This window comes from Bombina bombina, chromosome 7 (genome assembly GCF_027579735.1).
Source record: "Bombina bombina isolate aBomBom1 chromosome 7, aBomBom1.pri, whole genome shotgun sequence".
NCBI lineage: Eukaryota > Metazoa > Chordata > Amphibia > Anura > Bombinatoridae > Bombina > Bombina bombina.
The window spans coordinates 211,027,249-211,099,337 of NC_069505.1; positions in this window are offsets into that span (position 1 = coordinate 211,027,249).

The following is a 72,089-nucleotide window of genomic DNA, read 5'->3' on the forward strand; positions in this document are numbered from 1 at the left end:
ATTTCTAATACCCCGTTTAAAAAAAAAAAACACCCCAAAATAAAAAACGAATCTATTATAAACTACCAATGGCCCTTAAAAGGGCCTTTTGTAGGGCATTGCCCTAAAGTTAACAGCTCTTTTGCAAAAAAATTAAAACAAACACCCCCTAACATTACAACCCCCCCCCCCAAACCCACAAAATAAATTATGCCTCAATGTACCTAAGCTATGAGTGATAGTACACTATAAGGCGCCTCTGATTTTGTCTTTTGTGCCATTTTCAATTTTGGCTAATTTGATTGGTTTTTGCATACTTTGTTACATTCCTTATAAGTTTGGTATGTTGAGTCTGTACTATTTTCTTTGAATAATTTAAACGCCCCTACGCTTTTCCTAATTACACTTAACACATTTTTATGTAGCCAAATTGGCTTGGATTTATTAATTTTACTTTTATAACCATATGGCATGTGATATTTATATTTATTTATATAGCCCATGAAGTTGTTGTTTTTTAAAAAATGTTTAGTTTTGCTTATTTTTAAATAACATTGCTCTGATTTTCAGACTCCTAGCCAAGCCCCAAAGTTTTATGTGAATACCGCCAGCTACCTTCTCTAGCTTGCTCCTGTTTGTGTAAATGGTCTTTTCATATGCAAAAGAAGGGGGAGGGGGAGTGTCTTATTTCCCACTTGCAGTGGGCTTTCCAGCTACCTTTTCAACAAAGCTAAACTGAGAGCTTCTAAGTAAGTTTTTAAACAGTTTTATACTGGATTTTTATATTGGTATCTGTGCATCTTATTCTTTATAGTAGTGTCTATTACATGGAGTTATATGAAAATGAGTGTATACTGTCCCTTTAAAGGATTACTTTCTGTTATAATTTTTAAGCTAAACAACTAACATATTAAAGTTAATAAACATTAATTAAAACCTACTGACCTATATTTTCTCCAAAACGAAGTTTCATAACGTTCTAAAAGTTATATCTTTTATTCGCCGATGATGTCACGTTATCCTGCCCACTATTTTCAGCACTGCGTGTTCAAAATACTTAAACCAATAACTTTGTGTTTAAAGCGCCATTTTGAAACCTAGGTATTGTAAACGGATTGGTACAGAGCAAAGGATACCCACGGAGTGGGTTTGGAAAACAATTAAATTTGCAGACAAGATTTCTGATATACGGTAGAGATATGTTAATGAAATGCTATTGATAAAAAGCGTATTTAGGGTAGTTAGTTAGTAACAGGCATAGAAAATATTTACTTACAGTGGCCCTTTAAGACACTGCTTATGAAAAGTGAGTTCAAATGTGACCATGTTATGCTCACTGTTACCCAAATATTCTTTGACTTCTATGTTTGATTATATCTGCATTGTTTGATTGAACTATATCCAATATAGCTTTACTCCTAATTTGCTCCTCTATTAATTGTGACAAGAAGTTATCCCTGAGAACATTTAAAAATCTATCTCCCTTAGCTGAATTACTAGTTTCATTGGCCCAGTTGGTAGTTATAATCTCCCATAATTAAAGCACAGTTATTCCTTTCCTATTTACATTAGTAGTTGAGTTTCCTCCATGTCACTAATGTTGGTGTTTGTTTTTGTTTTTTTAATTGAGGTTTGCCATTGACAAAGCAATATACACAGAATGTTACACATTTGTACAGTCATATAAATAGACATCCAGATGATAACTTAGAATTTGTTGAAGGGATACCACTCACCACTAACTTTCGCACATTTCCAGACTCTTTTGCAACCACCCCTGTGAGTGTGGTCTCTACCTTAAACACAGGACTTTTCAGGTTTACAATATAGAGGTATATGTGGAAGATTGGATTGGTCTAAACTTTACTAGCTAGGATACTTTATCCTGTTAAGACCAAACAAGCTTTGAACTTTTGGCAAAGATAATACCAGGACTTTAGTTCAACTGGCTTATATATCGCAAAACTATTTAATAGCCCTCATAGTAGAAATAGATACCCAGACAATAATCTCTAAGAGAGAAGCTTTAAGTAACAGTTAATGTTGACAGGTTGAATGGTTGATACAACTGATAGATTTTATTGATAAGTTACATATAGGTTTACATGATTCCTTACCCCCTAACGAGGTGTATATGTTATATTGGGGAGGTGCGTATCTTTGAACTCTCTCAGATTTACTTCACCTTACACAGTTTAAGCTAACTTAAAAATATATGTGTATTATTATTTCTTTTTTTTTTTTTTGGTATACTAATCTTTACTTTCTTCTCCTTTGGATGCTACTAACATTAACCAAATTTCTCCCTCATCGAACATTTCTTTCTCTCTGAAAGGGTTTTCTCTGGCCGGCCACCGGACTCCTGCCTCAACACTACAAGTTATCAAACTCCTTGAAATACAACCTAGGGTACTTAATATAAATAATAAGGGGATGACTACAAGTTCAAGTACGAATCGTATCATATTTAGCATTCGGCACGCCAATCACATAAAATATAACTATGACACCCCCTAATATTGTATTACTTTCTCACAATGTGAGATGCCTAAATACTTGCATAAAACACAGGAAGGCCTTAACCCAATATCAACAATTAGAAGCGAATGTAATCTTCCTACAAGAAACACACTTTGAAAGAAGTCATATTCCTAAATACTGGTCACGCCAATTTCCCATAGACTTTCATGCTTCTACAACTAGTAAGTACTGTTAAATTTAACAGTGGAAGACAAATTGATAGATCCAGAGGGCAGATATCTAATAATTAAGGGACAGATACAAGGGATAGAAATAATCTTTTGCAACATTTATGCCCTAAATGATAAGCAATCTACTAACAATCTGAAGCCATATAAGACTAATTATGGCGGGAGACTACAACATTCCCCTACAAACACAGAATTCACCTCCTAAAACTAACCTCACTCATTCTCAGATTAGATATAATACCAAAATTAGAAAGGTACTAAGCCCGTTAGTGAGACATAATATCCTAGATTCATGGAAAGTGCTTTATGGAAATACGTCAGATCACATTTTCTACTCTGCAGCCCATAAAAATACTTTAAACTCGATTACATATTCCTAAGCCAGATCTTGGTCCCTAACCTGATTTCCTCCTTTATCAGCCCCTGTGTCTGGTCGATTCAATTGTATCTTTAAAGCTGAGGGGCTTTACTACACCTAATACACCGAAAAGCTGGTTATATGACCCTCTCCTACTCAAAGACCCTATACACAGAGACAAAATCCTCCAAGACCTTTTAGAATACTGGCATATTAATGTAGATTCCACTGTTAACTTAGTTTTGCCATGGGCAGCTCACAAACCGTATATGAGGGGACTATTAATCAAATTGAAATCCCAAATTAATACAAAAAAACGAAATACCTTCAATAAACTACAACATGAAATACATCAATTAGAGAAGAGTCATAGAGAGACTGGGTCACCTTCCACATTAAAAACTTTAACACTGAAACGTCAATCCTTAGATTTAATTTTGCAAAAAGAATCTATACGAGATAGTCAAAGACTAAAGACTAATTATTTTATCTTTGCAAATAAACCCGACAGGTATCTGTCAAATAAAATTAGAGACAGGAAAAAGACATATAAATCCCAATTCTACGTACCACCAAGGGAGAATTGACTCACCCTGTGGAGATAGTAAATGTCTTCTCTGACTTCTATAGCGCCCTTTATGATGGGAAAAAAGTTTCAAACACAATCTGCTAGATTACGAGTCTTGCGTTAGGGTTAAAAAGCAGTGTTGAGTGGTCCCAACGCTGCTTTTTAACGCCAGCTGGTATTACGAGTCTGGCAGGTACAGGTGTACCGCTCACTTTTTTTCCGCGACTCGAGCATACCGCAAATCCACTTACATCAATTGCGTATCCTATCTTTTCCATGGGATTTGCCTAATGTCGGTATTACGAGTCTTGGAAAAAGTGAGCGGTACACCCTCTCCTGTCAAGAATCCTACCGCATTTAAAAGTCAGTAGTTAAGAGTTTTATGGGCTAACGCCGTAACATAAAGCTCTTAACTAAAGTGCTAAAAAGTACACTAACACCCATAAACTACCTATTAACCCCTAAACCGAGGCCCCCCCCACACATTGCAAACAGTTAAATAAAAATTTTAACCCCTAATCTGCCGACCGGACATCACCACCACTGAAATAAATATATTAACCCCTAAACCGCCGCACTCCCGCATCGCAAACACTAGTTTAATTTTATTAACCCCTAATCTGCTGTCCCTAACATCGCCGACACCTACCTACATTTATTAACCCCTAATCTGCCGACCCCAACGTCGCCGCCACTACATTAAATGTATTAACCCCTAAACCTAAGTCTAACCCTAACACCCCCTAACTTAAATATAATTTAAATACATCTAAATAAAATTACTATTATTAACTAAATTATTCATATTTAAAACTAAATACTTACCTATAAAATAAATACCTTACCTATAAAATAAAAACCCTAAGCTAGCTAGAATATAACTAATAGTTACATTGTAGCTATTGCATGGTTTATTTTTATTTTACAGGCAACTTTGTATTTATTTTAACTAGGTACAATAGTTATTAAATAGTAATTAACTATTTAATAACTTCCTAGTTAAAATAAATACAAATATACCTGTAAAATAAATCCTAACCTAAGTTACAATTATACCTAACACTACACTATCATTAAATAAATTACTGAAACTAACTACAATTAATTACAATTAAATTAAATAAACTAAAGTACGGAAAAAAACAAACACTAAATTACAGAAAATAATAAAATAATTACAAGAATTTTAAACTAATTACACCTAATCTAATCCCCCTAATAAAATAAAAAGCCCCCCAAAATAATAAAAAATCCCTACCCTATACTAAATTACAAATAGTCCTTAAAAGGACTTTTTGCGGGGCATTGCCCCAAAGTAATCAGCTCTTTTACCTGTAAAAAAAATACAATACCCCCCCAACATTAAAACCCACCACCCACACACCCAACCCTACTCTAAAACCCACCCAATCCTCCCTTAATTAAACCTAACACTACCCCCTTGAAGATCACCCTACCTTAAGACGTCTTCACCCAACCGGGCAGAAGTGGTTCTCCAGACGGCCAGAAGTCTTCATCCGATCCGGGCAGAAGAGGTCCTCCAAACGGGCAGAAGTCTTCATCCAGGCGGCATCTTCTATCTTCATCCATCCGGAGTGGAGAGGGTCCATCTTCAAGCCATCCGACGAGGAGCATCCTCTTCCATCCGATGACTAAGATGGCGTCCCTTCAATTCCGATTGGCTGATAGAATTCTATCAGCCTATCGGAATTAAGGTAGAAAAAATCCTATTGGCTGATCCAATCAGCCAATAGGATTAAGCTTGCATTCTATTGGCTGTTCCAATCAGCCAATAGAATGCGAGCTCAATCCTATTGGCTGATTGGATCAGCCAATAGGATTGAACTTCAATCCTATTGGCTGATTGCATAAGCCAATAGGATTTTTTCTACCTTAATTCCGATTGGCTGATAGAATTCTATCAGCCAATCGGAATTGAAGGGATGCCATCCTGGATGACGTCACTTAAAGGTACCGTCATTTAGTGTTAGTCATCGGATAAAAGAGGATGCTCCGCGTCAGATAGCTTGAAGATGGACCCGCTCCGCTCCAGATTTATGAAGATAGAAGATGCCGCCTGGATGAAGACTTCTGCCCATTTGGAGGACCAAATGGGCAGAAGTCTTCATCCCCGCATCGGATGAAGACTTCTGGCCGTCTGGAGGACCACTTCTGCCTGGTTGGGTGAAGACGTCTCAAGGTAGGGTGATCTTCAAGGGGGTAGTGTCCGGATCGGATGAAGACTTCTGCCCGTCTGGAGGACCACTTCTGCCTGGTTGGGTGAAGACGTCTCAAGGTAGGGTGATCTTCAAGGGGGTAGTATTAGGTTTTATTAAGGGGGGATTGGGTGGGTTTTAGAGTAGGGTTGGGTGTGTGGGTGGTGGGTTTTAATGTTGGGGGGGTATTGTAATTTTTTTTACAGGTAAAAGAGCTGATTACTTTGGGGCAATGCCCCGCAAAAAGCCCTTTTAAGGGTTATTTGTAATTTAGTATAGGGTAGGGATTTTTATTATTTTGGGGGGCTTTTTAATTTTATTAGGGGGATTAGACTAGGTGTAATTAGTTTAAAATTCTTGTAATTATTTTATTATTTTCTGTAATTTAGTGTTTGTTTTTTTCCGTACTTTAGTTTATTTTATTTAATTGAAATTAATTGTAGTTAGTTTCGGTAATTTATTTAATGATAGTGTAGTGTTAGGTGTAATTGTAACTTAGGTAAGGATTTATTTTACAGGTATATTTGTATTTATTTTAACTAGGAAGTTATTAACTAGTTAATAACTATTTAATAACTATTGTACCTAGTTAAAATAAATACAAAGTTGCCTGTAAAATAAAAATAACCCCTAAGATAGCTACAATGTAACTATTAGTTATATTGTAGCTATCTTACGGTTTATTTTATAGGTAAGTATTTAGTTTTAAATAGGAATAATTTAGTTAATAATAGTAATTTTATTTAGATGTATTTAAATTATATTTAAGTTAGGGGGTGTTAGGGTTAGACTTAGATTAAGGGGTTAATATATTTATTATATTGGCGGCGACGTTGGCGGCGGCAGATTAGGGGTTAAAAAGTGTAGTTAGGCGGCGGTGACATTGGGAGCGGCAGAGTAGGGGTTAATAAATAAAAAGTAGGTGTCGGCGATGTTGGGGGCTTCAGATTAGGGGTTCATAGGGATAATGTAGGTGGCGGCGGTGTCCGGATCGGCAGATTAAGGGTTAATAATATAATGCAGGTGTCGGCGATGTCTGGAACGGCAGACTCAGGGTTCATGTTAGGGTGTTAGGTGTAGACATAAAATGTTTTTCCCCATAGGAATCAATGGGGCTGCGTTAGAAGCTGAACGCTGCTTTTTTGCGGGTGTTAGACTTTTTTTCAGCCGGCTCTCCCCCATTGATTCCTATGGGGAAATCGTGCACGAGCATGTTTAGTCAACTCACCGATACCATAAGCAGCGCTGGTATTACAGTGAGATCGGGAGCAAACTTTTGCTCTCCGCTCACTTTTCTGAGGCTAACGCCGGGTTTGTAAAAACCTGTAATACCAGCATTGTCTTAAGTGAGCGGTGAGAAAAAAATGCTCATTAGCCCCGCACACCATTACCGACAAAAACTCGTAATCTAGGCGAATGGAAACGACTACCCTCCTTAACAAATTTCTGATTGAAGCTAAATTACCAAAGATATAGAAAGAGGATTTAGATACTCTAAATGCCACAGTTACCACATCACAAGTCTTAACAGTTATTAAAGAACTAAAATGAGGCAAGGCAGCAGGTCCAGATTGGCTCCCAGGGGAATATTACAAACTTTTTAATACAACCCTAGCTCCACACTTAGCAAAATTCTGTAACTCTATACTACAAGGAAATGACATACCTATAGAACTTCTCCACGCGATAATCGTGGTGCTTCCCAAACCATGTAAAGATAAAATCTTATGCAAAAACTATTGCATAATTTCATTAGTAAACCAGGATATTAAAATATTCACTCAAATTCTAACTACCCGTTTGAAACACATACTGCATGGGCTGGTTCATCCAGATCAAGTTGGCTTTGTAAAAAATAGAGAAGCCCCAGATAACATCAGATGTATGGTCTCTTTAATAGATTATATAGATACTATGGGAATGTCTTCTCTGTTGCTATCATTAGACGCAGAGAAGGCGCTTGACAGAGTGGACTTAAGGCATATGTGGGCCGTACTGGAGGGAATGGGTTTCACAGGCCAATTTATGACAGCTCTCCAAAAAAAAAATATTCCAGACCAGTAGCCTGGGTGATGGCGATGGGCCACCAATCTCGGGGTTTCCCATTTTGAATGGCACCAGACAGGGGTGTCCACTATCACCATTGCTGTTTGCCTTATGTATAGAACCATTAGCTCTGCAAATTAGACAATCCCCAGATATAACAGGTGTACGTATTGGAAGAGACAAATATAAAATAGCTCTATTTGCTGATGATGTGTTGCACCCATTAACTAAACCAATGATTTCTTTACCAAACTTATACATCATCCTTACCCAATTCCCACCCAATATAGACAAATGCAAAGCTTTGGCCATTAAACTACTAAACCATACCCAAAAACTCTTAGAACTAAATTTTGATTTCAAATGGGTCAAAAAACATATAATATATTTAGGGGTCAAAATAGCAAAACATTCCTCGGACCTATACAAGGCCAATTATACCCCAATGTTCAGAAATATCAAACAAGATCTCTGAAAGATCAAACAAGATCTGAAATGGAGCCAATACCGCTTCTCTTGGTATGGGCGTATATCAGCAATTAAGATGATGGTTCTACCTAAAATTCTTTACCTGTTCTGAGCTCTGCCAATAAAGATATCTTTTAAAGAACTAGAGGAGACTCAATCTATGATTCGAATATTCCTAAGAAATAATAAGAAAGCTAGGATATCTCGGAACATACTCACTAGATATAGACAAGTAGGTGGTCTAGGAATACCTAATTTAAAAAACTACTACCAAGCTGCCAGATTGGCCCAGACGCTTTTACTAACAAGTAATGAGGAGGAGATCAGATGGGTCAAGTTGGAAGCTGATATTAATGGTTTCAATACTCCGGAAACAGTGATCTGGAGCTCCCATATCACGACAACCAAACAAAATGTGACATATCCAGTTACAGCATATATGACTACACAATGGACCAAATTAACTGTCAGTATATACCAGGTTTACAATATAATTTATTGATATCTTAGCAGTTGCCAACCAATAAAATGTATATACGTAACAATATATTTATTGAGATTAATATTTATTCCTTAATTCTAGACTAGTTATCCTTATAGACACTTTGAATTATATTTATGTAGAAACTAGATTATGAATCAATTATGCACGCTTATTCCGTTACAATATTCTATACAACAGATCATAATAATATATCTTTAAAATTAACTTTACTCACAATGAATAACATTAAAAATACTCCAAATGAGGATACCAGAACAGGCTATAATTATCCAGCTTAGTTCACTCCAATATCAGAATATGGACTATTAGCTTAACAATGCTTAATTAATAACTACCAGAGATTTAACCACAATAACCAATTTATGTACAGTTCTGAAAGAGTTCACAATAATAACTGACTTATAAATCTGGGCCTCGATCACATATTATTTATTATCAGTTATTTGTAGAGCGCCAACAGATTCCGCAGCGCTGCAGCGTCGCCCGCAAAAGCCGGAGATGCCAGTATTTACGCGATTTTGGTATCCTATATACAGCGCTACATATAAATGCGGCACGTATATTTCACCCGTCGCTTGCAATTTTTACTCCCATAGGCTAACATGGGACCGCGTCGGAAACCGGTATCCAATATCCAGCTCAAGGCCTTACGTGGCGAAAATGGAGAAATCTTACTTCATTTTTACCTTGCCATAAAAGGCAGCCGTAGCAGGCCTTGCGCTGAGTATGTGAGTATTGTAACTCCATAAAATGCCTGCAAAAATAAACTAACACCTAAAGCATGCGCAATGTCTATCTACCTGTCAACCGCAATCCCCCACCGCAATAACTAATAAACTCTATTAACCCCTAAACCGCCATAGCCCACACCGCAAGTAATAACTAAATTATTAACCCCTAAACCACCATAGCCCACAACGCAATTAACCTATTCAAGTATTAACCCCTAAACCGCCATAGCCCACATAGCCTATTAAATGTATTAACCCCTAATCTGCCGCCGCCAATGTCGCCGCCACTATAATAAAGTTATTAACCCCTAACCCTAACACCCCCCTAACTTAAATATTATTTAAATACATCTAAATAATATTACTATTATTAGCTAAATTATTCCTATTTAAAACTAAATACTTACCTATAAAATAAACCCTAAGATAGCTTCAATAAAATTAATAATTACATTGTAGCTATTTTAGGATTTATTTTTATTTTACAGGCAACTTTGTATTTATTTTAACTAGGTACAATAGCTATTAAATAGATATGTAGATTTGTATAAATACAAATTTACCTGTAAAATAAATCCTAACCTAAGTTACAATTACACCTAAAACTACACTATCATTAAATAAATTAAATTAATTAGTATCAATATTTACAATTAGCATCCAATCTATGAACATTTTTAGCAAAATCAACAGAAGGGACCCCAACAAAATTAGAACTTCTTTGTAAACTGGGGAGGATGCCGAAAAAAGCAATATCACAATTATACTTAATCATTCAAAGTTCAAATAAATCAAACACCACACTTTATAGTAAATGGGAACAGGATCTAGAAACAGAAATAAATGAGGAAGAGTGGAACCAACTATTACATAACTATTGTAAGAGTCTCTTAAGCGCTGACATGATAGAAAACTGTTACAAAACAATATCAAGGTGGTACTTAACCCCAGTTATTACCTCACACACTATAAATAAAAGCTCCAACCTTTGTTACAGAGGTTTGCGGGATAGTGGGGACTTATAAACACATGTTGTGGGACTGCACATACTCAAGGGGGATTTGGGAGGATCTTTCCAAGTTTCTCAGTTTCATTCTAGATGAACCAATACAATTGACACTTCTGCAGGCTTTACTAAATGAACGAAATAAAAAAAATTAACAAATACATAAACCAATCTATTAGAATAGTGCGCACAGTCACCGGGCTATGCATTGCACGTCACTGGAAGGTGGGTCCACCCACAACGGATGAGATAATTAAAAAAAATCAAACACTTTTATAATATGTATGAGCAAGCAGCTTATACACAAGACGATCTTTAAAAAATTGGATAATGTACAAGACACAGGACTAACAGATAGGCTATGATGTTTTTAAAAAGGATGGGGATGAACAAAATGATAGCTTTGTGATGACAGAAAGATAAATGAGGATCCGGTGACCCTAATAACAAGAAGATATTCAGATAAGCATCCAATCTAACTCTAGATTTATTTATTTTCTTTACTTTTTTTTTTAATTTTTATTTTCTCTTTATTATTTTAATTTGTATCTGTTAAAAATTGTATTTTTCCTTTCTTTCCTATTAAATGTGGGCAGCGATCTGAACTTGATTTATGTGATATGGTTTACCCATTACATATATGTATTAAATCCTAACTTTTCAGAGAATTAATCTTATCTACCTCAAAGAATCTGGATTAAGATGTATTATACCCATTGGTGTATATGCAGAATCAGAAATTCATGATATACTCTTTGTGACTCGCATATTTATGTAACCACTTTTATACATTACCCAAATGGGTAAAACCAGGTACTTGTATCTATTATCAGATTGTTTCTTACTGAGTTTACCTTTTCTGTTTTATGAAAACTCAATAAAAAATATACAGCCAGATTAAAAGTTTTGCGTTATGAGTATAACGCTGCTTTTTCCCTAATGCTGATATTACGAGTCTTGTAGATATAGGTGTACCGCACACTTTTTTGGCCGTCATGCAACGTCAGTACCACACTTTTAAAAAAGTCCTTTTTCAATGGGACTCCCATAGCGCCGATATTACGAGTTTTGCCTGGGAGGCCAAAAAGTGAGCGGTACAGCCTATACCGACAAGATCCGTACTGCCATCTAAAGTCAGTAGTTATGAGTTTTATGTTACAAAGCTGTAGCATAAAACGCATAACTAAAGTGTTAAAAAGTACACCAACACCCATAAACTACATATTAACCCCTAAACCGAGGCCCTCCTGCATCACAAATAATAAAATTATTAACCCCTAATCTGCCGCTCCGGACATCGCCGCCACTTAAAAAATGTATTAACCCCTATTCCGCCGCTCCTCCCGCATCGAAAACACTATTTAAATATTAAGAACTCCTAATCTGCCGTCCGCCCACTCTGCCGCTATAATAAACCTATTAACCCCTTAACCTAACCCTAATGTAATCCTAACCCTAACACTACCTAACTTAAATATAATTAAAATAAATCTAAATTAAACCTACTATTAAAAACAAACTAATTCCTATTTAAAACTAAATACTTACTTACCTGTAAAATAAACCCTAAGCTAGCTACAATTTAACTAATAGTTACATTGTAGCTATCTTAGGCTTTATTTTTATTTCACAGCTAAGTTTGTATTTATTTTAACTAGGTAGACTAGTTAGTAAATAGGTATTAACTATTTACTAGCTACCTAGTTAAAATAAATACAAAGCTGACGGGGCAGAGCCAACTGCCAAAGCAACCAGATGCACAATGCAGGAGCTCCCAGAGTTAATATAGATTTTGGGGTGTTTTCCTCCTAAAATTTATTTGCGAAATATATGTTTGATCCCCAACTAAGGATTCAATCTCCAGTCTCTGGAAACTCTGGGAGCACCATCTACATATATTTTTCGTCAGCTTCTGGAAAGAACCATGAGGCAGCGGCAGTTGGCACTGAGGACAACATTCTCATAGAGGGAAACCCTGTGCAGTCTTTTCCTCTAACTATAAGGATGGATAGGGTGCTAGAGGATGAGGTGTGCGACTTGCTGGGATACCACCTATCTGGAATGCGCGCACTACTTACACAGTGGTGTGGGACACTGACTGCACCGGAAATCTCCCAAGATGGTGCAGATTCACTACTGCACACTGCTAATCCTATTGAGCCTTGCGATGAGAGCGTCGTCAACCAGAGCTTGACTGAGTTTAGTAAGGATACAGCCTTCCATAACGACCTCCCTGTGAGACATCAGCTGCTTACACAGCTAGACAACATGGAACCATCTAGATTCCCTCCCCAAAATGGAAACCATATATCTGAGTACTCACCCGCTACAAAAGGTAGGAGTAACATGACCAGCCCAGACTTTAGGATGTAACCAGAGAAACCGACTACAGCAACGGACTGCAGAGGTTGTCCCATAGCCAATAAAAGTAACTATCAGTCTATGCCCCATAGTCCTACATTATCTACTTGGGCACAGAACATTGGTGGTGTGACCGATAGTCCACTGCTCACATCGTCTGGGTCCTGTTGGAGTAAGGGAAGAAGTGTACTTTGCCGTAGTTCGGCCGCAGCATACTCTAGAAAGCTTAGTAATCTGCTACAAGCCTTTACTATCTCTACACCGCAAAGGAAATATGCCATTCAGATTACCCCTGAAGATACAGCCATATAGATCTGAAATCGGATAGTGAGACAAATGGACTCTCTCTTTAATCAACTTGGTTTTCGGATGGTGGAAATTTGCTTTTTACTTACTTTAAACCATTTGGCTTTGTGGCTGGTATGAGGAGCTGTATTATATTTCATAATATTAGATGGTGTCAGTATTATTACTAATGAAGATCAATTGATATGAAATGTTAACTAATACTGCCTGAGTTAACATTGCACAATTTTACCTACTGTATTATTTATACTGAGAAGTCATGTTTTTAAATGTTGTACTTTATTTAACTTAGAATAGTCCAGCCACATTCTGCAAGCATTCTGTGGGCCGTGCTGTTTCACTTGATCCAATGTAATCTATTTCCCATAATGTTAACCATAGGAGACCCCTTAACCCTTAAGTGTGACAGATTTCGGTACCCCATAACACTGCTAAGCCAGTATCTCATTTGATGGATTAAGCACTGATCTCTACAGGCTCATTAGACATGTATACATTGAACTATATAATTGGGAGAGCTTAGTCTGCTCTTATTTTTATCTTCCTTGGTGAGGGAGGTGTTACTCTCAAGTTATTAGCTAAATTACTGTGATACTATATACGTCTGTCCATTGTACAGTAGAGAGACACAGATAGGCGTGGGCACCACTGTCAGCGATCGGGGCAGGGGAGCCTATCTTTTACAAAATGGTTGTTCTCATAATAGCAACTACATACCCTTCCAATGATGCTGCAGCGCCATCATTCAGTTAATATAAAGTAGTTTGTTATATCCTACAGCCACGACCAAATATGTATAGCGTCTCAAAGCCGCTATTAGTCATTGGGAGAAAGGTATACATATTGCAACCCTGTACTAGGGGCCGTGAAATAGTGAGAACTTTGTCTCCTGCCGTAGGGTATAGGGCCCATACCCTTATGGCAGAAATATTATACATAGGATTGCTCCACTGTGCTCAGACCCTAATGACTGGTGGTATATTGAATTCCAGCCTTTAGGTAGTTCACTGGCACCTCAGTTACAGATATAGTCTGAGAGATACTCTAAATCTAATATTTTAGATTATTTAATTACTCCATGATCTGAAGATTTTAAATTAGATAAACTGTGTTCATTTCCTGTATGAATGTAGCACGGTCCCTCTGGCATAGTCATAAACTCCTGATACTTGACTCATCTAATCTTCGCTAACTGATTTATTCAAATATCCTCAGACCCCCCCCCCCCCACTCCGACCCCCCCCCCCCCACTCCAGTGGGCTTACATTGTAAGCAAAGGGAAATGCACCCTATAGAAACTTCCACCTCCTATATGAGCTATTATTTTCTCTAGTTTATCTTTACACTTCGCATTAGGGGAAAATGATAAGCTTACAGTGCCTTAAACACGGCAACCAAATATACATAAAAAGAGGTTTGATTGAGAGTACATAGGGTAATTATCTGTCAAGGATTATGTTTGCATTCTAGGATGTTATGTTTTATTTTTACTGTATAATTTGTGCATTGATGACATTTTGTATCATTCAGAGACTACTACTCAGACATATGCTTATGTCACTGATTACATTGTAACCTTATTGCTGTTTATGTACTGTATAACCTCAATAAAAATTGTTTTGCAACAAAAAAATTAAAAAAAATACAAAGTTACCTGTAAAATAAAACCTAACCTGTGTTACACTAACACCTAACATTACAATAAAATTAAATAAATTAAATTAACAAAATACATTTATCTAAATTACAAAAAAAATAAACACTAAATTACACAAAATAAAAAAAGAAATTATCAAAAATAAAAATGAATTACTCCTAATCTAATAGCCCTATCAAAATAAAAAAGCCCCCCCCAAATAAAAAAAAACCTAGCCAACACTAAACTGCCAATGGCCCTTAATAGGGCCTTTTGTGGGGCATTGCCCCGAAGAAATCAGCTCTTTTACCTGTAAAAAAAAAATACAAACAACCCCCCAACAGTGAAACCCACCACCCACACAACCAAACCCCCCAAATAAAAGCCTATCTAAATAAACCTAAGATCCCCATTGCCCTGAAAAGGGCATTTGGATGGGCATTGCCCTTAAAAGGGCATTTAGCTCTTTTACATTGCCCAAAACCCTAAGCTAAAAATAAAACTCACCGAATAAACCCTTAAAAAACTTAACACTAACCCCGAACGATCCACTTACAGTTTTTGAAGACCAGACATCCATCCTCATCCAGGCGGCAGAAGTCTTCATCCAAGCGGGCAGAAGTCTTCATCCAGACGGCATCTTCTATCTTCATCCATCCAGCGCAGAGCGGGTTCATCTTCAAAACATCTGGCGCGGAGCATCCTCTTCTTCCGATGGCTGTTGAAGAATGAAGTTTCCCTTTAAATGACGTCATCCAAAATGTCGTCCCTTACATTCCGATTGGCTGATAGAATTCTATCAGCCAATAGGAATTAAGGGGGGAAAAATCCTATTGGCTGTTGCAATTAGCCAATAGGATTGAGCTTTCATCCTATTGGCTGATCCAATCAGTCAATAGGATTGAGCTTGCATTCTATTGGCTATTCCAATCAATTTATTATAACTATTTACTAACTAGTCTACCTAGTTAAAATAAATACAAACGGGGGGGGGGGCGGAGCTAGCCGCAGCACAGCATGGACGTGCTTTCACTGAGCTCCTGAGTGCTACTAGTAATAAACACCTTTTCAGTGAGCATTTCAACACCTAAAACCTTCGGAAAGTGGGCATAAATCTCAGACTTCTACCCTTGCTCACGGCTTTGCCAATTCCCTGTGGATAGAGGAGTTGGCCTGAGCCCCACAGGGAACTGCCCCTACACCGGGCCTCAGGAGACAGATTGCCGCGCTGCACCGGACAAAAGTTTCTAAATTACAAGCGCCACAGCCTTAACCTGAGACATCCTGCTGAGGTCTTTCATCTCCGGAGGGTCGGGGCTCCGCTCCGGAGATTATTACAACCAGGTTACTAGTGGACTGTACTTACCAGCTTTTCACCGCATTGCTCCGGAGGGCCGGGGACCCGTTTCGGAGCACATACCTTAAGATTCAGAGAAGTCCCTGGTAGGGGCCAGGGGGCCGAACTCACAGCTTTCTGCATCCATAAGCCGCCTTATCTCAACCGAGCGACCCAAAATCCAGTCACTGACTTTTCCTTTTGCAGCCTACTAAGGGACACCTAGTGTGACAAAAGGCGCGAAACGGCGCCATCTTGGGCCCGCTTACCTGCTCTTTGCCGGGGCTAGAACTTGCAGCCAGATCTTAACTCGCACCCGATCTGCGACTCTGGTCCTCGAGGAGTTGCGGACTGACTGGATCCTGACCCCTAAGGTGGCGGAACTACTTTACCCGTCTTCGAAGTGACCCGGAGGGTCGGGGCTCCGCTCCGAGGTCACCCCCGGCTTTGAGGTCCTGGGTTGCGGGGAGCGCAGGAAAATCACCTGACCAGAAGAGCACTGCCTTGAAAGTTGGACCTATATCTGCACCCGCTGCCCTCTTGACACCTCCGACCGGTTACTGCGGATCCCAGCTATAAATACAGAGAGCTGGTTGCCACACTGAGAGCTCCTTAACACCTGTGGCGTGCTCCCCTGAGACCCTCAGGCTAGATCACCAGACCTTGAGGTGAGGAGTATCAGGAGCGGATGGCTGGACGCCGTAAGTAAAAACGTTATATGTCTTCATACACCATTTGCCAGGCTACACAGCTGTTCCATTTAGCGTGGATCGGCTCACATCTAGCAGGCCATAGTTAGCCGGGCCTAACCTCCTACACCACTAACCAGAGTACAGTTGCCAGAAGTGTACAGTTGCCAGACAGTTTGACTCTACCTGAGGAGCCAATAAGAGTCACTCTGCTGGCCTCCATCACCATATTATTTGCTGGGTAACAAGCCATAATAGAGGGACCACAGTAACTTTACACAGGAGCCCTCGAGCTCCCTTCTTCAACTCTAAATTGGGTCTCAGGTTGTTCACACAGGAACTTTGGACTCTATACCTTCCTCTCTGTGCTGATCCCAGAGTATTAGCAATTTAGCTCCCTGCCCTTTCACAGACTCACAGCTAAGGACTACCCTTATCAGTCAATTGAATTAACATAGGCCCTGCCCTAGCAGGGAACAGGTGCTGAGAAGGCCAGAACAGTCTTTATAGGGTTGCGAGATCTATACTGCTTATTAACCCCAGACCTCCTGTCCACCTGACAGTCTGCCCCACTGTGCCCTGCTGCATGTGTCCTCAAGCTATGCAGAAAAATTTAAAAACCTGAGGGACTGCAGTCACGGTAATCCTACTCTCACAGCTCTGCCTAAAAGTGTCCTCAGTGAGCCTCTCTGAACACAATAACCTGTTCCATTAATTGGTGTAACCATTGCTGCTGTGTCAGCCTATGTGCCTTTGGGCTCTATGCTCAAAGTGGAGTGTTATTACTTTTGTCTGCCATTCTAATACTTGCTTCTCTTCACAGGTTCTATTTACAGTACTAATCTATGTGGATGCTTTCTGTATATTAAGCATATGTCTACTTAACTCCTCTTTGCTGCTCCCAAACTGCATTTTCATATTTGTATCGATACTGTGGTTATAGGTTATACTAAGGAACATACTTAAGCCAGCCTAGCAATTAGTATACACTTACATTCTTGGCCCACCCCAGTGGCGAGCTGGTCATTTCCACATATCATTTACCATAAAGTACCCCCCCTCTCCCCCTATACTAAGCTAAGTGACAACCCATTAGCTTTGGCCTCGGATTGCTTAATTCCCAACACTCGGGGCGTAGTGCTTCCCATCATTTTTACTCTAGTTATCTGCTAGGGCCTTTGCTACCTAGAGTTGATCTAAACTTTGAAGCATACTGCCGTATGTCCTTATTGCTCTGTGTTTTGGTAATGGTGCTGTAGGTCCCGCTGCACGGGACGGGCTGCATTGGTCCCCCTCACGCCTCCTCCGCTCCGGCCCAGCTTGTCTGGGTTGGTCACCTCCACTTCCCCTTTTCCCTTCCTCTTGGTCGTACCCCCCTCCCTGAGGTGCATGGGGGCTCTTTGGAGCCGTTAACATTGCTGAGGTGTATTACTATGTGCTAGGTGTCACTCCTTATGAGGACAGTGCGAGCCCCGCTCTTACAGTATACCATATATTGCTAATGTCTTACCCAGGTATTGAAATTTAACCCTTCTCTCTCTCTGAAGTTTAGTCCAGGGCCTTAACGACTTCTCTGTGGTTACGTGGTCAGGGTGGGCCTTGTCTCCACCACAACGACATACTCCTTGGTCTCTTTTAACCACCAATCATGTCACACTCAGCTAGAAAAAACACCAAGACCCAAGCGGCCTCGAAGCAGACTGTCCTAGACCATTTCTCTCAGCCGTGCAAGAAACCTCCCTCTGTGAGCAAGGACATTAGCGACCCAGATTCTCAAGATGAGGGTTCGCAATCAAGTTCTCAGTCTGTTGCACATCTCAACCACTACATCACCGAAAGTACTCTTCAGAAACTCCTCGCAGCTCAGACTAAATCTATCACTGCTGAGATTCAGAGAAGTTCAGCTGAACTTAAAAAGGAAATCCAAGAAATAGGAGATAGGGTTGATTCCCTCGAACGGCAACAAGATGATCTGGCTACCGATAACTCGAACCTCCTGGCCTACGCAGAAAATCTAGCCGAACAAATCTCCCAGCTGGAGCTGAAGCTGGCAGATATGGAGGACAGAGCTAGGAGGAACAATATAAGATTTAGAGGCATACCTGAGATGGTAACCACGGGTGGTTTACAGGAATTTCTCACAGCCCTGTTCACCGCATACCTGGGACCCCTGGAAGGCAACATGCATGCTATGGAGAGGGCCCACAGGGCTCTCCGGCCACGTTCAGTATCATCAGATAGGCCGAGAGATGTGGTTGTCTGCTTCCACCATTTTACCTTCAAAGACCGGTTGATGCAGGCAGCATACAACAGACCTACTTTGCCCGATAATCTCAAAGACATCCAACTCTTACCTGACCTCTCCTCACATACCTTGCAACAACGAAAGCTCTATGCTCCAATTACTACTCAGCTGAGGAAAGCAGGGATCAAATATAGGTGGGGATTCCCCACTAAGCTGATTGTGACTAAGGACAATCAAACCCACACAGTCTCTTCACCTTCTATGGGAGGCACTCTACTAGCCAATTGGGGACTCCAAGCTGCCCCCAGCAACCAGCAAGAGTCTTGCTCCAGATTGAGGGTCACAGCCCCTGAATGGTCTGTCAAAGAACAAAGGCCAAAGCAGTCAAAACCGAACGCCCCTGACCACACCCTAAGGCCTCAAGCCTCACCCACTTGAGATTGTCAACATGCATTTCAATACCACTGTCAGGTTCATATACTGTGATTTGTTTCCGTCAATATTTATTGTAACTAATTTAAGTTAGAGTTTAAGTTGATATATATGGTTAATTAGCTATTATGTGTTTTTCTTATAGTTGAGCGGGCATGCCGGAAAGTGGGCATAAATCTCAGACTCCTACCCTTGCTCACGGCTTTGCCAATTCCCTGTGGATAGAGGAGTTGGCCTGAGCCCCACAGGGAACTGCCCCTACACCGGGCCTCAGGAGACAGATTGCCGCGCTGCACCGGACAAAAGTTTCTAAATTACAAGCGCCACAGCCTTAACCTGAGACATTCTGCTGAGGTCTTTCATCTCCGGAGGGTCGGGGCTCCGCTCCGGAGATTATTACAACCAGGTTACTAGTGGACTGTACTTACCGGCTTTTCACCGCATTGCTCCAGAGGGCCGGGGACCCGCTCAGGAGCACATACCTTAAGATTCAGAGAAGTCCCTGGTAGGGGCCAGGGGGCCGAACTCACTGCTTTCTGCATCCATAAGCCGCCTTATCTCAACCGAGCGACCCAAAATCCAGTCACTGACTTTTCCTTTTGCAGCCTACTAAGGCACACCTAGTGTGACAAAAGGCGCGAAACGGCGCCATCTTGGGCCCGCTTACCTGCTCTTTGCCGGGGCTAGAACTTGCAGCCAGATCTTAACTCGCACCCGATCCGCGACTCTGGTCCTCGAGGAGTTGCGGACTGACTGGATCCTGACCCCTAAGGTGGCGGAACTACTTTACCCGTCTTTGAAGTGACCCGGAGGGTCGGGGCTCCGCTCTGAGGTCACCCCCAGCTTTGAGGTCCTGGGTTGCGGGGAGCGCAGGAAAATCACCTGACCAGAAGAGCGCTGCCTTGAAAGTTGGACCTATATCTGCACCCGCTGCCCTCTTGACACCTCCGACCGGTTACTGCGGATCCCAGCTATAAATACAGAGAGCTGGTTGCCACACTGAGAGCTCCTTAACACCTGTGGCGTGCTCCCCTGAGACCCTCAGGCTAGATCACCAGACCTTGAGGTGAGGAGTATCAGGAGCGGATGGCTGGACGCCGTAAGTAAAAACGTTATATGTCTTCATACACCATTTGCCAGGCTACACAGCTGTTCCATTTAGCGTGGATCGGCTCACATCTAGCAGGCCATAGTTAGCCAGGCCTAACCTCCTACACCACTAACCAGAGTACAGTTGCCAGAAGTGTACAGTTGCCAGACAGTTTGACTCTACCTGAGGGGCCAATAAGAGTCACTCTGCTGGCCTCCATCACCATATTATTTGCTGGGTAACAAGCCATAATAGAGGGACCACAGTAACTTTACACAGGAGCCCTCGAGCTCCCTTCTTCAACTCTAAATTGGGTCTCAGGTTGTTCACACAGGAACTTTGGACTCTATACCTTCCTCTCTGTGCTGATCCCAGAGTATTAAATTTAGCTCCCTGCCCTTTCACAGACTCACAGCTAAGGACTACCCTTATCAGTCAATTGAATTAACATAGCCCCTGCCCTAGCAGGGAACAGGTGCTGAGAAGGCCAGAACAGTCTTTATAGGGTTGCGAGATCTATACTGCTTATTAACCCCAGACCTCCTGTCCACCTGACAGTCTGCCCCACTGTGCCCTGCTGCATGTGTCCTCAAGCTATGCAGAAAAATTTAAAAACCTGAGGGACTGTAGTCACAGTCCTTTTGCATGTGGAGAAGGTTAAACAAGGCAGAGTTATCCTTGCTGGTGACCTGAACATGGTATGGGATGAGAAGATAGATAGGAAAACAGACCCCTCTAAGAGACTCCCCCCCAATCACGACCCTACCAGTCGTAGGTTCCGGGAACTTATCTGCCAGTTCACGTATTTTGACATTTGGAGGTCCCTACATCCTCTAGATAAAGATTTCACCCACTTCTCCCACCCTCACTCTACACACTCTAGGCTCGATTACTTTTTTTGCCACCCCACTGACCTAGATCTGGTCCGCTCCGTGAATATTCACCTTACCCCGTGGTCAGACCATGACCTTATCACCTTAGACATTGACTCTAGTCATACTACTAAAACCAGAGCCCCTTGGAGACTGCCACACCATCTCCTTTCGGATGTCCCGTTTAGAGAAGAGATCAGGAAAGAGATCTGCTTCACCCTCCAGACCAATGATACCCCAGAAGTTAGTGAGAATACTATCTGGGGGGCATTTAAGGCTACTCTACTAGGTCTTTTCATCCGTAAGCAGGCTCATCTCAGGAGACAGGCAGGCCTTTCCCTCTCCCAAGCACATAGCAGACTGCGGGTGCTTGAAACCCAACGGCGGATCCCTGACTCGGTAATCCACAAATCTGAGGTAGAAGACCTTAGGCGGCACATTTGCCAATTAGAATTCCGTAAAACACAATCCAATCTCCTCCGTCTGAAACACCTCCTATACTCCAAGGGCAATAAAGCAGACTCTTTACTAGCCAATAAAATCAGGCAGCGTGCAGGTGCCACTCGTATTCATGAAATCAAACAGGGCGGCCGTTCAGTCCGACTTCCTTCCCAGATTGGCCAACAGTTCCATAAATTCTACTCTGAACTTTACAAGGGAACGCCCCCTCGGACAACATAGATTCAACATAGATTCCTTCCTTCACTCCCTCGAGCTTCCCACCCTTGATGACTCTCATAAAGAGTGCATTGACTCCCCGATTACTAGCCAGGAGGTTAAATCGGTTATTAAAAAACTAAAATCTCTTAAAGCCCCTGGGCCTGATGGCTTCACAGCCATTTTCTACGAGACATACCTAGCAGAACTCGCCCCTATGCTTACTAGATTTTTCAATAAGGCTATGTCCACAGGGAAATTCGAAAGGGAATTCCTTGAGGCCTCCATCATCACCATTCCCAAACCCAATAAAGATCCTACCCTTTGCGCTAATTACCGACCCATTTCACTCATCAATACCGACGTTAAGATCTACGCCAAAATCCTGGCTAACTGGCTAGCTAAACTGCTCCCAACACTTATTGACCCAGACCAGGTCGGGTTCATACCAGGGAGAGAAGGCCCAGATAACACCAGGAGGCTCCTTAACATACTCCTAGAGGCCAAGAGACTGAATAGGCCACTTGCGGTGCTCTCTCTGGATGCCGAGAAGGCCTTTGACCGTGTCAGATGGAAATACCTCTGGCGGGTCTTAGAGAACTTCCAGTTCCCTACACAAATTATTTTGGCAATCAAAGCTTTATATTCCTCCCCAGTGGCCTTGGTGAGAGGACTGGGGTTTGACCCCACTCCCTTTCCTATATCTAATGGCACCCATCAGGGTTGCCCCCTTTCCCTGATTTTGTTCGCACTGGCCATGGAGCCTCTGGCTGCGGCCATCAGGACAGATAACGAGATTTCGGGAATCACCCTACACGGTACGGTCCATAAAGTAGCCCTATTTGCAGATGACACTACCTTGTTCTTCTCCAGACCCTCACGAGAGATCCCGAGACTCTTGTCCCTCCTAGAGACATTTAGTTCCCTGTCGTACTATAAATTAAATCACTCGAAATCTGAATTATTCACCTCTGGGTTTCCCGAGGAGGTCTCCAAAAACTTATGTAAAAAATATAAGTTTATCCCCAGCCATAAGTACGTATCCCATCTTGGTGTTAAATTATCCAATTCTCTCCCCCAAATTCTCGAAGATAACCTCAAACCACTTCTAACCGAGCTAAGGTCCCTGCCCACACGTTGGAACTTCAAATGTGTATCCTGGTTAGGACGCATAGCAGCTCTAAAGATGAGCTATCTCCCTAAACTCACATATGCCCTCCGCTGCCTACCATTAAGAGTTCCCAGAACTCTCTTAGTTCAGTTTCAGAGCGCCTGTACCAAATACATTTGGCAGGGTAAACCCCTAGAGTTGCTCATAATGCCCTGCAATACCCTAAAATACACGGCGGGGTTGCTTCTCCCTCTATTTTTAGGTATGCGGATGCCGCTATGCTCACTCATATTTCTCAATGGGGTGTCAAGGACTCAGACAGCAAATGGAGGTCTATTGAACAAGCCTCCCTACCTTATAACCTTACGTTAAGGTGGACGCCACCCCATTGCAGAAGGAACCTGGGAGCCTCTAACCCGATTATAAAGGAATGCCTGTCTGCCTGGGACCGCCTGAGGCATAACCCCAAGGTGGCCCCTCACCCTTCCCCAATTACCTCCGTAACTGGTCTTCTGTCTGGTTTACCGGACTCCCATCCGAACGCTTGGGCTCGGCTGGGTATTATGAAGGTGGGAGACCTATGGTCAACCCCGCCACATACAACTTTTCCCCCCTACACCCAACTCAACATAACTCCATCTACACCTTTGTATATGAAATTTGAATACTCCAGAGTTACTAGTTTCTTATTTAGGTGGGGTTTCAAACCATCTCTACCTCGACAGCTTACCATCTGGGAAGCTAGATGGCAACAGGGGCTCAGATTGGGCAAACCGCTGTCCTTACACTACTCCCTTATGGAAGGCGCTGCCCCAACTGACAAAGCCCAGCATATTCTGAAATGGGAACGGAAGTTAGACTTTACGAAATCCTCTCTAGAGTGGCAACGCACGCTCCTTTTTACAAAGAAAACCCTTCATTGCATTACCATCCTTGAAACTTACATTAAAGTGCTCACACACTGGTATTATGTCCCAGCTAGGCTTGCAAAAATCTTTCCAGAGGCCTCCCCCACTTGTTGGAGAGACTGCTCGCACATTGGAGATATGATCCACATTTGGTGGAGCTGTCCCAGACTCAAACCTCTCTGGAACAAATGTTTCTCAACATTAACCAGTTTAGGTATCAACTTACCCAGAACTCCCGAAACGGCTTTGTTTCACTTAGGTGTATGTAAATTACCCAAACATTATGGTGCACTGTGTATTTACCTTCTATCAGCAGTTAAACTTAATATAGCGAGATCTTGGAAAAGATCCCTTCCCCCAGCCTGGTCGGATATTATATCCACTATGGCATACATGTACTCTATGGAGAAGAGTATCTATTATGCCTCGGGTAGGACTGATTTCTTTGAACTGATCTGGTCCGATTGGAAAAACAGATTTGATACTCTCTGGCTCCCCACCTTTGACACTTAAATGGTAGTACACCCCTAACCACATAAGCAGTAGATCTGACCTCACCCTTACACATTTGAACTAACCCCCTTTTGAAGTAATCTTAGCGTATCTTCATACCCTTTTCCCCTTCCCTCTCCCCCCCCTTCCCCACCCTCTTGACGATAACCTATGTCCTGTTAGGACACTGACTCCCTTTTCATAGAAATTTACTTTATGTCTGTAATGATTACGTAAATGCTATGATGTATGATGTATTTGTACTTGATGTACGATTGTCTCGTACAGTTGTTGTATCTATTACACCTTTATCTCAACAAAAATCAATAACAAATACAATTATAAAAAAAAAATAAAAAAATAAATACAAACTTACCTGTGAAATAAAAATAAAACCTAAGCTAGCTACAATGTAACTATTAGTTATTTTGTAGCTAGCTTAGGGTTTATTTTACAGGTAAGTTTGTATTTAGTTTTAAATAGGAATTAGTTAGTTATTAATAGTAGGTTTAGTTTATATTTATTTTAATTATATTTAAGTTAGGGGGTGTTAGGGTTAGGGTTACGTTAGGGTTAATAGGTTTATTATAGCGGGCAGACGGCAGATTAGGGGTTAATAATATTGAAATATAGTGTTTGCGATGCGGGAGGGCAGCGGTTTAGGGGTTAATAAATTTAAGTAGGTAGTGGCGACATTAAGTGCGGCAGATTAGGGGTTAATAAGTGTAGGTAGGTGGCGACGACATTGGAGGTGGCAGATTAGGGGTTAATAAGTGTAGGTAGGTGGCGGCGACATTGGGGGCGGCAGATTAGGGGTTAATAAGTGTAATGTAGGTGTTGGCTATGTCAGGGGCGGCAGATTAGGGGTGTTTAGACTCTGTGTTTATGTTAGGGTGTTTAAACATAAAAAAAATTTCCCCATAGACATCAATGAGGCTGCGTTACGGAGCTTTACTCTCCGCGATTGCAGGTGTTAGGCTTTTTTTTAGCCAGCTCTCCCCATTGATGTCTATGGGGAAATCGTGCACGAGCACGTCATAACACCGCTTGTATTTGGGTGCGGTATGGAGCTCAACGCAACCATATCGCCCGCACAAGCCGTTTTTTTGAAAACCTGTAAAAGCAGCGCTATTAAAGGTGAGCGGTGGAAATAACTTGCAAGTTATTAGTGAGCCAGCCATAATGCAAAACTTGTAATCTGGCTGATAGTAAGTAATAATATAAGTAGTAGGAAGCATCAAGTCAAATATAGACCACTTTTGGGTCTCGTATAGCAAATCACACTTCTATAATAATGTAACGGACACATATTTGTTAACATAGTGTGAGATCATGACAGAGAAAAAACAAATTTACCATAGTAAACTAAACAAAACCAAGCTCCACATTAAAAATGAACTGTAAAACCAATAAACTTTATTTGAGACATATTCAACAGTTGCCATGAAAAAAATTTAAATGTATCCCATATTCAGGGCTACATGCCACATTATTCTATGTTTCAAAGTTTCACTACTGGGATAGTAGGCCCCTTTAACAATTTGCCTTTTCTTATCAACATTAAAGAAAAAATTGGAACCTTGAGGCAAGTGATATGTGCTGTGAGAAAAACAATGGATTTGTCCCTTAGTCTCATATTTAACAAGAATATAACTGTAGCAGGGAAGGGGAAAATATATATAATAACCCTCAGAAGGACTAATATTTTATAGTTCTGTAGACAGAGATGTAAATTAAGTTGAAATAGGCAAACGTGCTGCTAACACTTCTTATGGATCTTATCATTCACTACTGACTGCACAGCCATTCTGGCAGTTGGAATCAATCAGTCATAGGAATTAAAGAAAAATTAGTTATAGGGAAAAACCAATAAGCTATATCTGAGACACTTCTTATGGATCTTATCATTCGCAAAATAATAGGGGAGAAGGAGATAAAGTCAACTCCAGATTCCATATCATCCATAGTGGATGACAAATTTATAACTGAAGTATATTTATTATCTCATGTTTAGGAATATGGGGAAATAAAAGCTTAGCTTACTCATAAATGTTGGGGTAGAATATGGCTTGTGCTTCAATAAATGGTTATTGGGTTGGATACCCTATTATCAATATTGATCAGTAAGCTACTAGAGTCCCCTCTTACCAAACACAGATACAACTATAAGCTGGGCAGTCTTGGCCACTGACTGCACAGCCATTCTGGCAGCTGGAATCAATCAGCTGGAATTACAGAAAAATTAGTTATAGGGAACAAGATATGATTAGATACTAATGTGTAACTAAAGGTGGCTATGGCAGATTATCCAGACTATATATATATTGTAAAATAATAAAGTCTTACATTAGCAAAGGAGAGACTAGCTCATAACTGGGTAGTAAGGTAAAATTGCATAACTCATATAAGTCCAGAGCCCCTTAATGCTATCTCACCCAAAAGATCTTCCTAAGTGTAAGCAAAGGAGTATCACAATATATTCCCTACTAGCGAGGTTTTACAATAATAAGAAACCTGTATGAAACGGCTTGCATGTGATATTGTAGTCTAGCAAAACATAGCAAAATGATTACAGCACTACAGTATTATAACTCGCTTTGTACAGGATATTTTATGAAAAATAAAAAACATCTTCTACTGCTAATGGAAAAACTAACCAATAACTGGGCAAACAGTAAAATAACCAACCATAGACATGTCTAAAGTCCTCTTAATGAAATCTCCAACAAATATCCTTTTTTTTCCCCCATAATAATTTCCCTGCTAGCAAGTGGAGGCTGTAGTGATAGCCATGAGACAGTTCCTCCACCCTATACCCATTGCAAACAATACCCCTGTCTCTGGTAACTGTACTTGAAGGGGGTCACATAGATCCTTTAGGGTAGTCTCCACATATCTCTGTGGTGAACCAGATTTGCAGAGTGATGATGAGCTTCTGACCAAACTTGAAGAACTCGAAGCCGCTACGTGGTACTACAGAAATGTGAACACTTCCTTGGGATCGACTAGAGAAATGTCCAGCTCCCTTCCTCTGGTAACCTCTATTTCTGTGACAGTAAATTTATGTTCTGGTTTGTTTAGCTTGCTTCGCAGTTGCCTGCCCCTTGGACATTGATTAGGCTCCTCTTCCCTTGTCAGTATGAGCGGGTGAGTATTTTTCTGGCTGATCTTTATTTCTTGTACAGCCGGTAGAGCCAAGACCAGAAAAGATGGAGGCTCATTTACTCTGCCAGGATCCCATGTTTTCTGCTCACTAACAGTAAGCTTCATTCGGTCTCGGAACTGAGTTGATGTGCTGATTATACTGTTGGTATAACTGACCATGGGGTTAAGTTGTAGACAGGACTCCATCCTATGTCCCGCATGGTTTGTGTAAGAACTAAGTGGCCGAGAATATAGTTAACCTCAACCTCGAAGAGCCATTTGTACACTTATTCTTAGGAGTGGAGTACACAGGACAGTTGACAAACACTCAGAGAGACTTACGCCAACCTCTTCCTCAGTGCAAGGTATATGAGAAGCATTCGTTTGAAACTGAGGTTGGGATACCATATCATGCTCGCTTGTCACATATCCAGGAACATTTTCCATAATTGTGTATCTCCCTCCGGCTAGGGTTGCCACCTCAGCCATGTTTTCGTGGACACTTAAGAGTTACACATGCTGCAGGGTGTGCAGGGAGTAACATGTATTGTGTTTCTGGACAGCACTATTCATATTCCTCTCTGCACACCCTGCAGCATGTGTAACTTATAAGTGTTCTGTATTTTTTTTTTTTTTTTCAAAATCTTTTATTGAGGTTTTGTACAGTGACAGAATAAACAATAAAAATACACAGTATCGTCAGGCTGACACAATATAGTGATTAAACAATGAGATAAAGCTTGACTTCAAAAATAGTAATAACTTCATAATTAGTAGAAGCAAAGAACCAGGCATTAATAGCAAGATAATGCACATATAAATTAAACCTTATTTTTCTATATGGTATTGTATAGTATGTGTATATGGACAGTGAAGGGAAAGCTGCAGGCAAGAGCTGCTCTATATAGGGGGGGGGGAATTGGGAGGGAGGGCGGGCAATCTAATTGTTGATATAAGCAATGAGAGAGTTAATAAAATAGTTAATAAAGAACTCACATTTAAATGAACATGACAACTATAGGCTGGGTAAATATAATTGTAGTCGACAAGATATTAGTGTAGGCATAATATGAGATATAATTGATGAAAATTAATAGAAATTAAAGTGATGGTAAACTCACTATAATGACAATGCTATTTCCTAAAGCTTTTATTTCAAATATACCTTGTATATTCTTATTTCTTTACTAATCAATGTTTAAGACAGAGTAAATTACTTTTTTTATTTGCAGGATTGCCTGTCCCTGGCCGCCTCCGTGTAAAAAATACTGATTGTGAAATTTGATTGACATATGGCGCATCCAATAGCAGATGCACCATACGCCCTATGTATTTGATCTTCAGCACGCTCCCGTGCCGCTGCTTTGAGGGCTCTGAATTAGCAATGCACACTGCGCAAGTGCAGTTATCAGATGAGCCGACAGCGGCCTCATGTAAACAGACTGTTTACATGAGGCCGCTGTCGGCTCGTCTGATAACAGACGCAGCTCTCCCGCTCAGGGAGGTAGAACTAACGGTGAGTGCGGCTTGTTTAGCTTGGTGCAGGTTATGCATTGTCCGGGCATGCCTTGTGGTAGGATCAAAGCTAAGCTCATAGTGGGAATAACTGCATATCCCTCACATATAGATGTCACACCCCTTGATAATTAGTAAATACTCTTCACAATCTAGAACACTATAAATAGGGGATATTTCACTTCCTATAATTCTTCAGTGCCTGATAACTTTTTGCTTTAAAAAAACACGAGATCTCACACAATCCTCCAAAGCTGCATATCCCTCACATATAGATGTGCATATCCCTCACATATAGATGTGCATATCCCTCACATAACAGTTTGTTTACATGAGGCCGCTGTCGGCTCATCTGATAACTGCACTTGCGCAGTGTGCATTGCTAATTCAGAGCCCTCAAAGCAGCGGCACGGGAGCGTGCTGAAGATCAAATACATAGGGCGTATGGTGCATCTGCTATTGGATGTGCCATATGTCAATCAAATTTCACAATCAGTATTTTTTACACGGAGGCGGCCAGGGACAGGCAATCCTGCAAATAAAAAAAGTAATTTACTCTGTCTTAAACATTGATTAGTAAAGAAATAAGAATATACAAGGTATATTTGAAATAAAAGCTTTAGGAAATAGCATTGTCATTATAGTGAGTTTACCATCACTTTAAATAGGCCACTCTTGGGTCATTTGTTCGACTTTAAGCGTGTGGGCCGTAATGATTTATACAACTTCAGGTAAGTAAAAGTATAATAACATAGTATAATATAAAGAAGCTCTCTCCATGTTTGGGCATCCAGAAGAGGTCATTAAAAAACATTATGATCTAACTCCTTGTAAGTCAAATATGGGAAAAGTAACTACCAAACCCTACTAAAAATTTTCAACCATTTATGACGTTAAAATAAAAAGAGATCAAGTATGGTAAGATAAAGAAACTTCCAGTATATTTAGGGATCTAGAGGAGATTATATTGGACTATTGGAAGTTCGCTCACTTTATGACAAATATGATAGGTACACTTATAAGACCTTAGTTGTCAGTTTCAATACATCAAATTTGGCTTCGGAGAGGTCTATATTAGTAAATAAGAAGTTATAAGTCTAATGGGGTCTGCTTACGCACTCTATTTTATTATCAAGATGTAGGACATATAAAGAAAAGGTGTTAGTAAGTGCCTTGCCTTTATAGTATATTACTTGGCTATAGTAACTGGCAAGGCTGAAGCAAATTGTTGCAGCCTCAGACAGTACGCTTGAACAATGTAATGAGTAAAAATAGGGTATTCCTTAAAGAGTATTGGTAGCATTAAATGTATAGCAAACTAGCATGTAGAATTGCAAAATAACCCTAACCGGAGATAAACACACTCATCAGATAAGTAATATTGTTTAGGCACTATCACATGTGGAAGCATACATACATACATGACCTTTCAATAAGTAGTATAAGCATATTAGAGGATATGCAATATGAACATATCAGTAGCCCCCACATATAAACAGATAGAAGATGCTATATACCTATGCATTTTAAATAACATTATTCCAGTTATATGCTGAATGAAATAGTACAAGCTCTCAAATCTAATACCCAGCACAGATGAATTGTTCCAATATAGGTCTTGACATACAAGAGGATACCTCTAAACACTTTATATCATAGGCTGATTCACTTTTTAAGTTATAAAAAAAAAAAACTCTTCTCTTATAATGTGCTAGCAGTATCCACTTAAAAAGTAAAGACCCTAGTAATTTTCATATTTCCACTAAGTGGCATAGAGGATGAATTCTCTTAGTTAGTACCTATAGATTGTTCTTATGCAAATCTGAAAAATGTTTGCTCGAAACAGTCCTGTAACCTAAATATAATAGGAGGTTGTGCTGCGTATGTCCTCTAGTGTGTTCGGGAAAACAAGGGAAACCAACTTTCAGAAAATAAACTAGTATACAAAGATAACATCAAACTGAACTTTACACTTATGTTAATTAAGTCTGGTCATACAAAGGCATAGTATATTCAGATATTGATAACTATAAAACCAAAACATAATGAATAATGTGATTTAAACTAGGTAAAGTCCCAGATGCTTTTATTATTTCTTGGCCTTAGCCTATTCCCTTATTCCGAGGCGTGAACCGTTCATTCCAAAGTGCATAGGGGAGCTTGAATGGGATCTGGAAACTGCTGACAAGTGTGACAATGTGGGTTATAACATAGTTCTGAGTAATAGGAAAACCAGCTAAACCGAAGGCTATGCATTTAATGTATCCTGGTAGATGTTCTGGGCTGGTAGGTTGAATTTTTGGAATTGTTGAGATCGACTTCTCCAGAGACTTCAAATCAGTATTACAGGCTCTCTGTATGAACCCAATTGCAATGGGCGGCAGCCGCCATGTATTAACCACCTCCACTAGACGTGCAGCGCCACCAACACCGGCAGCAGACCTCACAGTACCCCGAAAATAGCCCAGAGCCAGCAATCCAGATCTCCGCATGAGGATGCAAATAACCTGTCAGCGGTAAGGTGTTAGCAAATTGCTGTGTTTTATCCCTGAAAATTAGAACGTTTTCAAATGGAGATAGTGATATAGAGCTCCTTCCATTGCGAAACTAATTACTGCGCTCAGAGAAGTATCATGTGGAGAAGACTTTGTGTGGGTCTGTTGTGCATTCACTCTCCACCCCGAAGGGATGGCCACATCTTCTTCGTCTGTAAAGGAGAGTTGCAGGCTAAGTTTCTTGCTCTCTGAAGAATCTTGCTCCAGATATTCCGTTTCTAGCACAGAAGTTAGTGCTCTTGCGTTAAGCTGGAAGGTCTTGTCGTTCTCAGTGGAATCTATATCAGCCACCATTTTAGGTGTTGAGTTGACCTCCCCTACATTCTGATCTCTGATTATAAGTGTTAGGTCATGGAAGCTGCAATACATCTTCTCCTCCAATTTGTCAAGTGATGCTTGCATCTGTTTGTAAAAGTCTGCCATATTTGATTGAGTAGCAGAGGATTCTGTATGAATAAGGCTGTTGCTGTAAAGCAAGTGATCACTTCTGCCTCGTGGTCATTTCAGTCGGCATAGACCCAAACAAATGTCGTAGTCGATGCTTAAAGCTTCATTAGATTAGCCTTTAAAAAGGTTGCTTTCCCCCTTCAGGAATATAGATCGAGGACTTAGTTAGGAAATATGAATTATGCTCTCTTTTAAGCTAAATGTTTGTAAATTTTGCAGGACGTCATGAGCTGTGCGTCTTGTCTCTACTGTAGTTAGCTCCCCCCCCTAGTGTTCTGTATTTTAAGGGACGGGTGGCAACCCTACCTTCGGCAGGTATTGTCATATATTTTCCTCTGCCCCTTTAACATCCACTTTTCCTCTGCCCCTTAACCTGGATTCAGCTTACCTTTTGCCCACCACCTCTCAATCAATAAATAGCAGCTGCACCATTCCTCATTGCTTTGTTATTGAATAGCTCTCTTACACTCCTTCAGGATCTCTCTGACTGTGATTCACCTAATCATATATATAAACATAAATATAAATCAAGTAGATTATGAGTTTTGTTTGCTACAGGGTTTTTAACGAACGCAACAAAAGTTGTGTTATTTAATCCCCTATAGCGCAGCTATTACAAGTTTTGAAACAGCCAAATTTCAGTAGCTCTCATTCTATTGGCTGATTTGAAGAGCCAATAGGATTGCAGTAGCTCTCATCCTATTGGTTGATTTGAATTTCCAAAATCAAATCAGCCAATAGGAATGCAAGGGACACCATTTTGAATCACATACTGTCACGGATACCAGGCTGCAAGGGTTAAACCCCTACCCCCTATAACCTCACCCCTGTTATTTCTCAGTGGTTTTGGGCTCCTCAGAGCAACCACAATCCCTGGAAGCTTTGGTTTGCTTGTCTTGTGAAAAGCTGGTGTATAACCAGGAAAACCCTCCTAGGATGGCCGGGTCCCTGAAACTCCCGGACAGCCTGAGAGGGGTTAGGTGGGTGTCCGTTGTGAGGACCCCCCTAAATTCAACAGGCTGTATCTCCGGTCCCCAATAATGAACCACGCCGCCTTTTGGACTGCGGCATCTGGCCGAGAGCTTTCAAATGACACCCTGGAAGTACTGCTACTCCCTCGGGATCACCCCAAAACCGTCACCACTGTGTCCTGGGATTCTGCGGGACTATGGTTGCTATGGAGGCACCGGTCAGTCTGGAAGGGCGGGAATGGCGGGAAAACTGTGGCATTGTCTCCCTGTTTTATCAAGATGTGTGTTTGTGTATAAAAGATGTGTGTTTGTCCCAATAAAGTCAGTTCTTATTTCACCTGAATGCTAGTCTGTCTAGTCATTAAGTTTGGCTCCTGCTAGAATCACTTTCCTGTGCTACATAGCATTTTGTTCCAGGCAGCGGAAGGACCCCTTTGGTGGAGCTACCCAGTCAGGGTAGCTGGGGATCCATCACATTGGTTGGCAGCGGTGGGATGCTTCTGTATACCTGGAATGTCCAAAACACCAACTGAAGATCTTGCCAGATGAAGCAGTACCATGGGCTCCGGAAGGAAGAATTGGGAACGTTGCTGCAGGCTAGAGAGAAAGTAACTGGCAACAAGACAAAGGGAGTACTCTTAGCCGAACTGATGGAGGACAATCGGGCTAGCGAACCGGCCGGTGGGTCGGACAGCGACCAAAGTGGAGAACGACCAAGTACAGCCTCCACTCAAGGGACTACAGTGTCCAACATGCAGCGGCAGGTACAGTGGCAACTGGCTCTCTATGGACCTAACCCCCCCGAGGAGATCATTACTTGGATAGTGACTGACGCCACCAAGGTGCATATGTTGGAGCTTCAGAAGTCTATGGGGGGGTCATGCCCGATCTCCTGGACTCCCCTTCCCGGCCCAAGAAACTACCTCACGGGGCTTTCCGAACATTCCAGGATGATGAGAGCGAGGATATCGACCGCTATTTACAGCTGTTCGAGACCCAGTGCTGGATGCATGGGGTCACTGATGCTGACAGGGTTACTATTCTCATTGTGAAACTGTCCGGTAGGGCCCTGGAGGCTTTCCACACTGTCCCTTCCGAGGACTAAGACAACTATGACCGGGTGAAGGAGCGTGTCCTTGCCCGGTATGGACTCACACCGGAGGCTCACCGGCTAAGATTCCGGGGGCTACAAAGACAAGAGGAGCAGCCATATACCGAGTTTGCCCACTGCTTAGCTTGGTCTTTGAACTCCTTGGTTACTTGGTGCCACATCACCACCCTAGACGAAGCTTTTCAACTCCTCCTCTTGGAGCAGTTCTACAACCGCACCCCAGCAGAGATAAGGGACTGGGTAAAGGACATGGGACCCAGAACAGCTGACTAAGCCACTGCCCTGGCTGATCAGTATGTGGATGCCTGGCACCAGGTGGCCACAGACCTCCGGCCGGCAACCTGCTCAGCTCCAGCCCCAGCTTGACCCCCAACAGTGTTTTTTGTACTCTGTGATGTTCTAATACATAACATTAAACACAATTTGGCATATCTGGATATCCACTTTTTTTGTTCTTCTTTCCCCAACAGTTTTTAGGCAGCCCCAGACCCGGCTGCCCTGTGTGTACCCGGCCGGAGGCAGCAATTCCCGGTGGTGTTATGGGTGTGGACACCCAAGCCATGTTGTATGGAACTGCCCAACAAGACAAAGAAACCCCCCAGCCCAGCCACCAAGGAACCCTGCACCAACTCTCTGGGGGACTCCTCAAGCCCGCACCTTCCAGGTCGCTGTCCATTGTGTGCATACAGCGAGCTCCGACCCCTATGCTGAGTGGACAGGAGAAGAAGTGGGTGTCTTGCACCATGTCAGCTCAGTGGGCCAAGACAACCGACACCAACATCGGCAAAATGTCTGGGTCAACGAGCAGGTGGCTCAAGGAATGAGAGATACGGGGGCCACAATCTCTATGATTCAGCCTCACCTCGTTCCCCCCTCTGGCTGCACTGGATGGATCCTCGCTGTAGGGGTAGCGGGAGGTGCTGTTCTGAGGGTCCCTACAGCCTGGATCCATTTGGACTGGAAAACCGACGCCCGCAATGTAGAAGTGGGGGTTATGCAAAACATCCCTGCTGAGGTCCTGTTGGGAAATGACCTCTGCCACCTTGTCTCTGCCTTTTTGGGGAATACCACTCCGGACACCTGCCCTGTGACTACCTGCCAGCAGGCCAGATTCCAGGCCACCTCACCAACTCCGTGGACCCAGGTAAGACCTACTGCCCGACTCCTACCTTACCCCAACTGACCGTCCCCACTAAACCCGAACTTGCCGACACCCCCTCCTTGGCAACCCCTTCCGACTTCGCCAAAGAGACCTTGAGCAACCCGACCCTAGTCCCTTACCGAGACTGAGTAGGTGCTGACGCCCAGGGCCCCGGAGACGAACAGTTCCAGTGGGAGGGCAAGCTCCTGTACCGGATCTCCAAGAGGAGAAAAGGACCGGTGCCCAAACGCCAGCTGGTCGTACCGAATAAGTTTCGGTCCAACCTGCTGAAAATAGGGTATGACATTCCCTTAGCTGGCCACTTAGGAAAGCAAAGGACCCACCACTGCTTGACTCAAACCTTCTTCTGGCCAGGCATTACAGCCGATATTAAGGAATACTGTAATTCCTGTGAGGTTTGCCAGAAGGTAGGAAAGACGGGTGATCATACGAAAGCCCCCCTCCATCCCCTGCCCATTATTGATGAACCCTTTAGCCGAGTAGCAGTAGACATCGTGGGGCCATTAGCTCGGTCCAGCCCCTCAGGGAAGAAATACATCCTTACGGTGGTAGACTATGCCACCCGATACGCAGAGGCAATCCCCTTGGCCAATATCCAGGTGGAGACCATAGCAGATGCGATGCTCCGGATATTCACCAGGGTAGGCTTCCCTCGGGAAGTGCTTTCCGATCAGGGAACACAGTTCACTGCGGAAATCACTCAACAACTCTGGAAGTTGTGCGGGATTAAACCCCTGCACAGCGCCCCTTACCATCCCCAGACGAATGGGCTGTGTGAGAGTTTTAACGGGACCCTAAAGCAACTGCTTCGGATGTTCTCAGCCACTCACAGGAACTGGGAGAAATTCCTGCCGCATCTCCTCTTTGCATATCGAGAGGTGCCTCAGGAATCCACAGGCTTTTCCCCTTTAAACTACTGTATGGTTGAAAGGTTAGGGCCCCGCTACATTTGGTACGAGCCCACTGGGAGGGAGCCACAGGGGGAGAAGAGCACTCTGTTGTGGGGTACGTACTCCAGCTCAGAGACCAGCTGCAGGACCTGGCAGCCCAGGTCCGTGAGAACCTTCATGCCTCTCAGCACAAACAGAAGCAAAGGTACGATCGCAATGCCCGTACCCGAACCCTGATAGTGGGACAGAAGGTCCTTGCCCTGAAGCCGGTCAAAACAGACAAGCTACAGGACTCTTGGCAAGGACCCTACTAGGTTGTGGAACAACTGAACAACACCACATACCTGGTAGCGAAGTGTTCAGATGAAAGGATCCGTCTGACCTTTCATGTGAACATGTTGAAGGCATACATAGAAAGACCCAGAGATGTGGCCGCTATCTGTGCGCCAGACTCTGAAAGTCTTCCAATGCCGGAGCTGCCCAGACTTACTGACGCCCCCCAGGGGGTGGATGGCATATCCCTAGACGACAGGTTAGAGCCCGGACAGAAAAGACAGGTCCGGCGACTCCTAGAACAGAGAAGTGACATGTTCTCTACTGTCCCTGGGTTTACCACCACAGCCATCCACCGGGTGGAGACCCCAGGACAGACCCGCCTGCGACAGGCAGCCTACAGGGTCCCAGAGGCTGTCAGGGAAAGTATGTCCCGGGAGTGTTGGACCTCAGTGTCATTGAACCGTCCAACAGTCCCTGGGCCTCCCCGGTAGTACAACAGAACCATCACTGACGCCTATCCCATGCCCCGAGTAGATGACCTGTTAGATCGAATCGCCCGGGGCCACTTCCTGACCACCCTCGACCTATGCAAGGGTTATTAGCAAATTCCGCTCGACCCTGAGTCCACCCCCAAGTCTGCCTTCATCACTCCCTTTGGCTTATACCAGTTTAAGGTCATGCCGTTTGGAATGAAGAACGCCTGCGCCACTTTCCAAAGAATGGTAGACCGCTAGTTAGATGGCCTCCAGGACTATGCCTGTGCATACCTGGATGACATCGCTATCTATAGCGAGACCTGAGAGGACCATCTGGTCCACCTAGGTGTTGTCTTAGATCGTTTTCGAGCCGCCGGCCTAACCTTGAAGCCTGATAAGTGTACCATTGGGCGCTCTGAGGTCCAATACTTGGGCCACCGAGTCGGCTGCGGTAAGCAGCAACCCGAACCGACCAAAGTCGAGGCAGTGGCTAACTGGCCCACCCCCAGGGCCAAAACCCAAGTCCTTGTCTTTCTGGGTACTGCAGGCTACTACCGGAGGTTTGTCCCCAATTACAGCACCCGCGCCAAATCCCTGACTGACCTGACCCGTAAACTACTTCCCCAACAGGTCCTGTGGTCCCCTGAGTGTGAACAAGCCTTCCAGAGTCTTAAGTCTGCCTTAATCTCTGCTGCAGTACTGGCCGCTCCTAACCCAGCCAAACGTTTTTCTGTCCACACAGATGCCTCCATGTTCAGGTTGGGGGCCATACTAAGTCAGGCAGACGAGGAAGGAAAGGACCACCCCGTTGCCTACCTCAGTCAAAAACTGCTACCCCGGGAAGTAGGCTACGTGGCGGTTGAGAAAGAGTGTCTGGTGCTGGAATGGGCTTTGAAGAAGTTGCAGCCCTACCTATATGGAAGACCCTTCACCATCCTCACTGACCATAATCCCATTGTATGGCTCAACCGAGTTTCCGGGGACAACGGGAGATGCAATGGGAATGCTGACGGACTTTCCCGGCAGACTGAAGTGGCATAAATTCCTTGGACATCCCCAGGCCGACCCATATGTGGATCTAGCTGGGTCTGCCGAACTGGAGGGGGGGAGATGTCATGGATAGCAGGCTGCAAGGGTTAAAACCCTACCCCCTATAACCTCACCCCTGTTGTTTCTCAGTGGTTTTGGGCTCCTCAGAGCAACCACAATCCCTGGCAGCTTTGGTTTGCTTGTCTTGTGAAAAGCTGGTGTATGACCAGGAAAACCCTCCTAGGATGGCCGGGTCCCTGGAACTCCCGGTCGGCCACCTCACAACGGACACCCGCCTAACCCCTCTCAGGCTGTCCGGGCTCCTGGAACTCCCGGTCAGCCACAGAACAGCAGGACACCCGCTAAATGTACCCCTGGTCGCTCCAGCAACCATGTGCCCCAGAGCTCCGCTCTGTTGGGGATTAGTATCCCACAAGGAGGACAAGAGGTGGGGGAATTACCGGAGGGGAGCTTCTTTGGGAACGGAGGGTTTAGACACCCCTTCCCCCATAACTTCAACGGGCTGTATCTCCGGTCCCTAATAACAAACCATGCCGCTTTTTGGACTCCGGCATCTGGGGACCGAGAGCTTTCAAATGATACCCTGGAAGTGCCGCCGCTCTTCCCCCGGGATCACCCCAAAACCGTCACCACTGTGTCCTGGGATTCTGTAGGACTATGGTTGCTATGGAGGCACCGGTCAGTCTGGAAGGGCGGGAACGGCGGGACAACTGTGGCATTGTCTCCCTATTTTATCAAGATGTATGTGTGTATAAAAGATGTGTGTTTGTCCCAATAAAGTCAGTTCTTATTTCACCTGAATGCTAGTCTGTCTAGTCATTTAGGTGGGCTCCTGCTAGAATCCCTTTCCTGTGCTACATAGCATCTTGCTCCAGGCAGCGGAAGGACCCCTTTGGCGGAGCTATCCAGTCGGAGTAGCCGGGGATCCGTCACACGTACCTTGCATTGAAGTATACGGTGCCACACCAGATGTCTTCAGGATGGACCCGCACCACCGGGATGAAGATAGAAGACGCCGCCAGGATGAAGATAGAAGATGCCACCTGGATGAAGATAGAAGAGGCCGCCGGGATAAAGATAGAAGATGCCGCCTGGATGAAGATGGAGCTGCCGGGCTGAAGATTCTTCAAGCAGAACTTCAGCAACTGTGAGTACCTAAAGAGGGGTTAGTGTTAAGATGTTTTAAACTTTTTTTGGGGTGGGTTTTTTTTTTTTTAGTTTAGGGTTTGGGCTTTTCGTAGAGCTAAATGCCCTTTTCAGGGCAATGCAAAAGAGCTAAATGCCCTTTTAAGGGCAATGCCCATACAAATACCCTTTTCAGTGCAATGGGTAGCATAGGTTTTTGTTAGCGTTAGGTTTTTTATTTTGGGGGTTTGGTTGGGTGGTGGGTTTTACTGTTGGGGGGTCTTTGTATTTTTTTTACAGGTAAAAGAGCTGTTTAACTTAGGGCAATGCCCTACAAGAGGTCCTTTTAAGGGCTATTGGTAGTTTATTGTAGGCTAGGGGTTTTTTTATTTTGGGTGGGCTTTTTTATTTTGATAGGGCTATTAGATTAGGTGTAATTATTTTTTATTTTTGATCATTTCATTTGTTATTTTTCGTAATTTAGTGTTTGTAATTTTTTTGTAAATTAGTATTTTTTATTTTTTGTAATTAGATACTTTTTTGTAATTTTTATAGTAGTGTAGGGATTTAATTTAAAATTAAGATATGGAACGTTTAATTTTAATATAAAGTTAGGGGGTGTTAGGTTTAGGAGTTACTAGTTTAAATTAGTTTATTGCGATGTGGGGGCTTTCGGTTTAGGGGTAAATAGTTTAATTTAGTATATTTCATTGTGGGGCACTTGCAGTTTAGGGGTTAATAGGTTTATTATAGTGGTGGGGTTGTAGGGCTTAATAACTTTAGTATAGTGGGGGCGATGTGGGCTGATGGCAGATTAGGGGTTAATTATATTTAAATAATGTTTCCAATGCAGGAGGGCTGCAGTTTAGGGATTAATAACTTTATTATAGTGGCTACGATGGGGAGCAGCGGAATAGGGGTTAATACATTTTATTAGTGGTGGCGATGTTGGGAGCGGCAGATTAGGGGTTAATAAGTGTAGGTAGGTGGCGACGACATTGGAGGCGGCAGATTAGGGGTTAATAAGTGTAGGTAGGTGGCGGCGACATTGGGGGCGGCAGATTAGGGGTTAATAAGTGTAATGTAGGTGTTGGCTATGTCAGGGGCGGCAGATTAGGGGTGTTTAGACTCTGTGTTTATGTTAGGGTGTTTAAACATACATTTTTTTTCCCCATAGACATCAATGGGGCTGCGTTACGGAGCTTTACTCTCCGCGATTGCAGGTGTTAGGCTTTTTTTAGCCAGCTCTCCCCATTGATGTCTATGGGGAAATCGTGCACGAGCACGTCATAACACCGCTTGTATTTGGGTGCGGTATGGAGCTCAATGCAACCATATCGCCCGCACAAGCCGTTTTTTTGAAAACCTGTAAAAGCAGCGCTATTAAAGGTGAGCGGTGGAAATAACTTGCAAGTTATTAGTGAGCCAGCCATAATGCAAAACTCGTAATCTGGCTGATAGTAAGTAATAATATAAGTAGTAGGAAGCATCAAGTCAAATATAGACCACTTTTGGGTCTCGTATAGCAAATCACACTTCTATAATAATGTAACGGACACATATTTGTTAACATAGTGTGAGATCATGAAAGAGAAAAAACAAATTTACCATAGTAAACTAAACAAAACCAAGCTCCACATTAAAAATGAACTGTAAAACCAATAAACTTTATTTGAGACATATTCAACAGTTGCCATGAAAATAATTTAAATGTATCCCATATACAGGGCTACATGCCACATTATTCTATGTTTCAAAGTTTCACTACTGGGATAGTAGGCCCCTTTAACAATTTGCCTTTTCTTATCAACATTAAAGAAAAAATTGGAACCTTGAGGCAAGTGATATGTGCTGTGAGAAAAACAATGGATTTGTCCCTTAGTCTCATATTTAACAAGAATATAACTGTAGCAGGGAAGGGGAAAATATATATAATAACCCTCAGAAGGACTAATATTTTATAGTTCTGTAGACAGAGATGTAAATTAAGTTGAAATAGGCAAACGTGCTGCTAACACTTCTTATGGATCTTATCATTCACCACTGACTGCACAGCCATTCTGGCAGTTGGAATCAATTTATTATAGTGGTGGGGTTGTAGGGCTTAATAACTTTAGTATAGTGGGGGCGATGTGGGCTGACGGCAGATTAGGGGTTAATTATATTTAAATAATGTTTCCGATGCAGGAGGGCTGCAGTTTAGGGATTAATAACTTTATTATAGTGGCGACGATGGGGAGCGGCGGAATAGGGGTTAATACATTTTATTAGTGGTGGCGATGTTGGGAGCGGCAGATTAGGGGTTAATAACTTTAATATAGTGTTTGCAATGCGGGAGGGCCTCGGTTTAGTGGTTAATAGGTAGTTTATGGGTGTTAGTGTACTTTGCAACACTTTAGTTATGAGTTTTATGTAACAGTTTTGTTGCGTAAAACTCATAACTACTGCTCTCAGATGGCGGTACCGATCTTGTCGTTATAGAGTGTAACGCAAGCTTTTTAGCCTCACCGTAAAACTCGTAATGGCTGCGCTATGGAAGTCCCATGAAAAAAACGTAATTTTTACGAGCGCAAGACTGACGTTGCGTTACAGGCTAAAAGGCTTGCGGTACAGCTATACCGATAAGACTCGTAATAGCTGCAATGCTGTTTTAACGCTGAAATGGCCATTTTTTCAGCGTTAAAAGACGAACGCACAACTCGTAATCTACCTGTATGTTATTTAAACAAACAATCTCAGCAGTTGTGACCTATGCTTTACTTCTCGCACAGGCCTTGATTATTGAGATCCTCACGCTGCTCAAACAATGCAGTTCTAAAATGGCTTTTAGGCCTGAGGAGATGCGTGTCACACAGCTGTCTGAAAGAACATAGGCAAAAACGCAGTCAGGACATCCACTCTTAACATCTGTCGGATACCAGTTGAACAGATGATCACATAGGTGTAAGATAGTGTAGATTTGCTTCAGAAAAAAACACATAAAATCTCGAGATCGGATGAAGAGGAGCCTCCACGCCGCTGAGGACCGCCGCTGCTGATGACCGCCTCTCCGGAACTGCTCATCGGGGAAGACCGCTCCACTCTGCCTTCGCTCTGGATGAAGATAGAAGATGATGGAGCCGCCTGGAAGAAGACCTTAACCGCCGGACTTCAGGAATGGTAAGTCTTAGGCTTTTGTTTTATTTTTTGGGTTGGCTTTTTCATTTTTTTGATTAGGGTTTTTTGGGCTGCAAACGAGCTGATTGCCCTATTAAGGGCAGTAAAAGAGCTGAATGCCTTTTTAAGGGGTTGGTTGGGTGAGGTTTTTTACTGTTATATTACTACTAGGCGATAAGCCTGCTCAGAGGGCAGTCTATGTTTAAAAAATACAAACCCCAAAGGTAATATTACAAAAAATAACAAATTTAAAATTACAGAAATAAATAAACAAAGCTATCTAATATAAAAAATTTCAACCTAAACTAATACCCCTATAAAAAAAAAAAATCCCCCCCAAAACACCCCTTAATCTAATACTAAACTGGTAAATTGTTTAGGTAAAGGAGGTGTTTAACTTAGGGCAAAGCCCTACAAAAGCCCTTTTAAGGGCTATTAGTAGTTTAGTATTAGATTAAGGGGTGTTTTTATTTGGGGGGGGGGATTTTTTTAATTTTATAAAGGTATTAGTTTAGGTTTACATTTTTTATTTTGGATAGATACATTTTTTTATGCTCATCGCCTAGTAGTAATATAACATAATATTGGTGTCTGCATCTCATAAGGATCCCTGCATAGTAACATAACATGTAATGTAGGTGTCTGTATCACAGAAGGATCCCTGCATAGTAACATAACATGTAATGTATGTGACTGTATCACATAAAGATCACTACATAGTAACATAACGTAATGTAGGTGTCTGTATTACATAAAGATCACTACATAGTAACATAACGTAATGTAGGTGTCTGTATTACATAAAGATCACTACATAGTAACATAACGTAATGTATTGAAAAAACTTTTTAAGAAAGAGGTTTGTAGAAACCAAATGAGTAACTACACAAAAGACAGGGATATCAGCATTTTCATTTTAATTGGTTAAAGTAACCTTGACAATCATCCCCATCAGGGAAAACTAAATACAAAACGGTGCAACACAGTTCGTGCAAGCCTATGCCAGATAGAGACCCTGATACTGGCTTTACATGGGAACCACATACAGAAAATGCACGTAAAGCTAAGGTCACACAGTCCTAGGACATCAAATTCGCAACATTCACTCATAAAGTAAGCACTTAAATACCTGAATCAACAAACAACACAACAGTGGATGGCAGTGCACAGACTGCACTAATTGGCCAACATGTTAATCATTGAGGATCTATGTTTGCTAAAACAGATAGTGAACACAAGCCATGTTAAATTGTGCAAAAAAGTATTATAAGCATATATGCGTTCAATTATAAGTGCATAGGTAAAGTTTGACTGGAAAATGGTAATTGAGACCTAAGGGAAACCAAGCAACACCTATTTCAGAGGGCACCCCTAACATCTAGGAAGGATATGTGTCTTGAAATTAACTGTTTAGGATCTATGCTTGGTCTTCCTAAATTCAAGGTGACAATATTACCGATTGGGATTTAATGGATTCAGTCAAAATGCAGAGTTATTGCAAAGGAAACAAACAGGCAAGTAATATATACATATGTTCAATAATGCCATGATACACCACATAGCAGGTAATGAAATGTATATCCTCCAAACTTGTAGAACAAGTATTACGCACTGTCCAGAGTACAGGTGTCACATATGCCTGATAAACCAAGCGCCATATAATTACTTTCTCAGAGGGGTAAAAATTCCTCTATTTCAATGTGAACACGATAATTCTTGAGGAAATCCTCTCCAGCAAAGAAGCAGCAATCGTGTATCCAAACCGCTTGGTTAGGCTTGTGAACTATCAAGTTTGTTACCAAATGTTTCCATTCTGTTGCGAACTTTGTTTGTTCCAGGGCTGAGTGGCCCGCTCCGTGCACGTCACTGCCGACGCACGTTTCACCCCCACGTGACCACTACGTCAAGAGGTTTCCTCAGGGCAAACGGATAGAGATCATAGACGAAGCTTGGTATTTACCAATTGTAATCCACGCCGATTGGGTAAGCACTTCCAAAGAGCAACCAATGTATCAGTCCGTTAAAACTGCATTCATTCGATAGTGAGGAAAGGTGAAAATAGAGAGACATAAAAAAAAAAAGCAAAAAACCACACTTACTACATTATTATGTATATTTAAAAACTATATATATAATATATATAATATGCATCTTTTCTTATCAATGTCGGTAAAATAAAGACTTTTAAATTACAGTAAGTATGGAACAACTGTAATACAGGTACCGAAATACAACTTGTTGGGTTTTTTTTTTGTTTTTTGTTTTTAAAAAAAGATGTATATATATATATATATATATATATATATATATATATATATATATATATATATATATATAGTATTAATTTTGTAGTTCCACATGAATAGCCATAAACTTATTTAAGACATCTTTTAATGAATTGTTTTATCACGTCATTATTAACATAAGAATAAGATGGGGCTGAAATAAACCCAATCATGTGAACATATTTTCTCTTTTACTTTGTCTGCTGACAGAATTAAAACACACACTCACATGTTGTGCCTCTAAGCAGGTCATCCACAAATCAATGAAGGGTAAATTATTATTAGTAACCATCACTATTAGTTACAGGAACGCAGCAAACTCAAACTTCTCATTAAGACCCTTTGGGGCCAATGTTTGTAGTTTATACATCCAAGCTGTTTCCTTTTTAAGGAGTGTATTATCAATGTCCCCTCCTCTACCAAACAGAGAACAAGTCTCTATACCTATAACTTTTAGATCAGTTACATTCGAGTTGTGGTGTAGCAAAAAGTGCATGGCTACCCCACTTTTTATGTCACCATCTTTATTTGCTTTTATATCATATCTATGTTCGGACACTCTGTCCTTCAACATACGTCTAGTTTTGCCAATGTAACACATCGGACAACTGCAAGAGATAAGATAAATAACATTTTCTGTTTTACAGTTAATAAACTGATGGGAAAAATAGTGCCTCCTGTTGAGAAAGATTTTGAGCGGACAATGTATCTACAGAAGACACAGTGTCCACATTGGAAACATACTTTAACTTTTCTATGTTCACCCAACCAATCCTTAGAATTTGGAATCTTAACATAGAAACTTTTAACAAGTTTATCCTTTAAATTAGGAGCTTGTCTGGCAACCAAGGAAGGTTGAGCCCCCACAAGCTTTGAGACAGCCTCATCAGCTTGTAGGAATTGCCATTTTTCTTTTAGAACGTGACGTATCTTTTCCCAATGGCAGTTGAATTCTGTGACAAAACAAATTGTTTGATCCTTTGGTTTATCTTTGGTCTGATAGAGCAGGTCATCTCTGTTTTCTTTTCTTGCTCTATTCCTAGCAAATTTTAGATTGCGTTTTGAGTAACCTCTCTTTTCAAACCTGCTAAACATCTCTCTAGCATGCTGGTCATATTTATTTAGACTTGAGCAATTTCTCCTTAAACGGAGAAACTGCCCAACTGCAATTACAACGTAATGTAGGTGTCTGTATCACATAAATATCACTACATAGTAAAATAACATGTAATGTAGGTGTCTGTATCACATAAAGATAACTACATAGTAATATAACATGTAATGTAGGTGTCTGTATCACATAAAGATCACTACATAGTAACATAACATGTAATGTAGGTGTCTGTATCACATAAAGATCACTACATAGTAAAATAACATGTAATGTAGGTGTCTGTATCACATAAAGATCACTACATAGTAAAATAACATGTAATGTAGGTGTCTGTATCACATAAAGATCACTACATAGTATCATAACATGTAATGTAGGTGTCTGTATCGCATAAAGATCACTACATAGTAACATAACATGTAATGTAGGTGTCTGTATCACATAAAGATCACTACATAGTAAAATAACATGTAATGTAGGTGTCTGTATCACATAAAGATCACTACATAGTATCATAACATGTAATGTAGGTGTCTGTATCGCATAAAGATCACTACATAGTAACATAACATGTAATGTAGGAGTCTGTATCACATAAAGATCACTACATAGTAACATAACATGTAATGTAGGTGTCTGTATCGCATAACGATCACTACATAGAAACATAACATGTAATGTAGGTGTCTGTATCATATAAAGATCACTTTATAGTAACATAACATGTAATGTAGGTGTCTGTATCACATAAAGATCACTACATAGTAACATAACATGTAATGTAGGTGTCTGTATCACATAAAGATCACTACATAGTAACATAACATGTAATGTAGGTGTCTGTATCGCATAAAGATCACTACATAGTAACATAACATGTAATGTAGGTGTCTGTATCGCATAAAGATCACTACATAGAAACATAACATGTAATGTAGGTGTCTGTATCTCATAAACATCACTACAAAGTAACATAACATGTAATGTAGGTGTCTGTTTCACATAAAGATAACTACATAGTAATATAACATGTAATTTAGGTGTCTGTATCACATAAAGATAACTACATAGTAATATAACATGTAATGTAGGTGTCTGTATCACATAAAGATCACTACATAGTAATATAACATGTAATGTAGGTGTCTGTATCACATAAAGATCACTACATAGTAATATAACATGTAATGTAGGTGTCTGTATCACATAAAGATCACTACATAGTGACATAACATGTAATGTAGGTGTCTGTATCACATACAGATTACTACATAGTGACATAACATATAGTGTAGGTGTCTGTAACACATACAGATCACTACATAGTGACATAAAATGTAATGTAGGTGTCTGTATCACATACAGATTACTACATAGTGACATAACATGTAATAAAGGAAACATAGAAAGGATTCCCAGTCAGAACATCTCATACACTTGAGCGCATAGTGGGAGTCTCGTAGCCACATATATGTACAATTGCAATAAAGTTCAGAAGTCCTTGAAAGTTAAAACTCATTTTCTTTATTCAATATAGGATAAAACCCATGACACCAAAACACAAGAACATAAAATGCAGGCTGGTTTGGCTAGTTTCGGCGTAGTGCCGTAATCATAAATCTGACACACACTGAGATGTGAAAATCTTAAAAAGGATATCCTGCACAGGTATTGGTTAATTAAGAGGGAGGAACAAAACCTCCTCTTTAACCCCTTAGTTATCTTAATCAATATTTGTTTTAAACATAATTATTTTAACATAGCAAAATAAGACTCTGGTATGTTATTTAGGAGGGCTAATTTGTACAAAACTTTGTGGAGAAGAGACTTCAAACAGTATTTACATAACATTAGTTGCACATATAATACAAATATATGTATAGATTATGTGAGTACCGACCCATTACTGATATATGATATAGCTATGACTCCCTATGCTTATACAATAAAAGTGACAAAATTGACAAAAAATATCATCTATGTCTAAGATAGCTAAACTATTTGGCTGTGTGAGGATACATAGCTAGTGCCTGATTTGAATAATAAAAAGTTCATAACCACAGAAGTTGTTCTTTCCATTGGATGCTGTATGAGGATACAACTTTACCTATGTGCTTGTTTTCATCTACTTTCTTGTGAGTAGCCTGCAGAAAATATATGGGGCTCATTTATTACTTAAGTTTAGTTTTTTAGTTTATAAAAAGACCTATATTAACATATGTAGATATATGTACAAACAGTGGTTCAATGCCAATGATTAATTAAATCAAACTCTGAATTGAAGCCATCAGGGACCTGGGTTTGTAATTTAAAAATCCAGAAGGCTTAGTAATAAAGATGAGCTATCTTTATTACCCTCCCTGGGTGGTCACCTGATGGTTTCAATTGCCCTCCACTTGAATGTTCTAACATCCCCTTCGTGTACCTCAATAAAGTGTCTTGATAAAGCGGAGCATAATTTCTTATTTTTTTTATATAACCAAGATGCCCACATATTCTAGTTCGTATGTCTCTAGTAGTCATACCTCCATATTGACATCGATGGTGGACACATTCTTTTAGATACACGAGATAGGATGTGGAGCATTTCACATATCCTTTTGTTTCAAAGGTTTCATTGGTGACACATGAGTAAAAGTCTTTCCCCTCTACAATGTATTCACATGCCTTACATCTGCCTCCCTATCATTTATATGTACCATTAACAGTTAGCCAAGTAGTTGGCCATTCGTTTTGTGGGAGTTGGGTGGGGGACAGAATATTGCCCAGGGTTTAATTCCTGGAATATACACATTTGAACCCTTTCTCAACAGGGGTTTTTAGGCACTTATCACCATATAGTAAGGTAAAATACTTTTTTAGTATGTCACAGATCTCATAAAACTCAGAGGAATGCTGTGTGATGAACAAAGTACGTTCATCCCCATTTTTTTGGGGCTTATAACTGAAAGTATCCTGTCTGTTCATTCTAGCCACTTCCTTAGCCACATTTCCAACCATCTTAGGCTGATAACCTCTCTCAACCAATCTATTCATCATAGTTGTATTCTCCTCCACAAAATCAGCATCAGTGTTGCAAATCCTTCTGGTTCACAACAGTTGTCCCTTTGCGATACCTTTGAAAACATGCCTGGGATGCGCACTTTTGTTGTGCAATAGCATGTTGTCTGAGATAGGCTTCCTATAAAGTTTAGTCGTAACTTTCCCAGACATTGCACCCCCCTCTAGGGTAATGTCTAAAAAGTTAGTTTTGTGTTTGTTCGACTCAAATGTGAAGCTAACATCATTGGCACTGTTATTTAGAAATTGTACAAAACTTCCTGCTTCGGTTTCAGCAGATTTCCACACTATAAGCAGGTCATCTATAAAACATTTATAAAGGTGGATACAACCTACATAGGGATTACTATCTGCATAGACAAAGCACCTCTCAAGCCATCCCATGAATATGTATGCATATGACGGGGCGAATTTCGCCCCCATGGCTTTGCCCTGCTTCTGCAGGTAGTAAATCCCTTCAAACAGAAAGTAATTGTGTTAGAGAAGAAAAGTAGTGACCTTTAGTATATACTCAATTGCGTGGCTTTCCATGTCATAGAGTAATTCAAGAAAATATTTAAAAGCCATAGTGCCCAAATGATGCAGGATACTGGAATATAAAGACACTGCCGGCTAGATTTAGAGTTCGGCGGTAGCCGTCAAAACCAGCGTTAGAGGCTCCTAACGCTGGTTTTGGGCGCCCGCTGGTATTTGGAGTCAGTGATTAAAGGGTCTAACGCTCACTTTACAGCCGCGACTTTTCCATACCGCAGATCCCCCTACGCCATTTGCGTAGCCTATCTTTTCAATGGGATCTTCCTAACGCCGGTATTTAGAGTCGTTTCTGCAGTGAGCGTTAGAGCTCTAACGACAAGATTCCAGCCGCCTGAAAATAGCAGGAGTTAAGAGCTTTCTGGCTAACGCCGGTTTATAAAGCTCTTAACTACTGTACCCTAAAGTACACTAACACCCATAAACTACCTATGTACCCCTAAACCGAGGTCCCCCCACATCGCCGCCACTCGATTAAAAATTTTAACCCCTAATCTGCCGACCGCCACCTACGTTATACTTATGTACCCCTAATCTGCTGCCCCTAACACCGCCGACCCCTGTATTATATCTATTAACCCCTAACTTGCCCCCCACAACGTCGCCGCAAGCTACTTAAAATAATTAACCCCTAATCTTCCGACCGCAAATCGCCGCCACCTACGTTATCCCTATGTACCCCTAATCTGCTACCCCTAACATCGCCGACCCCTATGTTATATTTATTAACCCCTAATCTGCCCCCCACAACGTCGCCGACACCTACCTACACTTATTAACCCCTAATCTGCCGAGCGGACCTGAGCGCTACTATAATAAAGTTATTAACCCCTAATCCGCCTCACTAACCCTATCATAAATAGTATTAACCCCTAATCTGCCCTCCCTAACATCGCCGACACCTACCTTCAATTATTAACCCCTAATCTTCCGATCGGAGCTCACCGCTATTCTAATAAATGTATTAACCCCTAAAGCTAAGTCTAACCCTAACACTAACACCCCCCTAAGTTAAATATAATTTTTATCTAACGAAATAAATTAACTCTTATTAAATAAATAATTCCTATTTAAAGCTAAATACTTACCTGTAAAATAAATCCTAATATAGCTACAATATAATTTATAATTATATTATAGCTATTTTAGGATTAATATTTATTTTACAGGCAACTTTGTAATTATTTTAACCAGGTACAATAGCTATTAAATAGTTAAGAACTATTTAATAGTTACCTAGTTAAAATAATAACAAATTTACCTGTAAAATAAATCCTAACCTAAGATATAATTAAACCTAACACTACCCTATCAATAAAATAATTAAATAAACTACCTACAATTACCTACAATTAACCTAACACTACACTATCAATAAATTAATTAAACACAATTGCTACAAATAAATAAAATTAAATAAACTATCTAAAGTACAAAAAATAAAAAAGAACTAAGTTACAGAAAATAATAAAATATTTACAAAGATAAGAAAAATATTACAACAATTTTAAACTAATTACACCTACTCTAAGCCCCCTAATAAAATAACAAAGCCCCCCAAAATAAAAAATTCCCTACCCTATTCTAAAATACAAATATTACAAGCTCTTTTACCTTACCAGCCCTGAACAGGGCCCTTTGCGGGGCATGCCCCAAGAATTTCAGCTCTTTTGCCTGTAAAAAAAAACATACAATACCCCCCCCCAACATTACAACCCACCACCCACATACCCCTAATCTAACCCAAACCCCCCTTAAATAAACCTAACACTACCCCCCTGATGATCTTCCTACCTTGTCTTCACCATGCCAGGTTCACCGATCCGTCCTGGCTCCAAGATCTTCATCCAACCCAAGCGGGGGCTAGACATCCACTGAAGAAGTCCAGAAGAGGGTCCAAAGTCTTCCTCCTATCCGGCAAGAAGAGGACATCCGGACCGGCAAACATCTTCTCCAAGCGGCATCTTCTATCTTCTTCCATCCGATGACGACCGGCTCCATCTTGAAGACCTCCAGCGCGGATCCATCCTCTTCTTCCGACGACTAGACGACGAATGACGGTTCCTTTAAGGGACGTCATCCAAGATGGCGTCCCTCGAATTCCGATTGGCTGATAGGATTCTATCAGCCAATCGGAATTAAGGTAGGAATTTTCTGATTGGCTGATGGAATCAGCCAATCAGAATCAAGTTCAATCCGATTGGCTGATCCAATCAGCCAATCAGATTGAGCTCGCATTCTATTGGCTGTTCCGATCAGCCAATAGAATGCGAGCTCAATCTGATTGGCTGATTGGATCAGCCAATCGGATTGAACTTGATTCTGATTGGCTGATTCCATCAGCCAATCAGAAAATTCCTACCTTAATTCCGATTGGCTGATAGAATCCTATCAGCCAATCGGAATTCGAGGGACGCCATCTTGGATGACGTCCCTTAAAGGAACCGTCATTCGTCGTCTAGTCGTCGGAAGAAGAGGATGGATCCGCGCTGGAGGTCTTCAAGATGGAGCCGGTCGTCATCGGATGGAAGAAGATAGAAGATGCCGCTTGGAGAAGATGTTTGCCGGTCCGGATGTCCTCTTCTTGCCGGATAGGAGGAAGACTTTGGACCCTCTTCTGGACTTCTTCAGTGGATGTCTAGCCCCCGCTTGGGTTGGATGAAGATCTTGGAGCCAGGACGGATCGGTGAACCTGGCATGGTGAAGACAAGGTAGGAAGATCATCAGGGGGGTAGTGTTAGGTTTATTTAAGGGGGGTTTGGGTTAGATTAGGGGTATGTGGGTGGTGGGTTGTAATGTTGGGGGGGGGGGTATTGTATGTTTTTTTTTACAGGCAAAAGAGCTGAAATTCTTGGGGCATGCCCCGCAAAGGGCCCTGTTCAGGGCTGGTAAGGTAAAAGAGCTTGTAATATTTGTATTTTAGAATAGGGTAGTGAATTTTTTATTTTGGGGGGCTTTGTTATTTTATTAGGGGGCTTAGAGTAGGTGTAATTAGTTTAAAATTGTTGTAATATTTTTCTTATGTTTGTAAATATTTTATTATTTTCTGTAACTTAGTTCTTTTTTATTTTTTGTACTTTAGATAGTTTATTTAATTTTATTTATTTGTAGCAATTGTGTTTAATTAATTTATTGATAGTGTAGTGTTAGGTTAATTGTAGGTAATTGTAGGTAGTTTATTTAATTATTTTATTGATAGGGTAGTGTTAGGTTTAATTATATCTTAGGTTAGGATTTATTTTACAGGTAAATTTGTTATTATTTTAACTAGGTAACTATTAAATAGTTCTTAACTATTTAATAGCTATTGTACCTGGTTAAAATAATTACAAAGTTGCCTGTAAAATAAATATTAATCCTAAAATAGCTATAATATAATTATAATTTATATTGTAGCTATATTAGGATTTATTTTACAGGTAAGTATTTAGCTTTAAATAGGAATCATTTATTTAATAAGAGTTAATTTATTTCGTTAGATAAAAATTATATTTAACTTAGGGGGGTGTTAGTGTTAGGGTTAGACTTAGCTTTAGGGGTTAATACATTTATTAGAATAGCGGTGAGCTCCGGTCGGCAGATTAGGGGTTAATAATTGAAGGTAGGTGTCGGCGATGTTAGGGAGGGCAGATTAGGGGTTAATACTATTTATGATAGGGTTAGTGAGGCGGATTAGGGGTTAATAACTTTATTATAGTAGCGCTCAGGTCCGCTCGGCAGATTAGGGGTTAATAAGTGTAGGCAGGTGTCGGCGACGTTGTGGGGGGCAGATTAGGGGTTAATAAATATAACATAGGGGTCGGCGATGTTAGGGCAGCAGATTAGGGGTACATAGGGATAACGTAGGTGGCGGCGGTTTACGGAGCGGCAGATTAGGGGTTAAAAGTGTAATGCAGGGGTCAGCGATAGCGGGGGCGGCAGATTAGGAGTTAATAAGTGTAAGGTTAGGGGTGTTTAGACTCGGGGTACATGTTAGGGTGTTAGGTGCAGACGTAGGAAGTGTTTCCCCATAGGAAACAATGGGGCTGCGTTAGGAGCTGAACGCTGCTTTTTTGCAGGTGTTAGGTTTTTTTTCAGCTCAAACAGCCCCATTGTTTCCTATGGGAGAATCGTGCACGAGCACGTTTTTGAGGCCGGCCGCGTCCGTAAGCAACTCTGGTATCGAGAGTTGCATTTGCGGTAAAAATGCTCTACGCTCCTTTTTTGGAGCCTAACGCAGCATTTGTTTGAACTCTCGATACCAGAGTTAAATTTATGGTGCGGCCAGAAAAAAACCCGCGGAGCGTTAACAGCACTTTTACCGCCGAACTCTAAATCTAGGCCTGCGTCTATGGTAAGCCAACTACAATCAGATGTCCATGTGAGGCCTTCCACCAGCTGCAGTAAGTGTGTAGTATCTTTGATGTGGCTATATAAGGAAGGGACAATAGGCTGTAAAACAGCATCCAACCACTCAGACAGTGGCTCCAAAAGGGAGCCAATGCCCAAGACAATGGGTCGTCCCTTAACATTTACCAAGCTTTTGTGTACATTAGGCAAATAGTGAAACACGGGTGTAATAGGATTAGTTACATTTAGATATTTCATAGTCTCAACATCCAAAATACCACAGAGCGCACCATTGTCCAATACATCATAGTTCTTTCTGAAATCTATTTGCAGGATTGCAGGATAGAATAGTATATGTATTAGGGTCCTCTGTCTTCTTGCTTCTGCAATATACGATGTCTTGTCCAAGAGGACCACACTACCTCCCTTGTCAGAGTTTTTCACAATGGACTGGTTGTTCTTGAGAGTGCTTAGAGCCACCTTCTCATTTACTTACAAGTTGTGTTTTGTGGTTCTCTTGGATTGGTGTAAGTAAGTTAGATCTTCGACTACCCGTTTATGAAACAGTTCCAAGGCTTTGCCTTGGCTGTGTATTGGGTAGAATTGAGATGCCATTTTGAATTTGGGAAATACAACTGATGTAGAGTCATTAGAAATATTAGATTCTCGATAAAGGCTCTCCAAAGTAATTATGTCACAAGTGTCTAAAAAGCTTGGCACATTTTTTCTGATGGGCTCTGATTTAGAACACATATCATCAGGTGTCTGTATCGAATTCGTGTTTGTTGAGAAATGTTTATGTAGGGTTTGTTTTCTGATAAATCTGTTTACATCTATTATAGTGCGAAACAGATTAAAGCTATTATTGGGACAAAAACCCAGGCCATAGTTTAAGACTAGCTCCCTGATCAACCATATTATATGAGTTACCATTAGTGCATGTTGCACAGGTTTGTATCTTAGTTTCAGAGTTCGGGGTCATATGAACAATCTCACTTTCAGACCCTGAATTATCATCCCCTGAGCAGAGGTGGTTGAAACATCTAGAAAAGAATTGATACAAACTAAACATACAAAGTTCTTACGCGATCATAGAGACTACCAGGAGAGTCGGGTCTTTATCTGGCATAAGCCTAGAAGATTTAGAAATAAGTCTATCACAAACAAAAATATTAACAATAATAAAAACAATACTGGCAATGACAGTGTGGTTAGAGACCCAAATCCTGGCAGTTTCTCACACAGACGCAGAAGAAACAAACAAAAGAAAAAAGTTACATTTATAGATATTGATACCACTGACGATGATCAATCTTCCTTTGCAGCCTCTACCTCAGGGGATGATAATTCAGTGTCTGAAAGTGAGATTGTTCATATGACCCCTAACTCTGAAACTAAGGTAAAAACCTGTGCAATAGGCACTAATGGTAACTCATATAATATGGTTGATCAGGGAGCTAGACCTAAAAATGCCAATTCTGTCATGCAGGGGTCTATAACGATCAACTCCCAATCAGACACTGATAGAACAAAGGGATGCACCACCCAGATCCATACTGATAATACCCAGGTTTTTCGGCCTGTTTTGAAACAACCCACAGGAGGAGGGAAGGAATCTGTAATCAGACAACATAGGTACTCCCTCAGGGAGAACAAAAATGGGAACCGCCATCTTTAGGTAGTGTAATAAATGTATCCTCACACAAGCTCACTCAGGCAGAAATTAAAGTCTTAAACTATGGCCTGGGTTTTTGTCCCAATAATAGCTTTAATCTGTTTTGCACTATAATAGATGTAAACAGATTATCAGGAAACTAACCCTACATAAACATTTCTCAACAAACACCAATTCGATACAGACACCTGACGATATGTGTTCTAAATCAGAGCCCATCAGAACAAATGTGCCCAGCTTTTTAGACACTTGTGACACAATTACTTTGGAGAGGCTTTATCGAGAATCTAATATTTCTAATGACTCTACATCAGTTGTATTTCCCAAATTCAAAATGGCATCTCAATTCTACCCAATACACAGCCTGTCAGGGTGCCAGGAATCAGAAAGACAAGAAGTGCAACAATAATCACACCTTTATTAATAGCAAAAAATAATTAAACGTCTACAAAATAAATAATAAGCCAGGAATCAAAACCAGAGCTTGTAGTCAGACGAGCCGAGTCAGGAGCCAAAGTGAATAGTCGGACAAGCTGAGTCAGGACCCAAAGCAAATAGTCAGACGAGCCGGAATCAGGAACAAGTAGAATAGCAGAGTCAGGAACAAGCCAGGGATCAGGAACCAGGAAGGACATCAGACAGCCAGGTAATAAACTCTCACAAACAGGTCTGAGACAACGCAAGGGAAAAGCATAATGAACAGAGGCCCTTTAAATAATAAGTGATGACATCACAATTCTGAGACTGCATCCTGTCTCACACTGATGATGAACACAAGTCTGGCCATAAAAGGAAGTGCAGGAAATGAGCAGCATCACACAGAATGCACCAAGTCAGCAAGAGAGGTGAGTAAAATGGCTGCCAGAAACACATGGCAAACAAAAGAGGGAAAAAACCCTGACACAGCTGAGGCAAAGCCTTGGAACTGTTTCATAAACGGGTAGTCGAAGATCTAACTTACACCAATTCAAGAGAACCACAAAACACAACCTGTCAGTAAATGAGAAGGTGGTTCTCAGCACTCTCAAGAACAACCAGTCCTTTGTGATAAAAAATTCTGACAAGGGAGGTGTGTCCTCTTGGACAAGACAGCCTATATTGCAGAAGCAAGAAGACAGTTAGAGGACCCTAATACATATACTATTCTATCCTGCAATCCTGTAAATATATTTCAGAAAGAACTCTATGATTTATTGGACGATGGTGTGCACTGTGGTATTTTGGATGCTGAGACTATGAAATATTTAAATGCAACTAATCCTATTACACCAGTCTTTCACCATTTGCCTAAGGTGCACAAAAGCTTGGTAATGTTAAGGGACGACCCATTGTCTCAGGCATTGGCTCCCTTTTGGAGCCACTGTCTGAGTGGTTGGATACTGTATTACAGCCTATTGTCTCTTCCTTACATAGCCACATCAAAGATGCTACACACGTACTGCAGTTGGTGGAAGGCCTCACATGGACATCTGATTGTAGTTGGCTTACCATAGACTTAGTGTCTTTACATTCCAGTATCCCGCATCATTTGGGCACTATGGCTATTAAATATTTTCTGGAATTACACTATAACATGGAAAGCCACACAATTGAGTATATACTAAAGGTCACTACTTTTCTTCTCCAACACAATTACTTTCTGTTTGAAGGTATTTACTACCTGCAGAGGCAGGGCACAGCCATGGGGGCGAAATTTTCCCCATCATATGCAAACATATTCATGGGATGGCTTGAGAGGTGCTTTGTCTATGCAGATAGTAATCCCTATGTAGGTTGTATCCACCTTTATAAATGATTTATAGATGACCTGCTTATAGTGTGGACATCTGATGAAACCGATGCAGGAAGTTTTGTACAATTTCTAAATAACAGTGACAATGATGTTAGTTTCACATTTGAGTGGAACAAACACAAAACTAACTTTTTAGACATTACCCTAGAGGGGGGGGGCAATGTCTGGGAAAGTTACCACTAAACTCTATAGGAAGCCTATCTCAGACAACACGCAATTGCACAACAAAAGTGTGCATCCCAGGCACATTTTCAAAGGTATCGCAAAGGGACAACTGTTGCGAACCAGAAGGATTTGCAACACTGATGCTGATTTTGTTGAGGAGAGTACAACTATGATGAATAGATTGGTTGAGAGAGGTTATCAGCCCAAGATGGTTGGAAATGTGGCTAAGGAAGTGGCTAGAATTAACAGACAGGATACTTTCAGTTATAAGCAAAACAAAAACTGGGGCTGAACGTATTTTGTTCATCACCCAGCATTCCTCTGAGTTTTATGAGATCTGTGACATACTAAAAAAATATTTTACCTTACTATATGGTGATAAGGGCCTAAAGACCACTGTTGAGAAAGGGTTCAAATGTGTATATTCCCGAATTTAACCCTGGGCAATATTCTGTCCCCCACCCAACTCCCACAAAACGAATGGCCAACTACTTGGCTAACTGTTAATGGTACATATAAATGTGGGGGTGGCAGATGTAAGGCATGTGAATACATTGTAGAGGGGAAAGACTTTTACCCATGTGTCACCAATCAAACCTTTGAAACAAAAGGATATGTGAAATGCTCCACATCCTATGTCGTGTATCTAATAGAATGTGTCCACCATCTATGTCAATATGTAGTTATGACTACTAGAGACATACGAACTAGAATACGTGAGCATCTTGGTTATATAAAAAAACAAGAAATTATGCTCCGCTTTATCAAGACACTTTATTGAGGTACACGAAGGGGATGTTAGAACATTCAAGTGGAGGACAATTGAAACCATCAGGCGACCACCCAGGGGGGGTAATAAAGATGAGCTCTTGGCTAGGCAAGAAACCTTCTGGATTTTTAAATTACATACCCAGGTCCTTGATGGCTTCAATTCAGAGTTTGACTTAATTAATCATTGGCATTGAACCACTGTTTGTACATATATCTACATATGTTAATATGGGTCTTTTTATAGCGCCAGCATGATGAACCTTCAGCCACCTCTACATATTTGAAGTTAATACAAACAAACAAGGGATATGTGTTACCCCTGATATAAATATAGTGTCTTCTCTTGTTCATCCTTGGTGCACTGTTACCCTTTACACATCCCCATATATATATTGGTCTGCTATCCCCTCTACTCCCTACTGCTACCATAGGTATAATAAATACAATAAATATTTTGGCTATCTTAGACATAGATGATATTTTTTGTTAATTTTGTCACTTTTATTTTATAGGCATAGGGAGTCATAGATATATCATATCAGTAATGGGTCGGTACTCATATACATATATTTGTATTATATGTGCAACTAATGTTATGTAAATACTGTTTGAAGTCTCTTCTCCACAAAGTTTTGTAAAAATTAGCCCTCCAATATAACATACCAGAGTCTTATTTTGCTATGTTAAAATAATTATGTTTAAAACAAATATTGATTAAGATAACTAAGGGGTTAAAGAGGAGGTTTTGTTCCTCCATCTTAATTAACCAATACCTGTGCAAGATATCCTTTTTAAGATGTTCACTTCTTAGTGTGTGGCAGGTTTATGATTACAGCACTACGCTGAAACTAGCCAAACCAGCCTGCATTTTATGTCCTTGTGTTTTGGTGTCATGGATTTTATCCTATTTTGAATAAAGAAAATTGATTTTAACGTTCAAGGACCTCTGCTTCCTCTTTTGTACTTATATGTAATGTAGGTGTCTGTAACACATAAAGATCACTACATAGTAACATAACATGTAATGTAGGTGTCTGTATCACATAAAGATCAATACATAGTAACATAGCATGTAATGTAGGTGTCTGTATCACATACAGATTACTACATAGTGACATAACATGTAATGTAGGTGTCTGTATCACATACAGATTACTACATAGTGACATAACATGTAATGTAGGTGTCTGTATCACATACAGATTACTACATAGTAACATAACGTAATGTAGGTGTCAGTATCACATAAAGATCACTACATAGTAACATAACATGTAATGTACGTGTCTGTATCACATAAAGATCACTACATAGTAGTATAACATGTAATGTAGGTGTCTGTATCACATAAAGATCACTACATAGTAACATAACATATAATGTAGGTGTCTGTATCACATAAAGATCACTACATAGTAACATAAACATGTAATGTAGGTGTCTGTATCAAATAAAGATCACTACATAGTAACATAACATGTAATGTATGTGTCTGTATCACATAAAGATCACTACATAGTAACATAACATGTAATGTAGGTGACTGTATCACATAAAGATCACTTCATAGTAACATAACATGTAATGTAGGTATCTGTATCACATAAAGATCACTACATTATAACAGCATGTAATGTAGGTGTCTGTATCACATAAAGATCACTACATTATAACAGCATGTAATATAGGTGTCTGTATCACATAAAGATCACTACATAGTAACATAACATGTAATGTAGGTGTCTGTATCACATAAAGATCACTACATAGTAACATAACATGTAATGTAGGTGTCTGTATCACATAAAGATCACTACATAGTAACATAACATGTAATGTAAGTGTCTGTATCACATAAAGATCACTACATAGTAGCATAGCATGTAATGTAGGTATCTGTATCACATAAAGATCACTACATAGTAACATAACATGTAATGTAGGTGTCTGTATCACCTAAAGATCACTACATAGTAACATAACATGTAATGTAGGAGTCTGTATCACATAAAGATCACTACATAGTAACATAACATGTAATGTAGGTGTCTGTATCACATAAAGATCACTACATTATAACATAGCATGTAATGTAGGTGTCTGTATCACATAAAGATCACTACATAGTAACATAACATGTATTGTAAGTGTCTGTAGCACATAAAGATCACTACATAGTAACATAACATGTAATGTAGATGTCTGTATCGCATAAAGATCACTACATAGTAACATAACATGTAATGTAGGTCTCTGTATCATATAAAGATCACTATTTAGTAACATAACATGTAATGTAGGTTTCTGTATCACATAAAGATCACTACATAGTAACATAACATGTAATGTAGGTGTCTGTATCACATAAAGATCACTACATAGTAACATAACATGTAATTTAGGTGCCTGTATCACATAAAGATCACTACACTACCCATGCTAGGGTTCTGTTCTGAAGTCTGATGTAGTTATAGGGCTGACTGATAGGCTGCAGTGCCAGGGATCTGACTTGAGGTCTGATGTAGTTATAGGGCTGACTGAAAGGCTGCAGTGCCAGGGATCTGACCTGATGTCTGATGTAGTTATAGGGCTAACTGGCAGGCTGCAGTGCAAAGGATCTGACTTGAAGTCTGATGTATTTATGCTGCTGACTGACAGGCTGCAGTGCCAAAGATCTGACCTGAAGTCTAATGTAGTTTTAGGGCTGACTGACAGGCTGCAGTGCCAGGGATCTGATCTGAGGTCGTATGTAGTTATAGGGCTGACTAACAGTCAGCAGTGCCAGGGATCTGATCTGAGGTCTTATGTAGTTAGGTGTCATCACATAAAGATCCCTACACTACCCATGCTAGGTATCTGTTCTGAAGTATTACCTAGTTATAGGGCTGACTGACAGGCTGCAGTGCCCGGGATCTGACCTGAGGTCTGATGTAGTTATAGGGCTGACTGACAGGCTGCAGTGCCAGGGATCTGACCTGAGGTCTGATGTAGTTATAGGGCTGACTGACAGGCTGCAGTGCCAAGGATCTGACCTGAAGTCTGATGTAGTTATAGGGCTGAATGACAGGCTGCAGTGCCAAGGATCTGATCTGAGGTCTTAGGTAGTTATAGGGCTGACTGACAGTCAACAGTGCCAGGGATCTGATGTGAGGTCTTATGTAGTTATAGGGATGACTGACAGGCTGCAGTACCAGGAATATGATCTGAGGTTTTATGTAGTTATAGGGCTGATTGACAGGTTGCAGTGTCAGGAATCTGACCTGAGGTCTGATGTAGTTATAGGGCTGAGTGACAGGCTGCAGTGCCAGGGATCTGATCTGAGCTGTTATATTGTCATGAGGCAGACTAAGATGCTGCAGTGCCAGGAATCTAATATGAGGTCTGATGTTGGCATTAGAATTGCTAAGGGGGCTGCAGTGCCAGCGGTCTGATCTAATTTTTGATGTTGGCATTGGGCTTGCTAAGGGGGCTGCAGTGCCAGCGGTCTAATCTATTGTTTGATGTGGGCATTGGACTTGCTAAGGGGGCTGCAGTGCCAGCAGTCTGATCTAATGTTTGATGTGGGCATTGGACTTGCTAAGGGGGCTGCAGTGCCAGCGGTCTGATCTAATGTTTGATGTGGGCATTGGACTTGCTAAGGGGTCTGCAGTACCAGGGGTCAGATCTGATGTCTGATGTGGGCATTGGACTTGCTAAGGGGAATGCAGTGCCAGGGGTCAGATATGCTATCTGATGTGGGCCTTTGACTCGCTAAATGGGGCTGCAGTGCCAGCAGTCTGATTTAAGGTCTGATTTGGGTTAGGGGCTGATTGTGGGGCTGGGAATTTTAATATTATGTGGGTATGTGGCTGGCACTGGGGATGCAGTGTGATAAGAGTAAGATCAAGACATTGTGCTGCTTGAGTCCTAAAATGAAATCAGCCTCCAACTCTCTGGCCTCTTCAGTGTAAAGCCAACCATATATCTAAGTTTAAAATAACACTTTATTTAACATATATACAAATGGACAAAAACAGTGTGTGAGACACTAACATGGATTGTCAGAGATGGGTTTGTGCACTTCCAAACTCCTCTAATTCACTATTCCAAATTAAGGCCTAGATTTGGAGTTTGGCGTTAGCCGTGAAAACCAGCGTTAGAGGCTCCTAACGCTGGTTTTAGGCTACCGCCGGTATTTGGAGTCAGTGATTAAAGGGTCTAACGCTCACTTTTCAGCCGCGACTTTTCCATACCGCAGATCCCCTTACGTCAATTGCGTATCCTATCTTTTCAATGGGATCTTCCTAACGCCGGTATTTAGAGTCGTTTCTGAAGTGAGCGTTAGAGCTCTAACGACAAAACTCCAGCCGCAGAAAAATAGCAGGAGTTAAGAGCTTTCTGGGCTAACGCCGGTTCATAAAGCTCTTAACTACTGTACCCTAAAGTACACTAACACCCATAAACTACCTATGTACCCCTAAACCGAGGTCCCCCCACATCGCCGCAACTCGATTACATTTTTTTAACCCCTGATCTGCCGACCGCCACCTACGTTATACTTATGTACCCCTAATCTGCTGCCCCTAACACCGCCGACCCCTGTATTATATTTATTAACCCCTAACCTGCCCCCCTCAACGTCGCCGCCAGCTACTTACAATAATTAACCCCTAATCTGCCGACCGCAAAGCGCCGCCACCTACGTTATCCTTATGTACCCCTAATCTGCTGCCCCTAACACCGCCGACCCCTATATTATATTTATTAACCCCTAACCTGCCCCCCACAACGTCGCCGACACCTGCCTACACTTATTAACCCCTAATCTGCCGAGCGGACCTGAGCGCTACTATAATAAAGTTATTAACCCCTAATCCGCCTCACTAACCCTATCATAAATAGTATTAACCCCTAATCTGCCCTCCCTAACATCGCCGACACCTAACTTCAATTATTAACCCCTAATCTGACGACCGGAGCTCACCGCTATTCTAATAAATGGATTAACCCCTAAAGCTAAGTCTAACCCTAACACTAACACCCCCCTAAGTTAAATATAATTTTAATCTAACGAAATTAATTAACTCTTATTAAATAAATTATTCCTATTTAAAGCTAAATACTTATATATATATCAGCCAATCAGAATATTCCTACCTTAATTCCGATTGGCTGATAGAATACTATCAGCCAATCGGAATTCGAGGGACGCCATCTTGGATGACGTCCCTTAAAGGAACCGTCATTCGTCGGGAGACGCCGGAAGAAGAGGATGGATCCGCGTCGGCTGCTTCAACATGGACCCGCTCCGCACCAGATGGAAGAAGATCGAAGATGCCGCTTGGATGAAGATGTTTGCCGGTCCGGATGTCCTCTTCTTGCCGGATAGGAGGAAGACTTTGGACCCTCTTCTGGACTTCTTCAGTGGATGTCTAGCCCCCGCTTGGGTTGGATGAAGATATCGGAGCCAGGACCGATCGGTGATACCCGGTGAGGTGAAGACAAGGTAGGAAGATCTTCAGGGGCTTAGTGTTAGATTTATTTAAGGGGGGTTTGGGTTAGATTAGGGGTATGTGGGTGGTGGGTTGTAATGTTGGGGGGGGTATTGTATGTTTTTTTTTACAGGCAAAAGAGCTGATTTTCTTGGGGCATGCCCCGCAAAGGGCCCTGTTCAGGGCTGGTAAGGTAAAAGAGCTTTTAAATTTATTAATTTAGAATAGGGTAGGGCATTTTTTTATTTTGGGGGTCTTTGTTATTTTATTAGGGGGCTTAGAGTAGGTGTAATTAGTTTAAAATTGTTGTAATATTTTTCTTATGTTTGTAAATATTTTTTTATTTTTTGTAACTTAGTTCTTTTTTATTTTTTGTACTTTAGTTAGTTTATGTAATTGTAGTTATTTGTAGAAATTGTATTTAATTTATTTATTGATAGTGTAGTGTTAGGTTTTATTGTAGGTAATTGTAGGTATTTTATTTAATTAATTTATTGATAGGGTAGTGTTAGGTTTAATTATAACTTAGGTTAGGACTTATTTTACAGGTAATTTTGTTATTATTTTAACTAGGTAACTATTAAATAGTTCTTAACTATTTAATAGCTATTGTACCTAGTTAAAATAATTACCAAGTTGCCTGTAAAATAAATATTAATCCTAAAATAGCTCTAATATAATTATAATTTATATTGTAGCTATATTAGGATTTATTTTACAGGTAAGTATTTAGCTTTAAATAGGAATAATTTATTTAATAGGAGTTAATTAATTTCGTTAGATTAAAATTATATTTAATTTAGGGGGGTGTTAGTGTTAGGGTTAGACTTAGCTTTAGGGGTTAATCCATTTATTATAGTAGCGGTGAGCTCCGGTCGTCAGATTAGGGGTTAATAATTGAAGTTAGGTGTCGGCGATGTTAGGGAGGGCAGATTATGGGTTAATACTATTTATGATAGGGTTAGTGAGGCGGATTAGGGGTTAATAACTTTATTATAGTAGCGCTCAGGTCCGCTCGGCAGATTAGGGGTTAATAAGTGTAGGCAGGTGTCGGCGACGTTGAGGGGGGCAGATTAGGGGTTAATAAATATAATATAGGGGTCGGCGGTGTTAGGGGCAGCAGATTAGGGGTACATAAGGATAACGTAGGTGGCGGCGCTTTGCAGTCGGCAGATTAGGGGTTAATTATTGTAAGTAGCTGGCGGCGACGTTGTGGGGGGCAGGTTAGGGGTTAATAAATATAATATAGGGGTCGGCGGTGTTAGGGGCAGCAGATTAGGGGTACATAGGGATAATGTAAGTTGCGGCGGTTTACGGAGCGGCAGATTAGGGGTTAATAATAATATGCAGGGGTCAGCGATAGCGGGGGCGGCAGATTAGGGGTTAATAAGTGTAAGGTTAGGGGTGTTTAGACTCAGGGTACATGTTAGAGTGTTAGGTGCAGACGTAGGAATTGTTTCCCCATAGGAAACAATGGGGCTGCGTTAGGAGCTGAATGCTGCTTTTTTGCAGGTGAGAATCGTGCACGAGCACGTTTTTGAGGCTGGCCGCGTCCGTAAGCAACTCTGGTATCGAGAGTTGCATTTGCGGTAAAAATGCTCTACGCTCCTTTTTTGGAGCCTAACGCAGCATTTTTTGGGACTCTCGATACCAGAGTTAATTTTATGGTGCGGCCAGAAAAAAGCCCGCGTAGCGTTAACAGCCCATCTACCGCCAAACTCCAAATCTAGGCCTATGTGTCTTACCTATTAAAAACATGAGGGCCGTGTGGACATAGGGGTAATGTGGGTCATTAGCAATATTCAATATAGGGAAGCTAGTAAAAAGGATATATGTATATATCAGTATCACACATATGCCAGTTCAGTCTTATTCACATCTGATGCAAAAGAGAACAGAGTCCGTCCAGCACAACAGGCCACTGCACGCCAACCTAGGTCATCACAGAGACCCAATGATATCCACACAATTTCCAAAGCAGGAAGGCAGCAAAGGAGTGGTATTTAATTATTTATTGAGCACACAAGGACAGTAACGTTTCGGGAGTACACCTCCCTTAATCATGCAATATAAAATACTGATACAAAGTATCCTTATATACCCAACCACCACAAGAGGGCAGTAATGGGTATTCACAAAATTAACCTTTTTTATACACTGAATTAGATCAAAATGATTCAATAGGACACTAAACAGTACTTTGAAATCTTAACTCGAGACAGAAGCATATGTACATATGTTTACAAATTTAATTTAGATTACAATAAACTTTATTAGTCAATTATACTTGTTAAAGGGGACTTTGTTACAAAATATAAATACAATAAGGACCAAATATTAAATAGTCAGAATGTAGAAAAAAGGGTTACAAATGTGCATAAGAAATATTGTGTTTTTTTTACAACAATTAGTTATAAAAATATAGAAAGATCCCAATCCCTATTCATGCCATCGGGTTCCATGGTGCCTAATTCGAATATCCAAAAACATTCTCTTTGTTTTAACAATAGATTTCTGTCCCCATCCCTCCTTGGTCTGGGGACGAATTCAATAATTTGGAACCGTAGCTGATTTACAGCATGGCCCATTTTGGAAAAATGGCACGAAACAGGGGCAAGTAAATTATTATTTCTAACTGAGCTCTTATGTTCAATAATTCTATCTTTGATAGATCTAGAGGTCTCACCCACATAGCCATGCCCACATGGGCATTTAACCAGATAAACCACATATTGAGTGTTACATGTATGAAAACCCTTTATTGTATTCTTTTTGCCAGACCTAGGATGAAAAAAAGAAGATCCTTTGATCATGTTCCCACAGCAGGAACAACCTAGACAAGGAAAACATCCATTATTTTTGTTAGTTAGATATCTTTGTTTGTCAACTGTGCTAACAGAGCCAATATTAGCCCTAATTAGTTTTTGATGAATATTAAAACCTCTCTTAAATGCTGGCATGGACACATCAATAAACTCAGGTATATTAGGATTGCACTTTTTCAAAATGCCCCAGTTTTTTGATAATATTTTGAATCAGGTGGCTTTGAGAGTTATACTCAGAGACAAAGACCATCCGCTGGCTCTTAGACTTTTTATCCATTTTAGGACCTAAAAGGCTTTCTCTAGAAATGTTAGATATAACATTCATTTCTTTCTCAATTAGAGTCTGCGGATAGTCCCTCTCAATGAAACAATCCCTCATTTCATTCAATCTAACATCAAATAATTTTTCATCAGTTACAATGCGTCAAACTCTAAGTAATTGGCTTCTAGGTAAGGCTTTTAAAAGGGCTAGAGGATGGGCACTATCAAAATGCAAAGGACTATTGCGGTCCGTAGGTTTTCTGAACAAATCAACTTTGAGAGAATTACCAGCTTTAAAGGGACACTGAACCCAATTTTTTTTCTTTTGTGATTCAGATAGAGCATGACATTTTAAGCAACTTTCTAATTTACTCCTATTATCAAATTTTCTTAATTTTCTTGGTATCTTTATTTGAAATGCAAGAATGTAAGTTTAGATGCCGGCCTATTTTTGGTGAACAACCTGGGTTGTCCTTGCTGATTGGTGGATAAATTCATCCACCAATAAAAAACTGCTGTCCAGAGTCCTGAACCAAAAAAAGCTTAGATGTCTTCTTTTTCAAATAAAGATAGCAAGTGAACAAAGAAAAATTAATAATAGGAGTAAATTAGAAAGTTGCTTAAAATTGCATGTTCTTTCTAAAATTTGGGTTCAGTGTCCCTTTAATAATTTTGGTGTCAAGAAAGATCAACTCCTCCTCACTGTAAGTGAGTTTAAATTTAAAATGTGCAGTGGAACTGTTCAAATCATTAACAAACCAAGGTTCCAACATCGCCCAGCCAAATGCCAAAGACATCATCGATGTAGCGCCACCAACAGGCGCCACATTGAATGAAGTCCAAATTGGCAAATACAAATTTTTCTTCAAACATGTTCATAAGCAAGTTGGCATAATTAGGGGCGACGTTGGAACCCATGGCCGTACTCTGTATCTGTAAAAAATATTCATCCTGAAATAAAAAAATAATTGTGATAAAGAACATATTCCAACAATAAGATAAGGAACTCAATTTGAGCAGTAGAAAAATCACCACTAACAGCCCCCACACCACTTATGTGAGTTATTGATGTATATAAGCTTTCAATATCAAGGCTGAAAAGTATGAATTTGCTAGTGCTCAGATCCAATGCCTCAACTTTTAACAAAAAGTCACTAGTGTCCTTAATGAATGAGTTTGTGTTTTCTATGAAAGGTCTAAGGATTTTGTCTAAATAAATGGAAACGTTAGATGACACTGAACCGATACTGGACACTATGGGGCGACCTGGAGGTTCCTTATCGTTCTTGTGAATTTTAGGTAAAACATAAATAACTGGAGTTTTAGGGTTTAATTTCCAGGAATGTTTGCTAAGTCTTTTCCAATAATAGCATTATTCACAGCATTAAGTATGATTTTATTAAGTTCCTTCTGAATTAGAAAAATAGGATTGTTAGTTAACCTCGTATATACATTTTTATTATTTAATTGGCTCTTAATCTCATTAATATAATAATCTTTATCCAAAATGACAATAGCACCACCTTTGTCCGCACTTTTAAGAATTATGTCATCTCTGGATTGAAGTGACTTTAAGGCTTTATAATCTTTTTTAGAAAAGTTATTCTTTTTAATAGAAATATCAAATTGCTCTTTCTACCATAAGACTTTTTATAGCTGTTTTTATTCATAATTTTTCCTTAATCCAATTTAAGTTTAAGTGAATCAATATCATGTAGGACCAAATTTACAAAGTTTCAACACTATGATTGTTCTGATTAGTAATATAGAAGCTTTTATTTCTCAAACCCACATTCTTCAAATTTAACTGGTTATCAATCTTTGTGGGAGATCCAATATCCTTATCAAAACAAAGGGTCTTAAGTCTGATATTTCTAAAGAATCTATAAAGATCCTTATATAATTGAACACAATTACAATTGTTGCGAGGACAGAACAACAAACCCTTATTCAAAACAGACAATTCATCATATGAAATAGGGAAATTAGATATGTTAACTACGATATTATCTACATTACTATTGATACAAAGGTATCCCCAGTAGAACATAAAGTCTCTTTATTCAAATTTGTATGAGCAAAAGGTTCCAAAATATCTCTGTACTTAGATTCAGGGGGTATAATTACCGTTGGTTGACAAACTGTCCCAGACATCTGATCAAAGGTTACATCAGCACAAATTATTTCTGTTTGTTGCGTGCTGATCGCAGAAGTTGATTCAACTTTTCTTTTTCCTTTATGATGTTTCCTGCCTCCACGGCGCGTTCTGAATCTGAGTCCCACATGGGCGTGGCCTAGGGGGATTGTTTGTGGTCCAACTCCAAACAAAGCACTTATAGTAGCGGTTTGATATGTACTGCAGGGGATACATAGTATTTTCACTGGATGTGATTGCTACAGAAGGGATTTAACACAATTATAGCGTCTTTGACTTTGGCTAACTACGATATGCACTTTTTTGGCTGGTAGAAAATCTGGCTAAGACCTGCACAGTTAAAATATCATATAGTTAATACGCTAATGAATATGCTAGTTACTCCCTTACCACAGTAAGATATAATAATAATGTTAAATAGGATTATAAATATACAAAGGTCATTGTGAAACAGGCATGTAAGAGATTAATCTCACAGTGTACAATTGATCTATATTGAAGGTATTCAACGGATTAAAATCATTTATATCATATATAACTCACTAGCAATTTAATACCAGTGTGCTGTACTGTATTTATTGAGATGGTGTGTATTGAGTTTGTGTGAATGTATTAATCGGGAGTAAGCTAGAAATCGTCTGACTTTGTTCAATCAAAGCAGTACGCAGGCAGGAGGTCGCCATTGAGCGCATAGTGTGTCTGCTATCAGATGTGAATAAGACTGAACTGGCATGTGTGTGATACTGATATATACAGGTAGCCCTCAGTTTACGCCGGGGTTAGGTTCCAGAAGGAATGGTTGTAAATCGAAACCGTTGTAAATTGAAACCCAGTTTATAATGTAAAGTCAATGGGAAGCGAGGGAGATGGGTTCCAGGCCCCTCTCAAAATTGTCATAAGTAACATCTAATACATTATTTTTAAATCTTTGAAATGAAGACTTTAAATGCTAAACAGCATTATAAACCTACTAAAATAATCACACAACACAGAATATATAATTAAACTAAGTTAAATGAACAAAAACATTTGCTAAACAGCATTATAAACCTAATAAAATATTCACACAACACAGACTTCACTTGCATTTTTCTGCAAACAGTTCTTTCTATGCATTCCAATCTGGAATGATTTATAGACAGGAAGATCTTGTTCCTTTGAAATCTGCTTGATAGCTCAGATCTGGTTAAACTGATTAATTTTAGCTTGCTTGGCTTTGCTGCAACACAAGCGGACAGCTCCACCTACTGGCTATTTTAATAAATGCACTGCTTCTCAATGCTTTTCAATAGCAGTCACATGACTGGAAAAAAAGGTTGTTATTCTGAAACGGTGTAAATTGAACCGTTGTAAAACGAGGGCCATCTGTACATATATCCTTTTTACTAGCTTCCCTATATTGAATATAGCTAATGATCCACACTACCCCTATGTCCACACGGCCCTCATGTTTTTACTTTTTAATAGGTAAGACACTTAATTTGGAATAGTGAATTAGAGGAGTTTGGAAGTGCACATACCCATCTCAGACAATCCATGTTAGTGTCTCACACACTGTTTTTGTCCATTTGTATATATGTTAAATAAAGTGTTATTTTAAACTTATATATTTGATAAGTTAGTGTGTAATTCCACACTGGGCTTAAATGTCATAAACCCTCTATAGTTCCCTAATCCTTCTAAAGCCAACCATAATCAGCAGTGTCATGTGAGGTTTCATGATTCTCAGCTGATGGACCCTATATAAGAGTAATTTCCTTAATAAAAAAAAATGATAAGCAAGAATATGCTCTCTCTATAAACCACCCCTGCCAAATGCCATCTGGACCCCAGCCACCCCCCCCCCCCCCGCTACTATTATAAAGCCAGGGCCAGGGGTCTAATTCTCATTATTTGTTCATTTAGTATTATTAGTAGAAGTAATACTGCTACTAATAATAAGTGACAAAGAAAATATTCCCTGGCTGTGTCTAGTGTATCCCAATTTGGCACTTTGATTTCCTGCACATAACAAAGCAATCCAGTATCAACACAGTTCAAACAGAAATAGAACCAGTTCAGTCATCTATTTGATAGAATGTACACAACATCACCACCAGTATATAGGCAGAACTAGTCGAGATGTACGAACCAGAATACGAGAACACTTGGGTTACATTAAAAATGAAGTAACTTGTTCAGCCCTTTCCAGGCACTTCATTGAAATACACACAGGTAATGTTAATACATTTAAATGGAGAGGTCATTAGAAAACCACCAAGAGGGGGCGATAAGGATAAGCTCTTAGCTAAACAAGAGACATATTGGATTTTTAAGCTTAGAACTCAGATACCTGAAGGGTTCAACTCAGAATCTGACTTGATCAATCACTGGCAGTAAGTCCCTGACACTGTGATATCAGGGGTCTTACGCTATTCATCTCCTTATATATTTGTGCTCTGGAGCCTTTTGCTCTATCCAGCCCACCTGGTGCCCTTTACGCGTTCACTTCACGTAGTTTGCGCTCGGTGTCCTCTTCCTCTCTCATCCCAAATATCCATACGTTAGATTCGACCATTACCTTAAGCTATTCCGTTTATTCTAACTACAGATATTGACACGTTTTCTAGTTGTACCCTTTTCCAGACCAGTCATACTACCCAATAATATCTAAAATACTACCTCTCACCAGCATTTGGGCTTTCTTTTTACATACGAACATCTCTCATACTTTGTGTTCCAAGTATCCTGGACAATCATGACTTATCTATATCCTATGCACAACCTCTAATAGGAGTCCTTTCATAGATGTATAGATTACATATATATACATGTTTTTTAAATTATTTTGGGGTTGGTTTAGGGGAAAAAGTTAGGCTACAGGGACCATTGTTTGTCTAATGGTGTTCATAGAAGCATTTGCACTTTGATTGGGGAACACAATATTTGGTTTAAGCAGGAGCTAACATGCCTTCTGTGTACCATTCATATGTTTATTACATAGAAGTGCAATTGTATTTCATATATGTAAATTCTAGACATGATTGTCACGTACCACTCACATCTAGAAGATGA